The following is a 72089-nucleotide window of genomic DNA, read 5'->3' on the forward strand; positions in this document are numbered from 1 at the left end:
ATTAGATCTGCAAATGATCGGTAGTTCTCCCCTGGAAATGATGTAAATGATGACTCTAATACTGAGGTATATTGGTTCCAATTAGCTTTTTTGAAGTTTCTGTTATTCCTTGGTGGCATGTGGATGGTAATGTTTTGGACACCAATTTTGCACATTGTGGGTAGGTGATCACTAAATCCTAGGTCAGGAATTATTTGCCATGATGATCTGGTAGCAATATTCTTAGATGTTATTGTTAGATCCACAGCTGATGATCTTTTTGGAGGTGGTGCTATTCTGGTATATGAACCATCATTTAAAAAAACTAGTTCCAGCTCATCTAACGTTTGGAAGATGTTTCTCCCATTGGAATTATTACAAGGGCTACCCCAAGCCTCATGCTTGGCGTTCAGGTCTCCCATTATTATTACTGGTTTGTTGATTTCCTGGATCAGTTTTATCCATTTTTGTTTAGATATGGTATTTGCATTAAGGACATAGGCATTAAGTAGGTTAATTTGAAATTTAGATAGGAAGATTGCTTGCAGTTGAGAGTTGTTATTAAATTTATTACATACAGATATTTCATAAAATTCTACTTCATTCCTTATAAGGATGGCTATACCACCATATGAATCATCTCTATCATCTCTAATTACTTGATAGCCCTTGCATCTGATTATATGGTTATTATTTAACCATGTTTCATTTAGCAATAATATGTCAGGATTGTATTCTTTGATAATTATTTTTAAGTTATCCACATTAGCATTATATGATCTCATATTCCATTGTATTATAGTCAAAGGAGTGAAAGCTTTATTTGTTATTTTTATTTTGGGCTTAGTATTCTGAAGCATCGGATACTGTCCCATCTTCCATTAACTCATAGGTTATGTTATTTGTTGAGCTGCTTTTAATGGACCGTGGAAGTGATGACGTAGATTTTATTGACATCTGTCAGTTTCACTTTCCAAACAAACCTTGTTTAGTGTGGATAATTTGTATTTTTCGTTATTTTTTCATTTTTTTTACAGAATCTTTCCGCTTTTTGCAATATCTAAGTATTCTAATAGTTACTACAACAAGTTTACAATGTTGTGTAAATAATAAAGCATGTTGTTTTATAAAAATAGCAATAAAATGCATGTATCAATAAAGTAAGGTTAGAATGTCTTTAATTTAAACTTTTAAACTATATTTCATAGAAATAGAACACTGAATTATAATGGTATTATCGTAAAAAACACTATACTTAAAAGAAAAAGCAGCAGAGGAAGCAAAATGTTAACTTTATAGAAATTAAAAAGTCTTGAGATTGGACATTCCAACTTTTGTTTGGAAAGGTATTGACAGTTGTGACGTCACACTTCCACTGTCCATTGTTTTATATTGTGATACATTAGATGAGTTAGGGTATAAGTTTCTTAGCAAGTTGTTTACAAAAGATCGTACCATCTCTTTATGTTGTGGTGGTAGTAATGACATTGCATGGGAGATTCCATGTTCAGTTTCCTTATTTGCACTGTAACCTTTTGATGTTGATGGCATTGATTGAGAATTTGTTGCCCAGTTTAATCTTCCCTCCGGATTAATTAATTGAGCACTATGTTGTTTTTTGTCATATTCTGTCATGTTTGGTTTCCTTCTTTTGGTGGGTTGAGATTTGACGATTTGGTTATATTTTGGTATACTTGTGTCATTCTTTATGGCTTCTATTCTTCTTTCTGTGATATCTATTATATTATTAGGCTTGGATTCTGTATGCAAGACAGGAAAATTCTCTTCGTTCAAAGAGTATTCCCTGTTTTCATTTTTTGGTATTTGCATGTTTACTTCATAATATGAGATGTTAGAGAAAGACATTAGGGCTTTTATTTCTTTTTGCCGTTGGAATTCTTTACATTTTTTATCTTTAGAGATATGATCATGATTTTTACAGTGTATGCAGTATGTTTCACAATTCGAGGCTTCCCCGTGTTGGTTTTTCCCACAGTTCTGGCACTTTGGGTTCCCTCTGCATTGATTATTACTGTGACCATATAACAGGCAGTTTCCACACATTAGGACTGGGCTGACATATGGAATAACCTTCATGGGTAATCCATACACCAGCACCTCCCTGGGCAGTGCTTTTCCTGTAAATGTTACGCATATGGTGGTTGTTGGTAGATAGTTTTGTTCTTTTCCCTCTTCGATAATTCTCCTATTTAGTCTTTTTATGTCAATTACTTTACAGGATACTAATTTTGTTTCGATTGCATTTTTAATTTCTACTTCAGATATTTCTTTACATATGTTCCTTATTATACCCTTACATGTGACATTGTGATTTGGGATAAAGACATCATATTGTAAACTTTCCCATCTCTTAATTATCATTCACAAATAGATTTGCCGATTTAAAATCTTTAAAAACAACACCTAACCGGTTTTTCCCTTTACGGTTAAATTTAATAATTTGCTGTAGGTTTAGGTTAAATATTGTTTTAGCAATACTTAAGATGTGAAAATTCCCTATATTTTTGTCTTTTCCCTGTACATATACTTCGAAAGGACCGGGAATCATATATATTATATTGGTTATTAATTTTTTTTCCACTTAAATCAGGCGGGGGGTCAGGAGATTTATCAGGATCGAGGTTAGTGTTAGTGGTCTCCATTTTCGGCTGGAGGAACCGTGCCGTGTATTTTATTACTATTAAGTATGTATGCGGTAGGATCGGGTTACAAACAAAGGATTATTAGTAATAGCATTATTATCTATAAATACCTTGAGTTTTTCTGCAATAGATGTTATCACAACAACGTTTGAGCACAGAAAACCGGTTATTAACCCTCAATTTTAGTACAGAAATGTCATGAATGACATTTCTCTCAACATGTTGGATGGAGGTAGCGATACATTTTTACGCTACCAAATTTGACAGGCCGCTCCGGAAGTAGCGTATCGGTAGCGGTTTGATTTTGCAGACTTTTACTCAACAGTTGTGGAGCAGCTCCGTCTGCTGAACGCGCCCTATGATAACCGCGTCATAGCCCGTGATACTATGCCGTGAGGTTACCAACACGAAATATTTAGGCGGTAGGTGTGTTCCTTTTTAGAATCACTTTGCCGAGTACACTGATATTACAGCCACTAGATATATTTTATTATATACGCGTAGAAATAATATTTAAAGATTTCTACTAATGTTAACTTAAAGAAATACACAATAATATGTTTCATTTAATTTGTATAAATGCATTATAAAGCGTTTTTATGAAGAACATTATTTATTCGGAACACACTGTAACTGTAATCGAAGGAAGGTGATAGTTTGGCATTAATTGGTAACACTTATTTGACAGTTGCGGTGTTGACTAATGTTAATAAGTAATAAAAAAAGTGTTGTTTTTCTTTAAGTATTCCATTTTACATCTTTATACGACGCATACAAGCGGCTTAAATTGTTTTCAACAAGATTATTTTTTAACTCTTGTTTTGTATCTATTTATTTATATTAAATATTAATTTGTTTTGTTGTATAATCCAATTTTGCAATAATAGGGAACTTGACAATTGTTTTTTTTATTTATTTATTATATTTGTCTACATATAGAAACAACGCATACCAAATATCAACCCCCTTAAATCGCAATATTTAATTTACAATGAACATTTAAAGTTATGATCGCCAGCTTTTCATTTTAAACAACACGACGAGCTTTATGACGTCACGCTGCTCGTTCCAGGACAAGAGAACAACGAACTGGCAACACTGTTGCCACAAACTGTCATTCATAATAACACATATTTTTATATGGCTTATTTAGTCATCATCATCATCATTGGTGCTACAGCCCTATAAAAGAGCCTCGACCTTCCCAAGTCTATTACGCCAGTCAGTTCTATCCATTGCCAACTGTTGCCAGTTTGCTGCGCCTATTTGTCTACCATCCTCATCTACACCATCCCTCCATCTGAGTTTTGGTCTACCCCTTTTTCTACTTCCCACAGGTTGTGACATAAGGATTCTTCTAGGAGGGTTGTTCTGCTGTGATCTTGCCAGATGTCCTGCCCATCTTAGTCTTCCTATTTTTATAAAGGATACTACGTCTTTACCACCAAATATATGTTTATATCTGTGATATATCTCGTAGTTGTACCTCCTTCTCCAAACACCATTTTCACAGATGCCACCAAATATTCTTCTCAGGATCCTTCGTTCAAATATAAGCAGGAGATTTTCATCTGCCTTGGAAATGGTCCATGCCTCAGACCCATATGTCAACACTGGCTGTATAAGGGTTTTGTATATGGTTATTTTTGTTTTTTGGCTTAAGTTTCTGCTTCTCATATGTCTACTCAGTCCAAAATAGCATTTGTTTGCTAGGATTATTCTTCGCTTGATTTCTTCAGTCATGACGTTCTCCTTGGTGATCAGGGAGCCCAAGTATGTGAATTTGTCCACCACTTCAAAGGTAGAATTATCAACCGTGAGTTGGTGGCCGATGTTTCTGGCTCTATTGTTGGGTGTTGATGCCATTATCTTAGTTTTATTTTCATTTACTTGCAGGCCCATATTTTTTGAGGCGTGTGACAAGGTGGTATACATTTCTTCTAGCTTGCGTGTTGTGCGGGCAACTAGATCAACATCATCTGCATATGCCAAAATTTGGGATGATTTATTAAAAATGTTTCCTCTGCTGTCTATTTGGGCATCCCTGACCGCCTTTTCCAAAGCTATGTTGAAAAGGAGACACGCCAGCGCATCTCCCTGTCGCAACCCAACATGCGTTTCAAATGCCTGTGATTGTTCGCCCTGTATTTGGACTTTGCAAACAACTTTACGCATTGTAGCCTTAACCAATCTTATCAGTTTATCGGGGATGTGGAATTCATCCATGGCTTCATACAATTTATTTCTTAGGACACTATCATAGGCCGATTTAAAATCTCTTATTTGACAGTTGCGGTGTTGACTAATGTTAATAAGTAATAAAAAAAGTGTTGTTTTTCTTTAAGTATTCCATTTTACATCTTTATACGACGCATACAAGCGGCTTAAATTGTTTTCAACAAGATTATTTTTTAACTCTTGTTTTGTATCTATTTATTTATATTAAATATTAATTTGTTTTGTTGTATAATCCAATTTTGCAATAATAGGGAACTTGACAATTGTTTTTTTTATTTATTTATTATATTTGTCTACATATAGAAACAACGCATACCAAATATCAACCCCCTTAAATCGCAATATTTAATTTACAATGAACATTTAAAGTTATGATCGCCAGCTTTTCATTTTAAACAACACGACGAGCTTTATGACGTCACGCTGCTCGTTCCAGGACAAGAGAACAACGAACTGGCAACACTGTTGCCACAAACTGTCATTCATAATAACACATATTTTTATATGGCTTATTTAGTTATTTATTTATTTATTCTAGCTTGAAGAAGACATGGATAACTATGTTAAATACAAGTTAATGGGTGGTCAGAAAAAAATGAAAACTAATGTAGTGCCTCATATATTTGATTGCCAGCAAAATAGAAAAAGATCGTTTGAAAATCATCCCACTGCTGCAGGTACTAAGAGAACTGCAAAAATAATTGTTGATGAAGCTATTTCTTTGGTGCCACAAGATCCAGTTTGTATTCAGGAGAATTTGGAGATAGTTGCATGTGGTAGTAAGACCATTCACCCTATGGAAATTCAGCTGGAAACAAATGACATTGAAGTTTCGAAAAGGGATGTCTCTTCACAAACCTGTCCTAGTGTTAGGACTAAAGATGTTCAATGTAACCTACAGTGTGGATTTACAGTAGGGTTATCACCAATCAAAATTATTCCAGTCAACGTAGAGATGAAGCCATCAACAAGTTATGTGGCCAATATTTCTGAAACTACTCTAAGCATACAAAGTAGTGATCATGAAAATTTTAGTGAAAGTAGTGAGTATACTTTAACGCCCAGTGAAGTGAAAAAACTTAATGATGAAAAGAGAACTGAATTTAAAAATATGACAATGAATTGTACAATCACAAAGTTACAAAACAGATCTAGATTGTAGACCTTTCTTTTATAGCTCTAGCAGATGATTTTGGCATAACTGAAAGTTATGCTTCAAAAATATTTTCGAAATCTGTTCCAATTATAAGTAAATATTTAAGAAAATGTATAATACAACCTCAGGTTTCATTCGTGAAATCAAATTTACCAATATCTTTTCGAGCTTGATATTGTAATGTTTATTGTATAATTGATTGTTTAGAAATAGAGATAGAGAAACCAACAGATGCAGTGAAACAATCTTTAACATGGTCGGAATATAAAAAATGTAATACACTTAAATATTTAATATGTTGCACTCCTGATGGTATCATAAATTATATATCTACAGCATTTGGGGGTCATACATCTGATGCTGTCATTGCAGAACATAGTGGTTTTTTAAATATTTTACCAACAAAAGTTGCTGTTATGGCAGATAGGGGATTTAAACATATTGACCATTTACTTATGTCTAAAGGTTGTGTCCTAATTAGGCCACCGAGTGTCTCTGTATGTACAAAACCTAGTAAAGATGAGGTATTTGAGACCAAACGAATAGCTAGCTTGAGAATTCATGTGGAAAGAGTTATTCGTAGATTGAGAGAATTTTCAATTTTAGCACCACATGCATGTATTGATAATAAATTGTTGTGTTATTCAGATAATATTATCAAAATAGTGTGTGGATCAATAATCAACTTGCAATCAGGAATAATTTCAGGACGTTAACTTTTTGTAGGTTTTACTTTTATACTTTATAGGTAGTTATTTAGTTTTAGAAAAAAATTTTAGAATGTTTTTAAGAAAATGGTTGGTAAAAACCTGATATTTCATCTTATTACTATTTGCAATATATATTATGTTCAATAAAATATAAGCAATAAATGTATGCAAGTAACATTTATTTTGTTTTATTTCACAATTACACCAGATTCCCAAGTGCATCTATCTAGGGATTGGTCAAGGTCAAACACAGTAAAAGTGATTTAATAAAAACAAATCAAACTAATATCCTCCTGCAAGTGGTTTTATTATTCATACCTTAATTATAGGTACATACCTACATTATACTTTATATATTTATATTTCATATAGATAGATAGATAGATCTTTATTTAAATAGAAAACCTATTATATATACAATATAAAGAAAGTACACTATAAATGTTTGATACATATATATTGTGTAAGTAACATTTTGAAATTATTGAGACTAGTACATTTTTTTACAGATGTTGGTAACTGATTAAATTTAAGGAAGATTTTAAAAAAGAGCAAATTCTTCATACTTTTATACATAGTTTTAGTTACATATATGTCATCTAAACCTCGGGTATTATAAGAATGAATACTTTTGTTGAAAGAAATGAATTCTTCAAAATATTCAGGTGATAAGCCATTTACTATTTTGAAGACCAAAATCATGGTGAAAAAAACAGTCTATTTTCAACAGAGAACCAATTTAGAGTATTTAACATCCTCCCAATTGGGGTATGTTAAATAAGATTGATGAGCAATAGTCAAAATGAGGTTGAATAATTGTGTAAGTTTTTTTGATATTTTTTTATGAATGTACTCGAAGTGACTCTCAAAATTCAGAATATTGTCAAGCTGGCATCCCAAATATTTAACTGTTGTGACAATTTCAATTTTTTCATTATTAATATTTAAATTTATGATTTCAGATATATATATATATATATATATATATATATATATATATATATATATATATATATATATATATATGGATTTGCTTGATATGCACTTCGCTTGTGCCGCTGGTTAATAATCAAACTCCGTGCGAAAACAAAACTGACTTTATTTTGAATTACACAATACATATAATATGAACGCTAATAAGTATTATGTTCGCTCGCGCTGAATGCTGTGTCACCGATCTCGTCTCGTATTTGAGTGCTGTCTGTCGTCTTTGGGGTGCCTTAAGGGACTCGTCTTATCTTCACATATGGCATAATATATCTTCCTACGCTACTATGTTGCCGGGTTGTAAAAATGCATAAAATAAACTTGAATTGGATAGAGGCGTGAACATGGCCCCCGCCTTGGCAAACACTGCCAACAAAATCGTCTGCTAATGCTAAATGTTCAAATGTTTAAACTACACTTAGTCCGAAACGGGTAGCGGACACACCTTGGAAAAAGAACGAGTTATGATACCATTGTCTGTCTTTATTCTAAAAACTCTGGCTACACCATCACTGCCGCGTAAAAGTTCGATCACGCGACCTAACTTCCACCTTAATGGAGGTAAATTGTCCTCTTTTATGAGCACTAACGTGTTTTCCGCAACTTCACCGTTAGTAGTAGTCCATTTCGTGCGTTTTTGTAGTTCGGAGATGTATTCTTTGTTCCATCGTTCCCATATATGCTGAGAAAGCTGCTGAATATGCTGGAATTTTAAGAGCCGATTAACTGGAACATGACGCAAATCTGGATCTGGATTGGTAATAAGTGGTCTTCCGATGAGAAAAATGTGCAGGAGTTGATGGGGAGAGATCATTTGGATCACAGGATAAAGGATGAATCGGTCGGGAATTTATTATAGCTTCAATCTGCACAAGCAACGAATAAAATTCCTCGAACGTTAAGTGCGCGTTTCCCAAAACTCTATGCAAATGATGCTTAACTGTTCTTACTCCGCTTTTCCACAGTCCGCCAAAATGTGGAGAATAGGGAGGTATGAAGGACCACGAAATATTATTCTTTAGCAAGGATTCCCTTATCGCGGGAGTGTGCTGCTCTAAAAATTTTATTAACGATTTTAACTCCGAACTAGCTGCTATAAAATTGGTTCCATTGTCGGAAACCATCTTTTGAGGCTTGCCTCTTCGCGCAATAAATCTTTTAAAGGCCAACAGAAATGATTCCTTAGACAGTTCTGTAACTAATTCTAAATGTATGGCCTTCGTACAAAAACAAATAAAAAGACACATGTAACTCTTTATTAGTTTACAACCTCGATCCTTTCTATCGCGAATTAAGAAAGGGCCCGCATAATCTACACCTGTTACAATAAACGGTGGGCCACCTGCGAGACGCTGGGCAGGTAGGTCACCCATTATTGGCTGAATGGATTTAGATTTTAATCTAAAACATTTTACACATTTGTGTACGGTACGTCGCGCTAAATTCCTTCCTGATAACGGCCAGAAAGTTTCTCTTATAGTTGCAAGTAAAAGCTGAGGACCAGCATGCATAAGATCCTTGTGAAAATGATTAAATATTAACGATGTAACTATATGATCTGCCGCTAAAATGATGGGATGTTTTTTGTCATATATATATATATATATATATATATATATATATATATATATATATATATATATATATATATATATATATATATATATATATATATAATATATATATATATATATATATATATATATATATATATATATATAATATATATATATATATATATATATATATATAATATATATATATAATATATATATATATAAATATATATATATATATATATATATATATATATATATATATATATATATATATATATATATATATATATATATATATATATATATATATATATATATATTTTTGGTAGTTAAAACCATTGCCTTTGTTTTTTTCACATTCAACTTCAGTTTATTCATTTTTTAATATTTATTAACCATATCTAAAATAGTGTTCATTTTTTGAATACCTACATCAAAATTTTCATCACTACAACAGATTAGAGTATCATCGGCAAAAAGATCAATAAATTCACAAATTACAAAAATATCGATATCGTTAATGTACAGAATAAATAAACGAGTGCCTAATACGCTACCTTGAAGAATCCCTGTATTACTATCCATTTCACATAACAATTGCTCTTTAAATCGAACTGTCTGTTCGCGATCTTGTAAATAATTTTCTAACCACGCAATTAGTGTACCACCTATACCATACTGTTTAAGTTTAGAAATCATTATTGTCCTGTCAATGGTTTCAAAAGCTCTTTTTAAATCAAGAAATACACCAACTTATATAAGATAAGATTTGTTTTGATTTTATCTAAGTTTTGATTACATAAATTTCTAAACTTTGATATATTACCATCAGATATATTATAACTATTATTATTGGAGATATTTACTGAAATAACGAAATAATCAGTAATTTTTGGACAATCGTAAACCCAAACACACAGTTGACGTTCGGTTTTTCCTAACTTTCTGAATTTTATTTTGGTACCATGAAGGCATTTTACTTGGCGAGACGTTACCAAAATAAAATTTAAAAAATTTGGAAAAACTGAATGTCAACACCAGTTCGCATCCAAATGTTAAATACAAAGTGAAACTGATCATGCTGTATATAAATATATTATCATTTTTTGAATGAGTTACATAAATGTGTAAATATATTATATTGCCAGAAGTTTTCTGCAGCATCCATTAACATCTTTATGTATTCTTCATCATATGGTACCCATATATCAAAAAATTTTAAATTTTCCTCAAAATCAGGATTTTGAGGAAATTTTGATCAGAATCAACACAAAATAATGCTTTTTGTTTCTTACATAGAAACATCCGTAGCTGCACTTGAGCTTTGTATTTTGCTGTAATTTCCATATTTTTTGTTAAATAGTTACAAATAGTTTTCTCAGATTGAGGACATTTTATTTCAACTACAAATTCTTCAGATATAGCATCTGGAGAAGTCCCAAATATTGGATGCCTGTGATTTAATTATAACCCAATATGACTGAGTTTTATCTTTAATTATTTTTCTAAAGCTTTAATTACAGCATCCTCAAGCCTTTTTCCTCGAGACATGGCTTCGGTAGCAGGAAGTTTGGTTACACCAAGTATTTGGTTAACCAGGGAACCATCTGATTTTTTGCAGTGTGCTGTATCATAAAATTTTGATGCAGTTATTCTTGCATATCGCAGGTCAAACCATAAACCGGAATTAGACTGTTCAATGGTTATTGCTGCAGCTTCAGAACATAGTTGGGGATCCATTTCCTGATAACAGAATTCTAGAAATTCTGAAAAATTCAGTGCCATTTTGGAAAAATCATTTCTGCTAACAAAATTTAACATCGATTGATGTAGTCCAAGATTTTGCAAAATTCTGTTAGGCTTGAAGTGTTTCAATAGCTGACTCTCAACATTATGTTCTAGTCCTTGGTTCACAACTTCCTGTAAAAAAAGTAAGCTTTCTTCATCTGAGCTCAGTTCTTCTTGTGCTCCAAAATCCTTCAAAGTTAGGTATTTAACTGAAGTTCCAACTTTGGAAAGTTTACTCTGCCCAGTAACAAGCAACTTCAGTTGGAGAAGGTTCTTCACTCCTTCTGTGAAGCCACATCAAGAGTGCTATGGAATGCTTATACCCACCTAAAACAAAGTAAATGCTATACTTATAAATTATACCCAAAGTTAATATCATTTCATAGTATGTATTTGCTATCCTTTACGTTCCATATTACAATTAGATTGGAAGCATTTAAAATGTGGACATATTGAAGAATTTCCTGGATAGACAGAATAACCTATGAAGAAGCACTAAGAAAATAGAGATCAAGCAGGGAGATACTGGATTCCACCAAAATAAGAAAACTGCAATACTTGGGTCATACTTATAACAGCAGGTGGTGATAGATACGAACTCCTAAAATTAATAATGTGGGGAAAAATTCAAGGAAGACGCAGCATAGGTAGAAAAAAATTGTCCTGGCTGAGAAATCTCAAAGAATGGATTGGATGCAGCTCAAATGAACTCTTTTGGGCTGTATAGTGCCAAAAGTTAGAATAGGCAATGATGATGGCCAACCTTAATCGCGGAGATGGCATGTAAAGAAGACATTCCATAAACATAAACAGTTTTTAAATAGCATCAAAGACATATAAAACATTTTTTTAGTCTTACAATCCTAGAATCTCAATATACCTATGCATGACTAAAACTAATCTGATATTTACCTAGTACATTTTTTATCATTTTAAAAATATTTACCTGAAGAGGCAGCACAGTCATGGCACTGAATATTCCTCATCAATATTGCAAGTTACAGCATATTGTGTTTTCCTCACATTGTGTTCAGGTGTCACTTTAGCTTTAACTGTGCATACATTTTTATCTCTTCGAACTTGCACCCATCCAACAGCAGAGTCCCCATAAGAAGGCCTAGCGGATCTGTAAATAAGTAGAAATATTTAACAACTAGGTACCTATGTAAGTAGATGTAAATATTTTTGTGCCTAATATTTTCATTTCAAGTAACTAAAAATATATTGTCATTTACACTTCATATTATTCACATTATCCATATATTATTCACATAACGTATTATAATGATTATACTTTAAGGGCGTAGGCACAAAATTTCGCACAAATGTGTTTTACATGCATTCATTTTTTTCTAATCCTGAGAAAATTAATAAGTATTTTTGAAAAATTTAAACGCAGAATGAAAGATTACGTTATTACCGAGTGCCGAGAGTCCCTGAAAACTTCTATAATGTTTATTTTAATAAGTTAATAATAATAAATAATATTTTAATAAAGAAAAAATTTAGTGTGATTTTTAATTTCAAATATCTCATTAAAAAGAAACTTTTGATTCATTCTAAGGGACTTTCGGCCCTCGATAATAAAGTATTCTTTCATTCTGCGTTTAAATTTTTCAAAAATACTTATTAGTTTTCTCAGGTATCGAAAAAATGATTACATATACAGTACATCGAAAATTTTGACAGGCGTCAAAATTTTGCATTCTCTTTCTTTCCTCGTAACTTTAATAAGTTTTAACTTGTATGAAAAATACTTTTATCGATTTATATTATACGTAAAACTATTAAGTATGGTTTATATCCTACCTGTTAGTTTTAACACCTCGAACTTCAGCAAGAGAAAAACTTTCGCTGTTTTTAATGTAAGTCCCCACCATAAATATATCCACTAAGGGTAAATTGTCAGACTGTCCCTTTAAAAACCCAGCGTCAGTCATTTTAAAAAAATTATTTTACACACACTTAAAACCTTTAACAGTATTAAAACAGGCTATAATACAATCAAAGAATATAGACGCTTATAAGCGTCTATATTGTTTGATACAATGGTACGTTATCAAATCCATTGTCATGTGTCATGTGCATAAAATGCGATTTTATTGACATCTGTCAGTTTCACTTTCCAAACAAACCTTGTTTAGTGTGGATAATTTGTATTTTTCGTTATTTTTTCATTTTTTTACAGAATCTTTCCGCTTTTTGCAATATCTAAGTATTCTAATAGTTACTACAACAATTTTACAAGGTTGTGTAAATAATAAAGCATGCTGTTTTATAAAAATAGCAATAAAATGCATGTATCAATAAAGTAAGGTTAGAATGTCTTTAATTTAAACTTTTAAACTATATTTCATAAAAATGGAACACTGAATTATGATGGTATTATCGTAAAAACACTATACTTAAAAGAAAAAGCAGCAGAGGAAGCAAAATATTAACTTTATAGAAATTAAAAAGTCTTGAGATTGGACATTTCAACTTTTGTTTGGAAAGTAATTGACAGTTGTGACGTCACACTTCCACTGTCCATACCCATCCCATCCATCTTCTTCTTCTTTCAGTGCCTATTCGTTCCGAATATTGGCAATCATTCTGGCTATAATTATTTTATTGACTGATGCTTTAAATAGATTCGTTGTTGTTGTGGAGAACCATTTCCTCAGGTTCTTCAACCATGATATTCTCCTTCTCCCAATTCCTCGCTTTCCGAATACTTTACCCTGTAGGATTACCTTCAGTAATCTGTATTTAGTGCTGTTTCTCATTATATGTCCGAGATATTCCAACTTTCTCCTTTTAATGGTATACATCACCTCTCTTTCTTTGCCCACTCTTCGTAATACGGTCTCGTTGGTTATCTTGTCTGTCCATGATATCCTTAGAATTCGCCTGTATAGCCACATCTCGAAGGCTTCAAGTTTTCCATCCATTGGTAAGAAGAAGATTAGGCAATACCCAATACCGTTGCAGTTGCAATACTTATCGTTTTTACCCGTTTATAGGGATGACCAACGAGCGGTATGACGTCACAACAGATTCCGCCCGTTGAAAGAATCATTTAAATTCTCCAGTTTTTAATTGCTTATATTTATTTCATAATAATAAAATATGAGTTTTTTTGTAAACTGGGGTTCTCTTAACAGTAATAAATAACGTTTATCAGTAATATTTCTGGAATTTAATTTTTATGCAAGTTCCCCATTGTGACCTGCAACCTGACCAATGATAATGACTTGCAACAGTAAGTAAATTAGATGGACTGTAGACGCGTATTCTTTGATAAACTCGGTTCGCTAATCCCAGTCCGAACTGTCTAGTGAATTTAGTAATTATTTTTTTGCGAAGTTAGTTACTTTTTGACAGACTAAAAGTGGCTGGAAATTACTATACAACCAAGCACCCGTACTCATAGCCAATATTAATAGTAAACAAACTAAATAGTAAATAAAATAGAACTTTGCAAATTTCCGACAATCAATATTTATTTATCTGCACCATATAATAAATAGTTATGTTAAATTATAACAACTAAATATATATTTTTTAAATATATACTACCCAAAATTTGATGGGTTTAGTATACACTTCGACTATTTAGAATAATTCTTCTTTTTTTAAAGAAAGAAGTCTGTAATAGCAGGATACTTGAGCTATTAATACTGAGAAGTAGGAATTGTTGTGTTGTAGGTTTCCGACAATGAATCTGTCAAAATTTGTCCGAGCTAAGCGAATGGAGTTTAATACCAAAACAAAAATAGTGACATAGATCAAGGTTAGTAGATATTTAAGTAGGTTGTCTCGTAACTATAGACCAATCAAATGCTCGCTTTTTAAAGGCGGGAATACGTCACCCATACGACACTTTTAAAATTGCCATAAGCTTCAATGCTAATATAAGGTTCAAAAACTTAGGTTTTGCAATATATTTTGGGATTTTCTTGGGTATAGGGATGTTAAGTGGTTCTTATATTAGTAATTATATCAATTTTTTTTTCTAAAATCAATAGTCTGATGACAAAAAATAGAATTGATTATAGTGATAATATTGTGTGTTTTAAATGGAGATAACAGTTTATTTCGCACAAAAATCCAAAAAAACAGTAGAAAAAGTTCAAAAGCAAAAATACTAAATATGTAGGAACTTACTTATTATTTTTTTCCTGGAATTTACAGCATTTTTATCATATCTAGTGGTAGGCAAAAAAAAACCAATAGGTAATATAAATAATTTATTATTAGATTAAAATACAAAAAATGATTAGTCCTTCAAGCACAAATCTTCAAACTATATATACTTATCTCATCTAAAAAATATATCATTATTATAACGTACAAAACTACATATAATTGTTATGACAAACCTTTATATCACGGCTACGAAAACACACTTCACAAGTGTTTATGTACACAAATAACTAAATAATAAGTCTCTATAAATAATATTGTCCTTATACCTATACTTAAAAATAAAAACTAAACAATAACTAAACAAATAAACGAACTAATGATACTATAGAATAGAGACAACAACAAACGTGAACTTAAACTCAGACGTGCAGACAACTGTCAAATTTGACTTTGTCGTATGAGTGACGTAAGCATTCTGCCTTCCCCTCGCTTCGCCCACATAGTTACGAGACAACCTACTTAACATCTACTAACCTTGGACATAGATAACCTACACCTACTTCTGTACAAAAAAATGTTGTGATAATCAGCGCCACGTTGGAGTGTTCTGGTACTAATCAATATTTTTATCGTGTTGGTGAGCTTGCTAATTGACAAACGCCTTGTGTAGTTGGTAGTATTGTAAACGCGCGAAAATTGAATTGCTATAAAGCGCGGGAAATTTTGAATTTCGTCCTAACGTTCATTTCATATATAGGGTATTCAACCAACTTACGCCTCTAAACGATTATTCATAGTATACCTGATTTATTGTCTTTATATTTACTAATACTAAAGCTAATAATGCTCAAGAATAGATCAACAGAGAGAACTCTAATCCTGTTTATATATTAGAATAAATGTGACAAATTAGTTCTGAAAGTTTTCAGAGACATTAGATTAGACCAATAATTTTCATTTAATCAAACTCAAAACATTTAGTAATTAATACACAATATTAAATTAATATGCTATGAGAGTAGGAATCATAGAAACCGGTTTTAAAATTTGTAAGCAAAAGCAAAAACTAGATAGTCTTTAGATAAAGGCATATTGGTAGTTTGATTTATATTTTGTCCATCTGCCATTTCGTTACAGCCGTTTCGGAATCTATCGCTCTTCAGACGAACTATGCAGACAGACAAAATACGGAAACCAAATCACCAACATTTAAATGATTCTCGCGAATCAAACGTGCCTGTAGGCCGACAACGCCATGTAAAAGAAGATAGTCGAACAGTCGAAGTGCAAAATACACGACGACAAGAGATCGATTTAGATTTGCTTTACAGACTCTGAAACTAATCAGTTTACTAGAGTGGCTCATACAGAAATTAAAATTTCACAAAGAGCATATAAAACAAAAATCGTCTCTTAGGTCCGCTTGCCATTATGCTAAATTCAGTACTGAATTTAGCACTAAAAATATTGTATCTACAAAATAGGTGCGCGCGCCGATTCAGTACTAAAAATTAGAACATGTTCTAATTACTTGTACCACAGTATAGTTGTTATCTATACTGTGCTTGTACTAAAAATGATCCAATATTAACTTAAACTGAGGTTATGTTATACGTATGTTTCTATGTTTATGCTTTGTTTTTAAATATGTGGAGTCAGAAGCAAATAGAAAATTTAATCGAACTATATAAAGCAAATCCTTGTTTATATGTGCCAAAGCATTCATTGTATAAAAATAGGAATGCGAGAGTAGAAGCTTTGGAAGAAATAAAGGCGGAATTGTATAAACTCTGTGTAGATGTAAGTGTGGCAGAGATAAAAGCCAAGTTTAACAATTTAAGAACTAACTTTTTACAACAGCATAGAAGATATTTATCATCTATAAAAAGCGGAGCTGGTAGCGATGATGTAAGTAATATTTCTATTACATTATGGCTTTTTATGTCTATTTGTTGGGCTAATTTGATTAGAATTTTGTTAACACTGAAACCGTTACGATAAGTCGCGTACACAAACAAATAGACATAAAAAAAGTAGCATAAGTAATGTTTTTTATAAAGCCTAATAGTTGCTCTATAATTATTTTATTTTATTAGATTGACAAACCTACGCTATGGTATTACGAAAAAATATTATTCGTAGCGGAGCATTGCATACCTAGGTGCTCACAGGACAGCCTTTCGGCTTTAACAATCCTACCAGCCAATGAAAATGCTACCATGGATTATGTTCAAGAAAATGAAATACATTTGATAAGTAGTCAGAATCAGGAAGAGGAGATTGAAAATTTTCAAAATTATGATTATTGTATTGTGAGTATATTTATCAATTTTCTTGAAATTTTTTAATTGGAAAATAATTATGAGGAATTTTAGTTTGAGGAGATAATAGTGTCAAAAAATTTATTGGGAATTAAAATCACATAAGCTGAAAAGTCTTTTTTTACTAATGTTTTAACTTCTAAATCAGAAGCTTGTCAAAATATCAATACAAATATAAATAACTTATTTATTTATTATCATATTAATCATTTATTGATATGGTTGATTTTACAGAGTCCTTCTACATCACAGAATCTGCCTACCCCTTCGTTAAGAGACAGCACCCCCTCTGGAGGAGATATTATTAGAAAGAGTCTAAAAAAAAGAAATAAACCTGACGATGAGGGGATTGAAAATGAAAATTTTCATGATTATTGTATTGTGAGTATAAACTTTTATCAATTTTTTTTTTGAAATTTTTTAATTGGAAAATAATTATGAAGAATTTTAGTTTGAGGAGATAATAGTGTCAAAAAATTTATTGGGAATTAAAATCACATAAGCTGAAAAGTCTTTTTTTACTAACGTTTTAACTTCTAAATCGGAAGCTTGTCAAAATATGAATACAAATATAAATAACTTCTTATTTATTTATTAACATATTAATCATTTATTGATATGGTTGATTTTACAGAGTCCTTCTGCATCACAGAATGTGCCTACCCCTTCATTAAGAGACAATGCCACCTCTGGAGGAGATATTATTAGAAAGAGGCTAAAAAAAAGAAATAAACCTGACGATGAGGGGATTTTTTTGAATAAAGCGGCTGATGTTTTGTCATCTTTAACAAATGCTCTGGCCAATGAAGAGCAACCAAAACCTGTGGAGACTCTTCCTGCAAAATCAAATTTAAAAATATTTGCAGAATTTGTAGAGAGTCAATTAGAGTTTTTGGTGTCTGATGAAGAGACACTAGTAGAGACTCGAGAAAAAATAACAAACATTATTTGGGATGCCAGAAAAAAAATTTTAAAAAATAAAAATTCATAATTATGTATGTTTCGTTTTATTTAAATTTCAAGTTACTCATTTATTAATAATAATATACATTTTTTACATGTTACATCTCTGTATGGCAGCATTTTGCCAGTCAACTGAACCACTGTCACTGTTGAAATACTCTTTAAATTCATTTCTTATATTATGAGCTCTAGCTGTCGAACGATTACCTGCTTGATTACTTAATCTATTTGAAAACACAACCTGTGATTCATCTTGTTCTATATATGTTTTAAAATTTTCTGAAACTAATAAATTATGCAACGCTAAGCAAGCCAATATTATTTTTTCTACTTTATCTGCATTTAAATTTATTGGATTAAGCAATACTCTAAATCTGTTAGCTAAGATTCCAAATGAGCTTTCAATCATTCGACGGGCTCTAGAGAGTCGATAATTAAATATTTTTTCAGATTCTGACAATCCCCTATTAGGATAAGGTTTCATAATTCGACTGGTTAACGGAAATGCATCATCTGCAATTAATACAAATGGAATTTTTGATGTACGACTGGGCAAAGCCTGATTTGGGGGTAAATTTAAAGAGTTATTTTCTAGTGCTCCACACAGATTACTTTCTCGGAAAACACCACCATCACTTATGCGGCCATTTATTCCTACATTATAGTAAGTGAATTTATAAGCTGAATCACACATGGCTAATAGAACTATTGAGTGATTCCCTTTATAATTGTAATAATATGAACCAGCAGATATCGGAGGTTTAAACATTACATGTTTTCCATCCAAAGCACCAATACAGTTGGGAAACTGCCACATTTCTTGAAACCCTTTAGCAACATTTAACCACTCTCTAGAAGATGTTGGGGTCTAAAAATAATGTTAGTTAGTTTTCATAATTTTATCTCATACATATTTACCTTCAAATATATTTCCTTTAGACTGGTATATATAGCTTCACAAACTTCAGGTACAAACCTAGAAATGCTACTTTCATGTATACGAGTTGAATACATTAATGATCTAAAGGTTTGCCCAGTTGCTAAAAATCTTAATGTAGTTTCCAACCTAAACAAAAAACGAGGCATCAAATTTATACATCTATCTAAATACAATACTATACAAACCTGCATCTTGCTGAAATACTTTCTCTAAATTGCGTATCCTGTTTTTTTATCTTATTCTCAACTAGTCCTAATAATTTTATAAACACAGTATTATTCATTCGTAAAAAGTTTTTATATGTCAAAGGGTCTTCTACTAATAATTCTTCATTCAACATATTTAATATTCCTTTGCCCAACCCTCTTCTCTCGATCCATTTTTTTCTCCATATGCGCTTTTTTTAAGAAGTGTATGATTTTTTTTCTTAATTGCTAGCATCATTATTACAATTAAATACAGCTGCTGCACATAATTTTAGCTTCTTTTTTACCATCATTATTTACCTGTTTGTTTTTTTACTCTAATTATACAACCAAAACAAACTTCAGGTAGGTTAGACTGTCAATACAAAATTGGTAGAGCGCATGCTTACAGGCTAATTAAAATTAAGATAGTTGCAAACACAAACATACATTTTTCATACTAAATCGACTCGAGCAACTAACTAATATTTTTAGTGCTAAATTCAGTACTGAAATTAGCATAATGGCAAGCGGACCTTATACTGCAAAACCCACTCTAAAACTGTTTAGTTTCAGAATCTGTAAAGCAAATCTAAATTGATCTCTTGTCGTCGTGTATTTTGCACTTCGCTTATCTTCTCAAAGAATATCTCTAAGAGGTATTCTTCGGTGAAAAAAAAGAGCACCTAACCAAATTTTAATGTAGGTATTAAAATATTGAAAGGCATGTACAATTGTCCATGCCGTTAATCTATCTGTAGTTGGTTTTGATCTGTGAAACAACAGACTAAAGGCAAATTGTTTGAAATGCGCTTTGATATAAATATTCAAAAATAAAAACGATTTTGTTCCACTTATACATAAGGACTCAGGTATGAAATAAAACACGCAATGTTTTTTTATTAAGTAATATTTTTTCTTTTTACCCTATCACTGTAATATTTCATTGCATTACGATATATTGGGTCTACATTGGATTCGCCCTTTCCACTCAAAACTTTATTTATCCCTTCAGCCCAATTAAAGGCAAGAAATGAAATAAATTTATCAATGAGTGCATTTAGTAATGTTTGCAAGTGTTCACAACTCTCAAACTTAAATTGCACTTGTTTTTTAATGAAAACTTGTATCATGGAAATTAAATTTTTTTTATAACAAAATGTAGGTAAAATTTCCTTTATAATTGTCTGAATTTGACTAAGGCCCGTTATAAACTTTTCAGAGCAGTACATTAATTTATCAGAAGACCCTTCATACTCTTTTATACTTGTTATATCATGCCATATAGGCAGTTTTTCCTTTGCAATAAAATTATAACGGCAAATGGTACAATCTGACAAAGTATTCTTAAACTTTTTTATCAAAAAACCACACACATGTCCTAATGCAGCCTTATCCAAGTAAATTACTATTTAACTGGGAATAAGCCACAATTAAAGGTTAAAATACGTTTATTGACGTTTCAATTTCCACTTCGGAAATCGTTCTCAAAATACAAACATTAGTAAATTAAACAAATTTTGTTTTTGTTACTTAGTGAAAAATTCTTCTAATAATTTAATTTTATCTGACTCATCTATATTGACAATTCAGACATACATTATACATTTTAAAGTAGACGACTTTAAAATGATATTGCCAATATTGTTGAGTTGCGTTCCTGGGACGACTTTACTTATAAGATAGTTCATTCGATTACATGAAATCAACTTTAACTTGAGAATATCCGTCAGAAAAGATCATAACATGTAATTCGTCTTTAAAAATACAAATACATGCCATGATGACAGTAAAATTCTCCTGTTAGTGATTCCATAGTAAATTATGAGGGAAAAACCAGGAAAAAAACCTCATAATACTATCCCGACATGGTAAGTATTTGATCTTGCATTTATTTTACCTTCAATAAATACCAAATTCCGATTTTATATGTTTGTTATTTAAAAAATATAAATGATGTATTCTCCATATGTTACTGACTTACCAATACTGGTATTTTCTTTTTAATAACTTCCTCTTTCAATATTTGTAGTACCATGAATTCTCCTTGTAGTGAACTATCAAAAATTTTTATTAAATATTTTAAAACCAATTGCAAATAAAAATGACACATTTATAAAAAATACACAACATTTTTTAAATAAATTATCAAATATTGAATTTAATTCAAATAATACTTTAGTAAGTTTTGACATAAATAGTTTATTTACGAATGTGCCATTAGATAAGACTTTAAATATAGTCAAGACAAAATTAGAGAGTGATGATACATTGGCAACTAGAACAAGACTAAATATATCAGCTATAATGGAGTTAATAACAGTATGTACTGATAATACATATTTTCAACTAAATAATGAATTCTATAAACAAAGTTTTGGACTAGCAATGGGCTCTAGTTTATCTCCATTATTAGCCGATATATTTATGGAAGATTTTGAAACAAATATTATTTCTAAACAAAATTTAAAACCCTCAGTATGGTGGAGATATGTAGATGATGTATTCTCAATATGGCCTCATGGATCAGAGTTGTTGGACACATTCCTAAATGATATAAACGATAAAGAAGAACCCATATTGAAAGAGGAAGTTATTAAAAAGAAAATACCAGTATTGGTAAGTCAGTAACATATGGAGAATACATCATTTATATTTTTTAAATAACAAACATATAAAATCGGAATTTGGTATTTATTGAAGGTAAAATAAATGCAAGATCAAATACTTACCATGTCGGGATAGTATTATGAGGTTTTTTTCCTGGTTTTTCCCTCATAATTTACTATGGAATCACTAACAGGAGAATTTTACAGTCATCATGGCATGTATTTGTCTTTTTAAAGACGAATTACATGTTATGATCTTTTCTGACGGATATTCTCAAGTTAAAGTTGATTTCATGTAATCGAATGAACTATCTTATAAGTAAAGTCGTCCCAGGAACGCAACTCAACAATATTGGCAATATCATTTTAAAGTCGTCTACTTTAAAATGTATAATGTATGTCTGAATTGTCAATATAGATGAGTCAGATAAAATTAAATTATTAGAAGAATTTTTCACTAAGTAACAAAAACAAAATTTGTTTAATTTACTAATGTTTGTATTTTGAGAACGATTTCCGAAGTGGAAATTGAAACGTCAATAAACGTATTTTAACCTTTAATTGTGGCTTATTCCCAGTTAAATAGTAATTAATTTAAAATGCCACAAGAAAATAGCTTCAGAACTTATCCAAGTAATTAGATTCATGGTAGGTGAAAACCAAAAACTCAAATTCGGTAATATTGAGGTTTTCTTCATTACATTCCTCTTCCACACCCTGTGTTACTAAATGTCTCACACCATTGATCAAAGACTCCGCTGTTGATCCATCCCTTTCACAATTGGAAGACAATGAATGCCGGTTAACCATATTGTTGACCAACAATGTTTTAAAATGGTTTTTAAAATTTTGCACGGTAGGGTTAACATTCCTCCCTCCGTGCTGTCGAACTTGCCCAAAGAAATTTTCCAGGGGGTCCTGATTAACATCTCTTGGTCTATAAAAGGAAATTTCGTGCTTTACTCTCAGATAGTGGCTTAGATGTTCCAGTCCATTAATTGTCACCTCCCAGTTATGTAGGGAAGGTACCCTAACAAGTTGGTTTTTTTTATTTAAAAAATGCATCTTACTGAGATGCTGCTTGGCCGTATTCCAAAAATTGATATGCCCACTTCCTTCTTTGACAGCACATTTCAGTTTTTTCCCTGCACTTGGATACAATGTGTGTCCATTAACACTATCAAAAAGGGAATCAAAAAACTGTAGTACAGAAACAGTTCCGAGAGAATTTCTCTGTAGCACTAATTTGCCATCATTTGAAGATACACCTAAAAAATGATGTTTGTTTTATTTCCCATGTCACAATAAAAAGTAATGGTTTTCAATATGCAACAAAATTTATTTTGTAAAATAATTACATTAGCCAGGGTCTGCAAAATAGGAAGTTATGTTGGAAAATAACATTACCTTATAAATATCTACCACATTTTATAAGGTAATGTTATTTTTCCATAAAACTTCCTCGTGCGGACCTTTCTATTAGTTATAGAGTATATTTTCAATGCGCCATTTCCATCCCATTAAACAAATCCTATGGAACTATGTCTGCTTGAAAATGTCAGTTTAATGGTCTGCGTCTAATAAAAAATTTAATTGTGACTGTTTAAAGTTACATTTTCAAGTTAAAGTAGTTCAATTGGATGTGTTGAATCAGATGGAAAAAACCCATTGGCAACTAAACTTTATATTGATCCAAATAAATAAATTGTGTTAAAATTTTACTATTTAAGTGAAAGTATGTAACAATATGTGAAGTACTGAAAATTAAGTATTTTTAAATACTTTTAAAAGCAGCACAATCAGTAATAAATGTGAAGTTAGTACTTAGTTGTTCTTGTATACTGTGTAAAACTTACCTTTTCGTAAAAAGAGATTCATAATTGATGCCATCGTATGGCTGAAAACTTGAGCGGCATGAGAAACTTTCATCTTTTTCATGTATTTGGCATAAACGTGCCCCTTATGAATTTTGTTCAGTGCTCTAAATCTTCCGATATCATTATCTATTTCATAGGTCATTACAATGTCAGCCCAATCGCCTATTACAAGATTGTTATTTTTTTTCCAAAACAATTTTTTGGTCATAAGATTGTTCCTAATGCCTTTTAGTAAATGTGGAGGATCATATATGTGCACTATTGGGTGACCATTTATTTCATACAATTTTATTTTTTTTAATGTATTCTCTTGGGAGGCATTATATTTTACTAAATAATTTATGGCTCCTACATTTGTAGATCCTTGATCAGACACAGTGGCAACTACTGTAAGACCAGCTTTTTCACACTCTACTATAATTCCCTTGATTTGCCTAACTAAATCAATTGTAGTAGTGGTTCCTTGTGAGAATGTGTAGGCAACTGGCTGTTTCCATTTTTTTGTAATACCTATAACAAATGATGCAACTATAATAATAATAATAATAATAAAAGATTTATTCATCCTTTAAGATCTGACATATAAGACACCCATAATCCCTATTAACCCATAAAAAATGTATTTGTAGTATTTAATAGATATAACTTAAAATATATTGAATTTGTATGCAAAGTTACAATTCTTGATATCATAACATATGAATATGTCTGACTGTATATAACAATCAAAATTTGAACAGTTTATAATAATAATAAACTCTCTTTATTTTACAAACATATACCCACCTTTTATCATAAAAACTTGGGCATGATCAGCAAATTTGTTATTTCTTTCATCACCACAATCTACAAATCCATCAAATTCTCTATTTTTGGCATTTAGGTCCAAGTGTGGTTGTAAAGCCATTTCATCGAACATTAAAATACATACTTTATCTCGTTTACTCAATTTGGCTACATTCTGTTTTAAGTTTCTAAAAATAGTTTCATTAATTCCTGCATCAATTGGAATACGATTGAGCATATGATTCAAAGTGTTTTTGGATGGAGTTGCAAATAATTTCCCAAATAACTTGTAGCTCTTGGGACTTTGTCTCTGCAAAATCAATCCAAGAACTTTCTCTTCCAAATTGTACCGTCGCCCTTTTGGTTTAAATTTTGAGGCTTTTATTTGCAACTTTAAAAAATTTGCTACATGGGGATCCAGGTCTTTGGTCATGTTATTAATAGTCTCTTCCATAGTGAAACGTTTTTTACTTTGATTTCTTCTTTTATACATAGAAAAACTGTTACTAATTTTTTTCGCTCTATTGTATAAGGCTGCTTCCCTAACTGTGAGATTTTTTGTTTTGTTTACTCCCAACTCTTTGAGCAAAGTAAATGAAACTGAAACAAAATGTTTTTATTACTAATATAAATAAGTACAACATAGGTTTCTTGTTTCGATAATTTTTTAGATAATTTAGAAAAAACTGACCACTACGGATTTGAACCTGGTAATCCTTAGGTTCAAATCCCACCTGTGGTCGGTTTTTTCTGAATTATATTTGTCCAAAAAGCCACGCAAATATTCTCTAAAATATGAATAAGTCTTTACAGATTATTGTAAATTTTGTACTTTGTTTCACACTTACAGCATCACCAGAAATCATTTTAAAATTTTAAAGACAAAATGCCTAACCCAAATAGACTTATTACAAATATACTTCAATGTCAACTACCAAAAAATAAAAATTGTACCTCTTCTTCAATATGCTCACCATACACACTTGTGCAGCAAATTTTTGTTTTTTTCTTCAATGTTTAATATAAACCAAAAGATAAAATTAAAAAACTTTTAGTAGGTACTTAATTTTATTCTGTGTTATACTTTTAGTAGGTACTTAATATTATTCTGTGTTATGACATACTTTTGCAGGATATATATCATTATTCCATTCCATAATAGTTTATTAATAAAACACATTTAAGTATATTGATGAAAATGTGTTGTAATTTAACTAAATAAAGACCATAGATTTCAATAAACAATATTTAGAAAATAAAACCTCTCACAATCACACATTTCTAGTTACCAGTGTTACCAAGATGGTCACTACCAATTAGTTTCTGTAACTATTAACATCTAAATATTACTTACATTTTTTTTTCCTTGTGATCCCTTGTAAGCAAGTGCTTGGTGTTTCGTAAGTCACTGCAGATGATGTTGACGGTAAATGAATCTCTGCACTTTGGCAAACTGTAGTTGGAATCGAATATGTATGGTCTTTGGCTGATGTTGAAGGAAAGTTAACATCTTTACTTTGACCAGAAGTAGTAAGTATTTCAACAGGTGATGATGATATTATAGGACAACGTTTTGTGGGTATTGCAAACACTGTAAGTGTTCTATTAGGCCCTCTGTGATGGTCTGCAAAATGTACATCACAGATTCTTTCCTATCTATAAATCAATTGTTTGTCTTTCATCATCAAAGTCGAGTTACCAGTGGTCTCTAACCACATTTTAAAACGATCAGGAAATTTGTTAGGCAACGGAAACCTGTGCCGTGGTGAATTCCTATCTTCGCATCCCATTATGGCACATTTTTTGTTCCATGGCCCCATGTTTTCCTAAAACATTTAAAGCTATAACTTAATGTGGGATACAATTACTCAAGTAAATATTTTTAAACGAGTTTTTATATTTCGGAACTGGAACTATCAAGTTTTACCTATGATTGTTGCAAAGTTTTGGACTAGGACACAAAACTGTATTAGAACAAAACAACCCAGATGGCTCAGCAGTTTTAAGTCAGGGTAGGACACTTAAATATATCCAAGAACCCAAACCGAACTAGGGTAATTTAATATTTGATTATATATTATTAGAATCATATTACATACCTGGATATTAAACAGCTGTAGTAAATGAAATTTCCTAATGTAACAATAACTTCTAACTTAACTTAAAAAAAAAAACAAATATCCTTATACCACGCCTTAACTAAACAATTAATATTCTAATCCCAAATATGATATTTCAATATTCTAATTATAAATACGATATTCCTTGATCTAACACCACTTTTAACTAAAACAAATAATATCTTTCTACCCACGTCTATACCAAAGAATATAGACGCTTATAGAAGAATTGTTCAGTTATTTTTGAAAGGTAGCAAAAAGTGGGACATAGGTAAAGAAAAGTGGGACGAGTGGAACGCACGTGTTGCACGTGGTACCACTAAGGAGCGGTCATGTCAGCTGTGGCTCTACCATTGGGCGCGTTCAGCAGACGGAGCTGCTCCACAGTCCACAACTGTTGAGTAAAAGTCTGCAAAATCAAACCGCTACCGATACGCTACTTCCGGAGCGGCCTGTCAAATTTGGTAGCGTAACGTAAAAATTGTATCGCTACCTCCATCCAACATGTTGAGAGAAATGTCATTCATGACATTTCTGTACTAAAATTGAGGGTTAGGTCAAAGAATATAGACGCTTATAGAAGAATTTTTCACTGTTATTTTTGAGCATAGCAAAAGATGTGACATAGATAAAGAAAAGTGGGACGAGTGGAACGCACGTGTTGCACGTGGTACCACTAAGGAGCGGTTTGCTTCTAAAATATGAAAGAGTGGGGCAATAAATGCAAGTTTAGATATTTTTATATGTAGATGCCGCGTGGTCGTAGAATAGGATTAAATTTTTGCGTTTTATAAAATTGTTTAAAGAAAATAATATTATTTTAACTTTTAATAAATTAATCTTTTTAGAAAAATTATTATAATTCAAATTTTTAATTGAAATATGTACAAATCTTAAGTATAAATCAGTTTAAGACTATATTGTAATAATTTCACCAATATTCATTCATTGTGAAAATTATGTTTTAGATACTATTAGTTGTTATTTTAAAACAAGATTAAATAGTACCCATACAGCGTAAAAACTTTCACATATAGGTACTATTCATTAAAATGTACTGTTAAAGTTTATTTTGTTATTTCAAAAATAAATCAGGAATGCTTTTTGTTGTTATTGAAAAATTATGGATGAAATGGAAGTTTTGGCGAAATGGAAAATTTCATAATTTAGTAAAAAGTTTCATTGAATACTTTTTTTTTAAATTGAAATTTTTTAAAATTGTTTCGTTAATTTCTGGGCAGAAAAACAGTATAATAAAAAGTTATGTGACGGTTTTTCGTTGTGTTGGAACAAACCAATTTTTAATTCAAAGTTATACAATTAAAAAAATAAATACTTTGAATATTGTAAATATCATACATTTTTAAGTTTTAAAATTAAAAATTTAACAATTTAATATATTGAAAATAAAGATTTTATTGTGAAAAAACAAAAAAAAGACAGTTTGCAAATCAATGGCATCGAAATTTGTTTAGGCGTAGATGCAAAGTTACCCGTTCGTACTCCTTTCCCACTTCCCCCTAACTACATACTTCATTATGAAATTTTCATGATAGTTTTAAGCCGACGGCCACGGCACCACGCTGTGAGTTTATGCAGCCACCCTCTTTTAAAGTATAAACCGTAACCAAATCGCCCATTTGAACTGCTCTTCTATAAGCGTCTATATTCTTTGCCTATACTAAACAATCATTAGTCATCAACATCAATTAATATTCGACATTCGAGTCGACAGACGACAGTTATTTTAGCACAAAACAATAATGTTTTGTGATCTACAGAATCTATCGAAAATAGCGCTTGGTGGTGTGTTCTGTAAGTAATTCAATGATTACATTTTACGGATTGAAGTTGAACCCCCCTGAATAGTGATCAGGTTGATGGTTGACAGTATCTTGTCTTTTGTCAATAATTAACTTTTGTGATTGGTTAAAATTTTCATCGAAAACCCGGCAACACTGTTCATAGTTTCTCTCATTCCTTTTCCTTTCTACTCCCCGTATTCAAGAATACAGCTTTTTAAAATCGAGAGAAATTATGATGGAGCAGAAAAGCGAGTTAGCTTAGTGGGGAGTAAAATTTTCTCTCGATTCAAGAATAAGGCCCCTTGTGTACTCTGGTGACGTAACTCAAGCATCCCCACCCTAGTCGGAAGAGGCAACCGTAGTAAGTCTAGGAACCGTGGTCACACCCACCTTAAGTCCTTAAGTTACAAGCCATGAAGTAGAAATTTGGCAACATCTAAAGGTAGTCCCGGGCCCTGATTCTATTTCATTTCGATGTCGAAATTTAAAAGCGACTACGCCATGACAGTCGCAATCGCTAGCCATTCTCATTCATTTCGATTGTAGTTAAAACTGGGGATATTTACTTTATCATTTTGACACTGCTGAAAATTTGGGTTGGCCCTGTTGTTTATTGGCTGCACTACGCTTGTTTTGTTGAATGTTTGCTTTGTTTACGTTACGTGAACGTCTTTTTTTTCTTGTTTGAGTTGTTAAATCATAAATATTGGCCATTCTCAATTATATTTTGAATTGAAAGAAAAGATGGCAAGAAAAAAAAAGGCGATGTGGGAGATCCTTAAGTTATAACCACTAAGATTTGACTTAGTGGTTATATTCTAATATATTTTTAAATTTACTGCAGCTTAGTAATACTAACCCTAAACATTTTGGGTATCCTAGAGGCATAAACACCTTCTTCCAAATATGGTTCTAATACCCTTATTAAATAATTCGCAGCTTGTTTATTAATCCGGAATTACTGCCTAAATTGAGCATCACTTAGTGAAAAAGAATTTTGAGTATCCCGTAACATTCTTCTTATCCTCCGTTATGAACGTCGGATATCTAACCTCTCTAATTCCTCCAAAACTAGCAAATGTCCGTAAAACACAGCCATATTGATACTTTTTGCCTCAGTTTTCCTTGCAAGGATCAAAACACCGCCTACTTAAACTGAACCTAAGTTCACTTCTCCCAGTCCAGTCAGTCATGTCAGATTAATTTCGACTCGAAATGAAATTTCAACCACTTTCTTGAAGTTGAAATTAATTTCGATAAGTCAAAAACTAGTGACGTCGTTTGGTTAGTTCAGCTGAAATCCACAAGGTTCGCAAAGTCTCATTTCGACGTCGCCATATCGCACATGCTAAAGAAAAGTGACACTATCCAAAATAATCAATTTTACAGAATCAGCGTTTAAAGTTTTTGACATACTTTGTTGCGAAATATGATCCTTTAGAAATAAAGTTAGTGACTGAAATATATTTTTTTAAAAAACCTTATTTATTACCTTATACACTTAATTATGTAGTTTTTCTGTTTCCAAGTCTGATACTAGTAAAAAAATTAATAAAATCATTTAATATAGTATAAGCAGTGAAATATTTTTATAGTTACATAATTTTTTATTGAAAATAACAAGTTACAACATTCTTAAAAATATAAAAAAACTTAATTTATACCGTTGGCTACACAGTTGAAAAATTATCGGAATGAAATTAACATAAAAAGTCAGAAACAAATTAGAAAAAATTATAAAATATTATTATAATACGATACACTATAATACTCAGGTATTATATTTTGGTCTATCATGCTTTGTATGTGTTTTTTCTTTAATTCGCTCAAAGAAAGTCGTGTGGGATAAAATTGCTTTAATGGGAACTGCTGATTCATTGGTCGATTTTTCCGTGTTTTACACCTGTTAGAACCATCTATATCAATTTCTTTATAGTCTTCGTAGTACGAATTTTTGTAAGTTACTTTAATATTATCTTCATCTCTTTCAATTCTTATTACTTTAATATCAGTCAGTTTTACAGTTTCACCTTCTTTGTTTCATTGTAAGTTAACTAGATTTGCAAGTTCCTTGATATCGTAAAAATCTTTATAACATAATTCATTTACAGTATAAGGATTGCCTTTTTTCTTTGCTTTTCGTATTGCGGTAATGTATTGCGAAGGCACATAAATAGGACCGGACCTTAACGTTTTCTTTACTTCTCTTTCGATTGTAGAGTGGGCAGCGTCACCTTCATTTTGTGTATGCCCTTTTATTAGAAACTTATGTGTAATTGAAGTCAAGTTTTTTAAAGTTAGCAAGCAATAAACGTACAAAGAAATCATAAATTGGTTCTTTTGTTGACCACTGCAGTTATCTGAGTAGAAAATTATATTGAGGTTAGTAGATACAGTCATTTCTGACATCTTTCTAATATATTTAAGAACACAACTTGCTATTTCATTTGCTCCACGTTGGCCCTCTACCTCATTCCAGAAAAAACACTCAGTCTGGTCTCTTCCTATTGCTGATATAGTGAAATTAAAACAATTCATTTTACTTTTGTAGTAAAAGACTGAGACATCACCTCTTGGACAGGGCAAAACAGCTTGTAGGTCGTAACATGCTACTATTACATTGTCGCATACCAATAGTTTATCGTTATTCTTTTCTTCTCGACTTTTCTCTTTTTCAGAAATATGAATATTATATTTTTCTTGAAGAGCTTCCTTATTACCTGCTTGAGCGATGTTGTATGCTGCACAAAGATCACATTGATCTTTTTTTGGGACAAAGAAGCTAATGTTAAAGTCAGTTTTAAAAATTTTTCTATAAATTTGAATATCCACAAATGAAAGACTTTTTCTAATACAATCTTCTTTATAATCTCTATAGAGGTCTGAAACTGTTTTACCTCCATCAATGAATTCCCTGGTGGTTTGCTGCCTTAAATAGTGACTTTCTATTCGTGGAATTCCATTTATGTGATTTCGTACAGCAGATAATAAGCTATCATTTAATTTTGCATGTTTTCCATGTTTTCCTCTCTGTTCTGTATCAATTATTCCTTTGTTGTCTATCTTTGATATTACAGTACGTATTGGACGATCAGATATTCCAAGAGTATTCTTAAAAAAATTTTTACATACTCGCACTGTCTTAGATGTATCTACTTTCAAATGAAAAGATTGTTTAAGTTTCCTGTTACTGTTAACCATTTTGTACTGATATTTTGGGATAACAGGTACCATACTCCTTGCAATAAATTCTCTCTGACGTGTCAGCGATCCCATAGCCCAATAGCTATCAAATATCTGTTTTCGAATTTCTTCTGAAATGTGGTCAGCACATTTTAAACGGCATTGAGTTGTACATGAAGATCCCATTTTTCTTGCAGGTATAACCCTACGGTTACGAGAAGCTGACAGGTATTCCTTTCCTGAATTTCTCAATGTTTTAGCAACTGCCTTCCTACTTTGTCCAGGTCTTCTAACTATTTTTGGCACAACGCAATCGTCTGCTTGTTTGGAGGACAGATTTTCAATGCCTGTAGCAAAATTTGACGGGGTAACTGCTGGTAGCGCTAATTGATTGTCGGGTTGTACCAAACCTAAAATATCATTATAATTTTCAAGAGCATTTTGTCGCATGTTAATGCTTTCGACAGAAATGTTGTTTTCCGTAGCAACATAAACGGGATGTTCTTCTGATTCGCTTTTATGAGTGCCTGATATTGAACTAGTTGACAAACCTGAGTTGGAAGATGAGCTTGTGCAAGACGAAGTGGTGCTAGAAGAAGTATCAGAGCTTGAAGAGGAGTCGGAGCTAGAAGACGCCCTGCGTAGTTTTTTTGTATTGGATGGTGCCAGCAAATTTTTGTAACGGTGTTTCTTTGTGTTGGACGAATAATATGGCAAATATTCTTTATCGTCGTCTGACACTGGAGAAAAATCGGAAACATTGTCCACAGTATTATTATTGTGTTCACTTAGATCTGTATTATTCAATAATATGGGAGTATTTGAATTGGGGTCTTCCACATTAGATGCTGTTGACAGTAAAACCTCCTCGTTAATAATTTGCTTTTCCGTTGGCATTGGATCATGTGCAATATCACAATTCTTGTATATTTGTGTTGAGTTAGGTGGATCGACAGATTTATTAGCTAGCTCTACCAATATTCGTCCACGAAACGGCATTCTGAAGTCTAAAAGAAAATATTGAGCATCAGAAACATAAAGGTGAACTTATAGTCAAAATAACTATTTTTACAGTTTTTCTCAGATTTTATTTACAAAGAACCGATTTTAAAAATGATTATATTAGTATCTATATGATTAGTATGTTATTATCTTTGTTACCAAATGAAAATTCATATTAATAGATTGAATAAACCAAATAAAAAAAACGACGACACAACTATGGTGTTTAAAAATTTTAATAATTAACAGTCTCAAGTTTGCAGTAAATTACGACATAAAAGCCAAATGTAATCATATATTTAAATAATCGTATAAACAACAATGTCACTAAACAAAACATGACGCTATGGTAGCACTTGCTGCAGCTATTAATATTATAAATTAACAGCTACAATGTCACTAAAGACAAAGTGGCGTTATTGCTAACCACAAAGTCAATTATATTTACAAGATGTATACGGAACAGTGGCACTAAACAATAAATGTCGCTTTTGGAAGCGGCTAATTTAGCTATTAATACTACAAACCAAAAGCCATAGTGACATTAAAAATAAAGTGACGTTATTCCTAATTGCAAAGTCAATACTAACCTTAAAACTGATACAGGTAAAGTGTCCTTAAACTGAAGAAGACGTTATTTCACAATTTGAATGTTAAGTTGTAGTAATCACGTTCGTCACCACTGACATAATGACGGTTTTCAATATTGTAGAAGATCATCTTTCAGAAAATGACAAAACGGATTTCTGCCATCTAGTCGGCAATAGTTGTACTAGAAAAATGATATTTTTATTGTATTGTGTATTTCTAAATTTTGTAGTAGATGCCGCCATCTGTACAAAATACGTAAATTTCGTATAGTGTCACTTTTCTTTAGCATGTGCGATATTAATTTCGACATGTTTTGAGTCGAAATCTCAATTAGAATCAGGAATCAGGACCCTGTTTGAATGTAAACAGTTGTTTACAAATGAATCCATAACTATTTGTATATTCTATTTTTTAAATTAATATTAAGTGCTTTTATGTGTCTAGTCAGTTACTTAAGTTAGTCGTTTATTCGACTAATTATTGATATTGTACTACAGGTTGAAATAAACTCAAATGTAAGTATACACGTTGTTAGGTTAGGTGTGGAATTTCATTATTCTCAGTATTTATTAGGTAATTTTTAATTCTTTTGTTATATTAACTCTTTGGGCAATGAAATCACAGTTTTTGCGACAACTGTGGGTTTATTCTCCAGTTAATATCGTAATAGTTGAAATGCCACAAAAGCTTAAATATATTGTTCTTTTTCAGTTACAGATGTCAAGACATTGTTGTGTACCTCGATGCAAAACTAATTACACAAGCTTCTGAAGTTGGAAGGGCCTGTAAGCTCATGTTCTTTCCGAATAGATAAACAATTATGTAATTAGTGATTAAAAGCTATCAAAGAAGACAATTATACCCCAACAAAATCTTCTGTTCTGTGTGCTAAGCATTTTCATTCTGAAGATATAGTACTTCATCATACATGGAAAGACAAAGAGTGTTGTGTCTGAAAAACTAAAATTGGAATTAAATGCTATTCATAGGATTTTCCCCAATCTTCCAGCATATATGTCTATTCCTAAACCTATAGACAGAAGTGATCCATGTGAAAGACAACATCACTTTGATAAAGAGAACCACAAATTGGAACAACTGGAAAAAGACTTTCTCAAACAAGATTTAATAGACTCGTTTGATAACTTTATTAACAAATGCAGCATGAAGATTACTTTAAATGAGTGGAATTAAAAAGTGACGAATGACAGTGTATATTTTTATTTTTTAAACATTCAAGAATGTAGTGACTCATATGACATTGGTCTAAAGATATTAAGTAGTGTTAAAATTTCTAAAAATTTAAAAGTTACTGTACATATAGTGTACTGTATGTATAGGTGAAAATTTGTTCAAATGGTCAAGTATTAACTTTATCCCTTTAGCGCCTCTGGTGGGTCATTTCGGTACTAATTAAAATTTAATGGGAAATTCAAAATATTTTATTATTTTCCAATGGAATAATCTCACATATTGTGAGTGATGTGACAATACCTATCTGCTTTTTCACAAGTTTTGTAGGGAGACGAAAAACTTTATTTAGAGTCACCTCCTGTTTTCATATGATATTTTTTTGACTTGTTTTGTAGTAAAGTCATAGAATTTACTACAAAACAAGTCAAAACTTACATATAAAAACAGGAGGTGACCCTAAAAAAGGTTTTGTGTCTCCTACAAAACTCATGAAAAAGCAAATAGAGATATTGCCAAATCACTGACTATATAATATTATTAAAATAAAATATCATAACTTACTAAGCTTGTAAGTAATACTCATAAATTATTTGCAACAAGACAAACTGGAAATGTGAGTATATTAATAATATTCTCAAGTTGCAAAATATATAAGTTTTTATTATTTCTTCTGTCAAATGTGGTTATAAGGAAAAGGACATATAAAAAAATTATACAATTTTTTTTTTCTAAATATATGTGTATTAATTTGCTGTTTCTGATAAAATAGATATAAAATATATTTATTACATTGGTATAATATACTTTGATCATTTAATAATAAAATTCTATAACTGAATAACATATCATGAATTTACATAGCTCATGATTTTTATTTATTTAACATCCCATTTATTTACAACTTTTAAAGCAAATTAGTGAGATGAGGTTGCAAGAAGCAGAAATACAGCTAGAAGAAATGGAAGATGAAAGAGAGAAAGATAATATCCTAACAGAGGAAAAAGTCATCAAAGCAATACAAAAACTGAAAGAAAACAAAGCTCCTGGATTAGATGGCATACCATCTTAACTTTTAAAACATGGCACAAAAAATCTGACCTATAGTATACATAGACTAGTAAAACTGATATGGAGGCAGGTGAAACTACCTGAATACTGGAACATAGGTATAATTGTACCTATACACAAGAAAGGGAACTAAACAGTTTGTGATAACTAGAGATGCATTACCCTGCTAAATGTGACCTACATTCTTTACAATCGACTGTCGCGATATTGTGAAAGCATAATAGGAAAATATTAGTGTGGGTTTCAGGAAAATATCCATCAAATATTCCTTTTAAGACAAGCTTTAGAAAAAACATATGATTATGGAATTGATACTTATCATTTGTATGTATATTTTAGATGTGCCGAGGAAAATGTAGACAGAAACGCACTATACAAAGCCATGGTAGAATTTAATATCCCAATACACTTAGTGAGGTTGGTGAAAGCAACCCTCTCAACAGTTGAGTGTAAGGTTAGAGTGCAGAACGGAATATCAAGAACTTTCCAGACATAAATAGGTCTTTGACAGAGAGATAGCCTATCATGCCATGTATTCAAGATTGTTCTTAGTGAAAGCTATTAGAGAATCTGGAATAACAACAAGAGTGACGATTATTAATGGGAGTGTACAAATACTAGCATATGCAGACGACCTTGATATCATAACAAGAAGAAGGGTGGACCTGGTTCAATCGTTCACAGCATTAAAAGCAGCAGCAGAAAGAAAGAGACTACATGTTAACACTAATAGATATATGATATACATGAAGAGTATATGAAGGTCACAAATAATAATCAAGTAGAAAAACCTGAAGATCTAATGGTTGGAAAATATACTTTCGAAGGAGTAAGGGAGTTCATATATCTAGGCTCACAAATAAACCACTGTTATTTTATCATAGAAAAATTAATCTTGTGAGACTTGAAATACTAATTAATATTTTGTTGGGAAATAAGCCACAATAAAGTTAAAAATAAGTTTATTGACGTTTCAATTTCCACTTCGGAAATCGTTCTCAAAATACAAATTTTGTTTTTGTTACTTAGTGAAAAAAATTCTTCTAATAATTTAATTTTATCTGACTCAATCATATTGACAATTCAGACCCATATTATACATTTTAGAGTAGAAGACTTTTAAAATGATATTGCCAATATTGGTAAGTTGCGTTCCTGGGACGACTTTAATATAAGATAGTTCATTCGATTACATGAAATCAACTTTAAATATTTTTTTTGCGCCAATTGATTTATACTGCCTGCATATGTTCTTTTTGCTGTCTTTCCTTTTAATATTTTGTTAATATTTGCACATCAAGTAAAAATATGAAAAGAACATAAAAATTCAGCAAACAATTGCAACATATTGGGATTCGTACAATTAAAGACATAACAAAATTCCAATTGAGTTGTTAATTGATATACTAAATTAAATTTAATATCTTTAATTGTACAAATCTGAGGTATTATTACCATTAAAATCTGTATTGATTTAATGACTAACTGATTATATGAAGAGTTTGGATATAACAATGCATTGCAGCAATATGCTCTTGCATCAATAAATCTAGATTCTGCTATATGTACTCAGATCTTTTTTTCCAACTAGGTCTGCCCTGCATATTTTACATCTTTTGATTTTTTTTAATAATTTTTTTGCTACATATCCAGATATATATGTTAATTTACCTTTTTCAATGTCATTTAAATTTGGAAAATTGTTTATTTGATTTAGAATTATTATATTTTTAGCATCACTAACTGGTTCATGAGTTTTTGTTAAAAAAGCTTTTAAATTTGACAATGAAGTTGAATGCTGAAGTTGAATGTGATCACAGACCACTAATAACTAGTAACTAGACGTTTCACGTAGGTAGCTCAAGGTCAAACTAAACTAAATGTCATTTATAGTACCGATACAAATCTTCAGATGTCGCTTTACTCTGTCTTTACCTTTACTCTGCAGTTTAGGTTTAGAACACAACTAAAAATTATAATTGTCAATCGCTAATAATTGATTAGCATCTATATAGTCAGATTTTGATTTGAATTTGATGGTTATTATTGCAAAGAAATTAAACTAAACTTGGTTTAATATCTCTGGGTTATTGTTAGCATTAACCTCAAATTAGTTTGTAAATTACAAACCACCTACCTCAGTGATCTGTGTTTTAAATGTTCGTGGCGGTGTTCAAACAGTATTTTGCAGATTAATAATAATTAGTTAAATATGGTTTTTCACAATAAATGTATCCTACAATGTACCAATTCGTCATCAATTAGACATGCCTTTCCAAATCCTGATAAAGACATAAGATTTAGGAAGTGGCTTAGTGTTATAAAAAATCCTAATTTAGATATGATGAATTCCTGGACAGTTTTTAAAACAAAACGAATCTGCCACAGACACTTTGAAGATAAGTTTGTTTCTTCATGGAGCCATAAATTGTATAAAAATGCAATTCCTAGCTTACATTTGTATGGTGAGTCCAATAAATATTTGATATTAGAGAACAAATAACTGATTGATGATTGATTTTAGATTCTTCTTCCAATTTACATATCAGAAGTATTTCAATGTTGAGTGTGGAAGCAAATGTAAACGAAAGTAAGTAACCCTAATATGTAATTAATAAAAATTATTTTACTTGAATGAATCATGGTATAAATTATTATATTAACTTTTTGTTTTAGTTGAGAGTCCTTCAACAAGTAGAGATGCACAATCTACACACATGTTTCAATCATTTGAGATACCCCATTGTAGTAAGTATTACGAAGATAACAATAATTTTCAAATTGGTTACTATTTTATGAAACTTTTTAGTTGCCGAACACAATGATGCACAGTTACCAAACGAAGAAATTTTAATACAAACTGATGAGAGTAAGGATTTAAAAGGTAATTGTAGTTAAAATTTTATATTTTGTATTGTCATCAGCAGATTTGTAAATATTCTCTAATATGATTAACTATAAAATTAACAGTTTGCTTAACCTTCTGGTAGTGATACTAGAGTTTTTAAGTTTAGTTGCCTCAGTGTCATAGACCAGCTGGGGCTAAAAACTAGAAATAGGAGCTTGCCTGTGTTTATAATCTCCCATTGCTAAAATCTAACAAAGATATATGAAGGTACTGAAACATTCTAGTACTTACAATAAATTGTTTAATACTCACATCAAAAAACAGTCTACCAAGTCTCTCACTCAGTAATGCCACTACACGAAGGTTAATATAATGAATCAATTTTGCCTTGTAAGAATTGAATAAAGAAATTAACATCACATTTATTTTTAGGTGTTGCCCTTAAGAATATCACACCACTGAAAATATTGCAGCAGTGTAATATATCAAGAGGTACAATTACCACTAAAAAGAAAAAATTATATGGAGCATTAAAACAATTACACCACAAATACTCTTTGGAAAGAAATATCTGTTCCATAGTATCCTATTTATCTCCATAATTGGTCATCTTAATACATCTTGGTCATTAATTTGTATTCATGCTTGTATAGTGTGTATTATGTGCTCTTTTAGTTTGAGTTATATTTATATTTAATGATTTGTAAAAAATCACAAAGTCAGATCGGGTTTTTATGTAATAAATGTACCAGTGATGCTATGTATGTACCAAATGAGGTATATCAAGCACTACACAATAATCTTTATACCGCCACTGTTTTCTGTGACTAGTCCAAAGCTTTTGATTGTGTAAATCACGACATTTTGATAAAAAAAAACAAAATTTCTATGGAATTCGAGGTGTTTCTTTGAATTGGTTCCAATCTTACTTAGGGAATAGGAAATAACTAGTTATAGCAAATGATACAGCTTCTAGTCACAAAAGCATTGTATGTGGAGTACCACAAGGTTCAGTATTGGGTCCTCTACTTTTCCTTATCTTTATAAATCACATCACCAACTTAAAACCGATGGAAACATTTTTTTTTGCTGATGATACCAGGATTACCTGGAGAAACTCTAATATTGCAATTCTTCATGCAACTATAACTTCTGATCTATTTAAAATAAAAACCTAGTCAGACTCTAATTTACTCTCTTTTAACGTGGATAAGATAGTAGCATTATCCTACAAAGCTCTTCAATCCTTGCTTCTTAATAATAGCCAGATCAGTATCATTGATTCTGTAAAATTTCTTGGTATTTTTATAGTCAGCAATCTTAAATGGTCCCTTCATATCGATTTGTTAAGTAAGAAACTAGCCTCAGCCTGCTATGCAATAAGATCTGTTTTGAAGAAAATTAATTTAGCATCTTCCAAAATAACATATTTTTCTTTGTTCGAGTCTCATCTACGATATGGTCTTCTTTTTTGGGGTTCTAGAACAGCTGCCCAATCTGACAGTTGTTTTTAAATTACAAACAAAAAAAAGAGCAATACGGTATCTTTTTGTTCTCGGTAGAATAACATATTGCAGAAGATACTTAAAAAATCACGGAATTTTAAGTCTTCCTTCTTTATATATTTTGGAAACTGTTTGCTTAATTCGTAAACGCCTACATGTTTTTTCAGCAAGACCTAATCATGACTACTCCACCAGAAATTCAAACTTTAATGCGTATTTACTGATCCCGTCCACTGCGTTAGTAAAGAAATCTATATTATATTCAGTAAAAAGATTATACAATCATCTCCCTTTGCAACTTAAATCTGCAACTTCTTTCCTTAAGTTCCGTAAAAGAACAAAAACCTATCTATCTGAAAGACCATATTATTCAGTAAAAGAGTTTCTTAACGAATAGCTTTATGTACAAGTAACTAAAGTATTTGTATAAATATATATTTGAGTATCACATGCAGAAACTTAAACGTATTAGTTCGTAAGGATTTATTATGCAATTTGCAATTTATTTAAATTTTGCAATACATTGTGTATTTTATTATCTTTTATTTTGTGATATTGACGATTTATGTAATTTTAGTAAATTTTAAATTGTTATTTTTCTGACTTTTTGGTTCAGTGGTAATAAAGCATATTTCTATTCTATTCTAAATTCATATACAAAGTTGTTTTACATGTATTAAATAAATAAATAAATTATATTTTGTTTTATTTTTTTGTAAACGGTATTGTGTATATTTGAATTTAAAAATAATTTGCACATTTTAAAATTTCAAATACATTTTTTTTTCAAATATACCAAATTATATTTAAATATTTTAAGCTTTATTTAAATTTTCCCACCAAAATTAAATTTTGAATTTCCCGCGTAATTTATCGCTTGAATTAGTTCCGATACAAATCTCTTGGAGCGCTGAATTTCATATCCAACTAAAGTATTGTCGTGAAGCATCTAGAGGTTAGGTGATCTGTGAATGTGATGCTTCATAATTATTTATTATCAATGATTTAAAAGAATTTACAAAAGAAAAGCAAGATGGATTGATATTCCTAATACCATGAGACCTAATGGATCCAAAGAAGTTCTCTAGAGGATCTTGACTTAAATTTCTTATTGCTAAAAATTTAAATCTATCTTTATTCAATTTGTTCCACAAATATTTTAGAGCTTTGATAGTGTGAATCCAGTTCTTTACAGAAGGAGGTTGACGATTACTATTTATAAATTTAAATGTTTCAAATACTTTTATTGCTTCTGTCCAAAAATGTTCATGTTCCGATCTATTAGTAACGGCTACTCTTAGTCCTTTTCCCCCTTCCGGTAACACTTTTGCTCCATTCACACTGTCAAAAACTTTGTCCATAAATAAAATAAACTCTGCAGTGTGAAGAGCTTCCTTTTGCATATCAGAACCTAAAATAGACAAGTACAAAATTAACACGTTTTTACAGAGTATAACAAGAATGAATGTTTTATTAATGTTTATAAAAAGAATGTTGCAAACACCATTTATTAACCAGTGGTCTTATAATAAAAAAATAATTCTAATGCACTAACCTATAGTGTTCTAAAAATATTTTCTTTTTAATACAATATTGAAAATGCATAAAATGTACAAAACAAAAAAAAAAGAAAATTGATATTTTCAAAAACAATTGTTAAATACGATTATTGTTTGCTTCCTGAAAAATTTTAAAATTGACGCTTACACAGGGAGCTATTCAAATAATCTTTTAAAAATAATTCAGACCATATGTTACTGGAAATGTAACATTTAAGGATATATTTTATTGTAAATTATCTTTTAATACCTAATTTTTTCGTTAAGTGACTTGCTTTTACTAGTAGTATATACTTACTGTGTGTTGCTAACATCTTCATTGCTGCAGCAACTCTTCCACTGAATATTTGTGCTGCGAATGAAACTTTCATTTTTTTTTTTAATTTTTTACATGCGCTTCAGTGAGTTTATTGCACATTTTGTAATCATTATCATGATTCTCCATTGTATATAATTTTGTGATATGATCCCAACTGGCTATTTGGTGACCATATATCTATGAGAAAGAAACTCATGGATATGAGTTCACTAATATTCTGAAGGGATACCTATACCAGTAATGTTTACTTGTTTTGGGGTCCAGTCGTGAAATCCAATAAAATATACTGCTACAACTCCCAAAGGAACCTAAAATTTCAAAAACTGTTATTTCGAGGTAGTGACTCAACTTATTGACTACTCCGGACTTGTAAAATATGTGAAATAGTTAACTTTAAGTTATTTAAATTTTTAATTTATTTATTATTAATCTAAAATAGTTATTTAACCAATCAAAACCAAAGCAATTTATTCAGTCTACACAGAATATAGCAAAACAAGTTGATTTAAGGTATAGACATAAAAAAAAATTTTGAAGTACAAAAACTAAATGTTAAAATGAAAATCTAAAAGCACAACTAGTGAAAACCATAACAACTCAAGATCAAAACCAAAAGTTAAAGGAGATATATTTTTTTTTAAGCCAGAAGTGGAACAGACGCCACACGTTGGGTCTAGCCAATTGAAACCTCTATACTTCGGGAGTATTGGATTTTAGGAAGCGTATAGCTTACAAATTTCAGAAGCACTGGAAGAGAGGTGATGCAAAATACTAAAGATATGGCTAAGCTTAGAGGAACAAATTTAAATAGCCAAAGAGACACTAAATCTCAAGTGAGGATTCGGGCTAGCTTCAATGCACTGAATCGTGGCTGAAATTTAGTAAAATAATCAACAACTACTAAAGCATATTGGGAACCTTTATAAGACCTAGGGTACGGACCAATGAGATCTAAAGGTAGAAGTTGAAATGGAAAATCAATCTGTAGATAACTACCCATTAAACCTGGTTGAGGAAGATTTGTTGGTTTGCATGTAGCACAGATTTTGCATTTAGCAATATAGCTACGTACAGTTTGACGCATCTTAGGCCAGTAATAAAGTTCAGAATATTCGACGCAAAGTTTTGTAAAAACCAAAATGAGCTGCCGCAGGATGGTCATGAAAGGTGGCCAAAACCTCTGCTCTATTAGGAGTTGGAACGACTATCTTCCAATCCGACATTCCAGTAAGGGCATCCATGGAACTTAAGACATGTTTATACAAAACACCATGTTCAACTTTAAAATCAGGAAATTTACCTGGTACATTCTGTACATCATACAACATTTTCCGATACCAGTCATCTGGTTGTAAGGAAGATAAGTCTAACAAATTAATATCATAAGTTCTAGAGAGTGCATCAGCGACTACTACACCTGAAGCTTTACGATGAACAATTTTATAATCGTATTGTGCCAATTTTAAAATCCACCTAGCCAAACGAGGAGATGGGTTCTTCATACTTTGTAACCACACCAAACTACTGTGGTCAGTTATGACCGTAAACGAACGACCTTCAAGAAAACATCTAAAATGTTCAATACCTGTAATTATAGCTAACAACTCCTTTTCAGTTGTAGTATAATTTTTCTGGACTTTATTTAATTTCCTGCTGGTGTAGGCTATAGGGTGTTCTTCTCCATCAACAATTTGATAGAGTACCCCACCAGATGCTGTGTTTGAACAATCAGTCATCAAATAGAAAGGGTTAGAGAAATCCGGTGCTACCATAACTGGGGAATTTGTGAGAGCCTCCTTGATTTTAATGAAAGCTTCATTAGCTTCAGGAGTCCACACAATATTTTGTCCCGTTTTGTTATCCCCTGACAACAAGGTAGAATAAGACTCTTGACAAATTTTTTGTAATAAACCACCATTCCTAACAATCGACGGACTTGAGTGGTATTTTTAGGCACTGGAAAATCACGAATAGCCGATACCTTATCAGGATCAGTATGGAGACCATGTGAATCTACAACATATCCCAAAAACTTAATAGACTCACGACAAAAGCTACTTTTATCTAAGTTAATAGTCAAATTTGCATCTTTTAAACGCTGAAACAACTGCTGCAATACAGAGATATGAGTTTCAAAATCAGGAGTAATAACAGGAATATCATCAAGATAATACTGACAAAAAGGATCTCAAGCAGGACCAATTACCAAATCCATTAACCGACACATAGTCTGCGGAGCAGACACAAGACCAAAAGGCATTGTAGTGAACTGATACAATCCTTTTCCATTGACTGCAAAATCAGTGAGCTTCTTACTCCCTTCGCTCAGTGGAATCTGTAAAAATGCTTTCTTCAACTCAATAGATGAAATGAATTTAGCGTTTTGTAACTTACTCAGGATGATATCTATACGAGGTATAGGATACGCATCTCTGTTCATGGTTATACTGTTAAGTTTACGTCCGTCAAAACAGACACGAAAAGTCCAGTCTTTCTTTTTTGTCAACCACAAAAGGCTACAAAAAGAAGAAGTACTGGGCTCAATAATACCTAACTTTAGCATTTCATCTACCTCCTTTACTAGGCTTTCATGCCAGGCTTGAGGCAAGGGATATTGATATTGCCTGAAGGGCTTGGACGAACCCACATCAATGTGATGTTCGATGAGATGAGTTTTACCCAACTTATTTTTCGAAGAGATAGAAGAGAATGATTTGATAACATTATTTAACTGCTCTACTTCACGAGCATTCAGTCTACTCATATCTTTAACTGCATTGACACAAGAGATATTAAACGAAGAGACAGATATCATTGTACGAGACGCACAATAAAGCCTCGATGGTTAGCGGACTGTATACTTAATTAATTGAAATAAGACTCACGAAACTTACTGTAGTTACACCTTTATTTAATTTAGACTATTCACCATTCACTTATGATAATTAGATGGCTATAAGCCAGAGCTAATACAATATTTACTAGTTCAATAATAATAATAATTAGATGGCAACAAGCCAGAGCTAATGTATGTTTTTACTTTTTATAAAACTACAACTAAAAAAAATGGCGTTATGCGTAATGAATGCACTGGCGCAGAATGTCACTTGTCACTTTTTGGTGGTGGCAGGGAGAAACACTGTCACTTCCGACCGAACACACCCGAACCTACAAAGCGTCCCAATAATTTTGCATAGGTGTTGGATATTGTTTCCAACATGCTGGGGGCCAGAGCATTTCATGTGAAATCTTACAAATATAGCTACTATCTAAAATACTAGTTATACTACTTCTTACACTAAATTAATTTTATTTACATTATTTACAATTATTCATAGGATGGCAATACTGCCACCTTTGTGACTGATCTTACATAGGTCCCATTTTTGGTTTTAACTTCAACAACACTAACCATTTTATCCTTTCCAGGGATAACCTTGGTGATACGTGCAAGTGCCCATTTAAATGATGGAATATTGTCTTCTTTTAGTAAGACTAACATATCTTCCTTTAAATTAGGTAGTTTATTTTTCCATTTTGGCCTATTTTGCAACTGTGTTAAATAGTCTTGATGCCACTTTTTCCAAAAGTGCTGTTGCATTTGAGTAGAGATTCCAAAATTTTATACGATTTTTTGGAACTTCGGTAATATCAGGTTCTGGAAAGCTGGTTATGGGGGCTCCTATAAGAAAATGTCCTGGTGTTAAATATTCCAGATTTGTTGGATCTTGTGACATAGCCATAAGTGGTCTTGAATTCAAGATACCTTCCACTTGTACAATTAATGTATTAAATTGCTCATATGTGAGCTCATTTGTGCCCATGACTCTTTTTATGTGGTATTTGGCACTTTTTACTCCAGCCTCCCACAAACCACCAAAAACTGGGGAGTAACTGGGAATAAAACTAAATTTAATTTTTTCATTTAAACCGACATTTTCTATTTTTACTGATTGATTATAAAAGTTATTAATTTGATTGTTAGCACCCTTGAACGTGGATCCATTATCACAATATACGTTCAAAGGCTTCCCACGGCGAGAAATGAAGCGCTTAAATGCTGCTAAAAAAGTTTCAGTAGTAAGGTCTGATAATAGTTCCATGTGGATAGCTTTTACAGAAAAGCACACAAAAAGAGCTATATAGGCTTTTGTGCTTATTGATTTTCTTATTCTCGATTGCTTGACGAGAAAAGGGCCACAAAAGTCTATTCCCACATTTTGAAATACTCTAGCAGCACAAACTCTTGTTTCTGGTAGAGATCCCATTAATTGTTCAGAACATTTTGCTTTAAATTTGAAGCATATTACACACTTTTTAGTAATTTTTTTTACTTCTCGGTTTCCATTTATTAACCAATAATTTAAATTTAATGAACTTAGCACTTGCCTGGGACCAGCATGAAGTAATTTCAAATGTTCATGCCTTATTATGAGATCTGTAACATGACTAGCCTTTGGCAAAATTATTGGATGCTTTTGAGTATATAAGATGTTAGAATTATGTAATCTACCACCTACTCTTAAAAGCCCATCACCATCAACAAAAGGAGACAGCGTACTTAATGGTGATTTTAAAACTATATTTGATATAAGATCTTTAATTTCCTGAGAAAAATGATAATATTGTTGACACTTTATAATTACCTTTAAAGAATTATCTAACTCTAGCAAATTTAAATTACCAGAAAATTTTTCTGTGCCTTTCAATTTACTTAGAGAATTATTTTTAAATCATAGAATGTATGCTGTAATTCTTTGCAGTTTAGTTATATTGGAGTATTTTTTAAAGAATGTATTTTCCTTTGTTTGTATAACATGTACACTAACTTTTTGTTCAGGCATTGGATAAGGAAATTGAACAGGTAGCTCATTATGAGCAAAATTTTTGTCCAACAGCATTTTTGGACCAGTAAACCATAAGGGATGCAACTCAATATCATTAGGCTCCAAGCCTCTAGAAAGGCAGTCTGCTGGGTTTTCTTTGCTATTAATATAAAGCCATTTAAAGTTTGTGGACATGTTTTGAATTTTTAAAACACGATTAGCTACATAAGGAGTTAATTTGACAGGTTCGGTTTTTAACCAAGCCAATACTATATTTGAGTCACAATAAAGAAAAATCTTTTTAATATTTGCTTTTAACAAATTATGAATTTTAAAAGTTAAATTAGTTAACAACAAGGCACCATCTAGCTCTAGTTTAGGTATAGTTAACTTTTTATTTATTGGAACGATTCTAGACTTTGAGCAAATTAAATTAACATTAACTGTGTCATTACAAATAGTTCGAGCATAAAGTGCTGCTCCATATGCTTGCATTGATGAATCACAGTACCCTACAAGTTCAATACTTTCAGCATCAGTAAAGGCTAAATTTCTTGGAATTTTTAAAACTGGCATATTTATTAGACCAGTAATAAAATTTTTCCAAATTTCCTGCAAATCATTAGGCAGTACCTCATCCCATTTAATTTTACGAAGCCAAATTGTCTGCATTATAACTTTTGCTTTGACTAACACTGGACCTGCTAATCCTAAAGGATCATAAAATTTTGATATAAAGCTTAATACCTGTCTTTTTGTTAGACAGTCATTGATATTAATTTTTGGCGATGACAGTTTAAAATTATCAGTAATGGTATCATATGATAAACCTAATGTTTTTACAACAAAGTTGATTTTATTTATGTCAATTTCATCAAAATGTTGATTTTCTTTGGGGATATTACTTATTATTCTTGGATCGTTTGAACACCACTTGTGCAAGGAAAATGACCTTAGTTGCAAAAGATAAATTAGTTCATTTTTGAGTTTCTTTGCTTCTTCTATAGTATCACTTCCTGCTAGGATGTCATCTACATAGGTATTATTTATTAATGCTTTAGCTGCCAAAGGAAAATTTTGTCCTTCTGTATTGGCTAGTTCGACTAAACATCTAGTAGCTAGAACCGATGAGCTTCGTAACCCATATGTTATTGTTTGCAACTGGATACACTTTAGCTCACTATGTGGTTCTCTCCATAATATATTTAAATATCTTCTGTCTTCAGGGTGAATAAGTATCATTCTAAACATTTGTTTAATATCAGTAGATATAATATATTTATAAATTCTAAATAGGATTAATATATCAAATAGTTCATTTTGTACAACAGCACCATTATATAGAAAATCATTTAAGCACTTTTTGCTCTTAGATTTAATACTACCGTCAAAAACTATTCTTAATTTTGTAGTCTTCTTATCCTCTCTTATTACTGGATGGTGAGCCATAAAATAAACCTCGCCATTATTTAAAATTTTTGGATCATAATGAACAATTTTAGCATGACCAAGTTGAATATATTCATCTATGAATTTTTTATAATCAAAGTATAGAGTTGGGTTTAGAACAAACCTTTTCTCTAAGTTTTCAAATCTCTTAAGAGCTACAGCAAAAGAGTTACCTAAATTAATATTTTCTTGTTTTAGAGGCAGATTAACTTGATATTTGTTTTCGATTATTTTTATTGAATTTTGAAAACTAGCCTCACAAGCTTCCTGATCACTTGTAAATTCTAAGAATACTTCAGGAACCTTTTCCATTTCCCAAAATTGAGAGATGGCAGTGTCTAAATCACTATAAGTTGTATGCATGCATACAATATTTAAATTTGAGAACTGGTTGGTTGATACAGATCCACTAACAATAAAACCTAAAAGAGTATTTTGAAGTATTAGTTCTTGGCAGTTTATTTTTTCTGCGAGAAAATATTTTAAACACAACATCAGCTCCTAGTAGTAGACTGATTTCACCGCTTTGATTAAAAGTGTCATCAGACAATTGAACAAATTCTGGTATTTTAGATGTATTAAAACTAAACCTGGGTAGATTCCCTGTTATTATATCCACTACAGAACATTTTATATTTGTACTGAAGTCATATATACATGATTCTATATTCAAATCAACTGCCTTTTGGATTCTTGTGCTATTTTGTGAAATCCCTACAATATCTAAATAATTATTGTATGTCTTTAGGTTTAACCTTTTTACTAAACTATTTGTTACCAAAGAAACCTGTGAGCCTGTATCGACCGAACCTCTGACAATCAAGTTGTGACCTGATGCTGTTCTAACCTTTACCTTTACAGTAGGTAAGATTGTATTTGCTCGATTTTTATAAATCGAATTAAAATTTACTACAGCATCGTATTGCGATGAAGTGCTTGCATCTTGATTAGATTGAGCAATATTAGAACTTACTGCCACTTTTTCTAAGTGCAGTAATGAATTGTGTCCTTTGTGACAGGTTTGGCATTTTAAATTTAACCTACATTTATCAGTATGGCTGTTTAAACATAGTTTGTTTCTATCAACAAAGGAAATTCTTTCATTGACTGAAAGGACTTTAAATTTTTTGCAACTATAAAGTTTATGTCCATTGATGGAACAGTATTGACATTTAACATTACTTTGTGATTTGGTTACTAAGTGTGTAAGTTGTTTATTTTCCTTCAACTTTGTTTCAGATGTACTATTAGTGGCTTCAAGAGCCATTGCCCTATTTTCGAGATATTTTAGAAATCCATTTAATGATGGTAAACTTGAACTATCTCTATTAATTTGATATGACCTATTCGTAAACTGATCTATTTTTCTAGACAGTATACAGACTAAAAGCATATTCCAGCTATCTACTGGTTGATTAAGATTTTTTAAGGCACCAATTTGTTGTTTGACCTTACTTATAAATTCTCGTAATGAACTAGCAGTTCCTTTTTGCATGGCAGGTATATCAAGAACTTGGTAAATATGTGAATTAATAATCATAGTTTCATTATTGTATCTGTTATTTAAAATTTGTAAAGCTTCATTGTATGAATCATTCACTAATGGCAGATTATTTATTAAGCTGAGGGCTTCATGTGTTAAATAATTTTTTAGATAAAATAATTTTTCTACGCTTTTTAAATTTATATTTTTGTCTATAACTGCTGTAAATATATCTATAAATGATTTATATTTAGTTAAATCTTTCCCATCAAATGTGGGAATTTCAATTGAAGGTAATTTAGTGGTACTGGTTGCATGATGCTGTGGCATATTATGAACTAAAGGCACTGTGATTTTATTGTTTTTCATGGATGTAACTCCTTGGATGGTTGCCAATAGATCTACATATTCAGCTTCTATGTCATCAATATCATCATCAAAATTTTCATCTAAATGAGCAATTTCTGTATTTAAATCAGTTATAGTTTTAAATGATTCACATAACATGTCTTTTCTAATAGAAAATAGATCATCCTTTTTTGAACTTTCTGGATCATCTTTATGTTCACTAATAAATCTTTTTACCCGACTTATAGTGCTTACCGCTTGCCTTTTCCTTGTTATCAGTTTTTCCAAATCCTTTTTAGACATATTTAAAGGCTTTGTTAAGTTAAGTGACAAAGTATTTTTAATATAAAAATGTATCTAAGTATGAGATTCTGAAACACTGATAAAAAAAAGAAAAACGGTCGTTAAAGTAAACAATTACCTTTAAAATATTAATTAAACATAACACACAAGACAATACATACAAAAATAGGACCAAATACCTATACTTATATTTTTAAAAACAGAAATCAAAGTAAATATTTGTTACTTAATAGGGTTATGTCCAATAAATTGTTAATTTTTGACGTAATGAAACGGTGAATGTCAACGCGAACACAGAGCACAGAAATCCAAGTTGGTGTCTCGGCGTTCCTTGGCTCGATGATTGTCATAAAGGGAAGAGAGCAGTCTTACTTAAGGTTTCGTTCCGTGTTCTATTTATTGACATTAGAGCTGGCTGCCAGAACAGGGAGCACGCAAAATAGAATTCTATTCTAGTGACGTCACGTTGCCTAGCAACCAGTACGCCTCGTTTTGAAACGATAATTTGGTAGCATGCCGTATCGAAATTACCTTTACCGCTCCCCGTAACAACCTTGTAAAATCGTGTCGATTCTTTATGTCAATACCAATAGTTTAAGGTTAAGTAAGACGTTTATTGGATATTTTGTGCTTTGTGCTCCCAATCCCAAACAAACCAAAATATTCATTTTCAATAGACATGAGGGTAAATGCAGACCATTGGGCAATTTTGTTGGATTTTGCTGAAAAAAATCCATCAATTATTACAAATAGATTTCCAGGATGTAACGGCAAAGAAAAGGTGACAGAACTGTGGAAGCAACTTTCAAATAAACTAAATGCACTTGGATATGGTGAAAAAACTACAGCTGAATGGAAAAAGGTAATAATTGCTTTTGAAGAAAACAAAACATTACCAAAAAATATATTTTATTTCAGACGCTAATTGATTGGAAGTCCAAAGTAAAAGGAAAAGCTGCTGGTATAAAAACGTATGAAAGCAAGACTGGAGGTGGACCGTCATGTAGTCAACAGTTGTCCTCATATGAACTTAGATTGCTAAGCATAATGGGAAATCCTTCATATGAGGGGAATCCTAAAAATGAGGAAGTGGGTTTGAAAAAAAGAAAATTGTATGTAAGTAGGAATGTTAAAAATACAGTATACTCCCTCTATAACGAACACGGTTATTACGAGGTTTCGCTTATAACGAGGTACATTAGATGTCCCGTAAAATTTCTATTGACCTATAACCCTCTATAGCGAGAGAGCTAAATTTGGTTATAACGAGAGAAAATAAAATTGAAAAACGTGTTTTTTTACGTTTTTGGCCCGGACGTAGCTATAAATAAATACCTTTTTAAACGGCCCCGCAATACATATAACTGCCGCCCGCAATAAACTTCTTTACAATAAATACAACTGTTTCACATATTTAGAAAATATGATAGAATAATACTGAACAATTTAAAGCAGGCAAAAATGACAGAATTCTTCCAATTGCAGAAGCAATAGTTTATGTTATCCGTGAAAATGGGCTTTATACATTATGTAGTTGGGAAAAATGCAAGTACAGATTTTTTGTTTTAACCTATATCTTTATTTATTTTTATTTATTTATTTATTATATTATTTATTATATTTATATTATTTATTATATTTATATCATTGACAATAAAAAAAACTCTTTTTTGTTTTAATGCCATTTCAGTTCTCGTTATAGAGGGAGTCTACTGTAGTTTAGTAAAAGTATTTAAGTAAATACAAAATGCAAATACATTGTTACTTTATTATTTAAAATAGAACTACAAAATAATTTTTAACAAAAGTATTTACATATACTTAAGATCCAAAATACATATTTTCAAAATAGGTTTTCCAAATAAAATACCTTATTACTTATTTAACTGATTTTAATACTAGTATTTGTTTTATGTAAGTAAGCTTTATTTCTGTAATAAGTGTAGATATTTTGTTTTAGGAAGATGTAAGCCTTGGACACAATACAAATACTAAACCTAAGTTGATCCTTCTTGATCCTAATAAAACCAAGCCGTATATTCCTTCAACTCATCTCCCTGCTACCATTGTCCCCCCTTCAACTCATCTCCCTGCTACCATTGTCTCCCCTTCAACTCATTTCCCTGATACCATTGTTCGCCCTCCAACTCATCTCCCTGCTACCCTTGTTCACCCTATTAATTCTGAATCTTTTGATACTGTACCCCAATTACCCAAGGATTTACATTCAATAGCCAGTGTGAGCCGTCCTTCTCTGGGCAATCAAATACTGAAAAGTATTAATTTTCCAGTTACTGAACTTCCCAGTATAATATCCTCTAACTCTACACCAGATACCTTTCTCCCATCTAAATTAAAAACCCAGCAATGTTTTCCAAACCCGACTAATTCCAATGTTCCAAAAGAAAATCAAATAGCTGAACAATCTACTTCACGGCCATCCACAACCAAACAGAAAAGGATATAAAATAACACAATGATTAATATGCATAAAGAACTTTTAGAAGTGCTTAAGGATATAAACACCAACATAAGTTCCTTAGCTTCAAGTGGTAGTCAAATAGTTGAGGTGTTGAAAAAGTAATGTTTAATTATTGTAAATAAATGTATCTATCTATCTAAACAGCCCTAAACATCCATCCTTCAATATAGGCCTCCTCCTCCTCCTTCCATGCCTCTCTCTCTTGGGCAATTTGTATCCATTTTGACCCGGCGTGTTTCTTTAGATCATCTGATCATCGCATTTGTTTTCGTTTTTGATTCGTCTTGTGATTCCACAGTCTCTAATGTATAATTGTCTTAGTCCATCTTTCTGCCTTAGGGTGTGTCCAACAAACTTTCATTTAAGCTTTGCTACTTGGGTTTCTTTTTCTGTCTGATAGTTTAATGTTCAGCATTTGTCTTTCCATGGATCTTTCTGTCTTTTCTTTATTTAATTTAATGATTTGTCCTACATATATATACTCTTTTACTTTCTATTCTTGTTTGTGCCACTGTAATTATTAGTTCTTCTTGTTGATTGGTCATGGTTTTTGTTTTACTGTAATTCATCTTCAGTCCAATTTTTTCCCACCATTTTTTAGCATTTATACAGTTATCTCGTTCTTACTGATTTCTGGTTGTAAGTCGAAATTAACATTTTTTATTTTTATTTGTAGTTACTTAAGGATTTATTGTGTTGGTTTCTGTTTTGTACTGTAAATAAATGTATACATATTATTTTTTGTAATTATTTGTCCTGTTTAATAATTATGAAATAAAGTGATTGGACATTGTATGTATTTCTAAAAATACTTTTCTCATATGAAATTTCATAATTATCTCTTTTTGCCATGTTCAAAACTTTAACACAAATTTAATTTTTAATGGATGATGAATAGTGTAATTTATTCATACAAAAATATAAGCAACCCACATGTATTTTATTATGTCATTTAAAAATCAAAAGAGGTCAAAACTTATCTCACGAGGTGCAAAAATTTAAATATACAAAACCATAATAAGACCAGAGATTGTATATGGAAGGGAAACATGGACGCTGACAAAAAAAGAAGTAAATACATTGCAGATGTGGGAACGTAGAATCCTTCGAATAATATATGGTCTCTGCAGAGATAATGTGACAAACACATGGAGGCACAGACACAACGAGTTAGATTCTCTTCGGAAAGGAAAATTTAGTGAGATATATAAAGGCCAGTAGATTAAGATGGACGTGTTACGAAACAACGACAATGGCCTTATAAACAGCGTGTTTTGGGAAAACTAGATGGGAGATCAATGGGTCGGTCTAGAAAAAGGTGGAAAGATGCAGTCAGAAATGAACTGGAGAAAATGGGAAATAGTAGCACAGGACAGATATAACGCCATCGATGATGATTTAAACTTTGGTGATTAAATATAAAAAACTCAAGCAGATCTATTTATGAACAAACTGTATTGATTTTGATCTTGACTAATTTTGTATTCATTTCAATCAATAATAATAAAAATAAAAAAAACAAAACTTTAACTAATCACTATGATACTTCTAACAGTTCTAATTGAAATATCTTTCTATTAAAAGTTGTCTGGTTCTTGTGCCCGAGTCTTCTTCATTTACCCTAATTTCAATTTCCTCAGGTCCCTGGTTATCGGGAAAATCTTCATGGAGATCATTTTCATCCAATCTTCCTTTGACGCAAATATTGTGTAAAACACAACAAGCTACAACAATGGTTCCTACTTTTTCTGGATCATATCTTAACTTCCGTTCACCCAATAAACAACGGAATCTATTTTTCAGAACCCCATTACATCGTTCAATAACATTCCTTGCAGATGCATGGCGGAAGTTGTATCTTCTTTCTGGAGTTCCATCTGCAGCATTTTGAACAGGTGTCATGAGCCAAGGCTCTAAGGGATAACCAGAATCACCCAATAACCAGGAATTAGTGTCACCAGCCTCATAACAGTTTTGTAGCTCTTGTCGGATTGCAGACCTCCTCCAAATATATGCATCATGAGTGGCTCCAGCATATCTCGGGTTTACATTCAAAATAACCAACTTACTGTTGCATATCTAAAAAATATTTTAAATCAAATTCTATGTCATTAATTTATTTTAAAGTCTTACCAGCTGGACATTCTTTGAATGATATCCTTTACGGTTAAGATAATTATGTTCCTCTATTCGAGGAGCTACTATTGCTACATGTGTGCAATCGATTGCCCCAATTACACCAGTAAATTGTCTTGTCTCCATGAAACCTGTTTTGATTGCAAGCTTTGCTTCTGGTGTGACGGGAAATTCAATCCAGGTATTTGACAGATTATGTACAATTAAGTCAGAAACTTCCTTGATACATTTGCTTACGGTAGTCTGTCCCATACATACTGCATGACTATGACCAATAACCCGTTGATATGACCCATTGGCAAAAAAAAATAAGGCCGCAAATATTCTTATGCTGGGGTCAACTGCAATGGGGTGTAATGAATTATTCATATGGGGCAACAGCTGTTCTATTAAATAGTGAACCATATCTTTAGTTAAGCGATACAAGGATATGAAATGATTATCGCTAAAAGAAAATGGGTCACTTTCGTTACGCATTATCCTTCTTTCTATATTCTGTTCTAGAATTTCATGCTGTCTATTTTCCTCCTCGATTTCCGCAAACATAAGTTGGTATAATGGAAGCATCTGGTAAATAAAACCTATATAATATAATAACTATACTTAATTATTTATATACCTTTGCTTTGAATCCCGCAGTTTTACAGTTTAGAAAATAAAAATATTTTCAGTTTTCCTGTCACTGTCAATTTATTTTAATAATCTTGGATAGAACATCAACATTTCCTACAATATTTTCAAGATGAATAGTATATTCACGATGTTTACCGAATGACGGTTTCTACTATCGTATTCTATTTGGCGTGCTTCAAAAATGATTTCCACAACAAAACTTTTACGTGACGTCACTAAAATAGAATTCTATTTTGCATGCTCCCACTACTGGCATGGCAGCAAACTTCAGCTTGGACGCTAAATTTGGCGGGCTCCTTTTTTAATGTTTCAGGAAATATGAGAATTTACCTTCAGTTTCGGGCTCCCAAAATTCTGGATTCCACATCTGTGTCGATGGACCATAATTTATGTACGAGACGCACAATAAAGCCTCGATGGTTAGCGGACTGTATACTTAATTAATTGAAATAAGACTCACGAAACTTACTGTAGTTACACCTTTATTTAATTTAGACTATTCACCATTCACTTATGATAATTAGATGGCTATAAGCCAGAGCTAATACAATATTTACTAGTTCAATAATAATAATAATTAGATGGCAACAAGCCAGAGCTAATGTATGTTTTTACTTTTTATAAAACTACAACTAAAAAAAATGGCGTTATGCATAATGAATGCACTGGCGCAGAATGTCACTTGTCACTTTTTGGTGGTGGCAGCACCGAACAACCCGAAGGTGCACTCGACTCGGCGGGAATTGTTCGCGCATCTGGTTTGCGCATTGTCAGCGGCCATGTTTTAGTTTTCAGTCACGTCGTTGACACGATTATTTTGTGTTTGTTGTTGTCAGATCTAGAGGTGATTGATCCAAGTATTTTTGTGGATCAGGTCAAACTGATACGCGTAAACAAAAATACCTGCTAAAAAATACTGGTTTGGAAATCAGTTTGTTATCATTCGTTTATTATACATCTAAGCATAACGATAACATTATTTGTATTTTGTTAGATTTCTTTATAGTTATTAAAATGACTGTTTTACTTCAAATACTTAAATTACTGTTATTCAGAGATTGCATAAAAAGTTCATAAAAAATGGCGATAGTCTTGCCTACTTCACACCAATTGCCGTCTGTTGATATTTCTCTAAAGCTTTGTAAACATTAAGAAATGCACGAGAATAATTAAGGACGTACCTGTTACTGAGTCTGTGTCTTTATCTGTCGGCATGTTATTAATTTTTGCTCGGGCGCCAGTTTGAGATGGGTAGCTCTTTCGGGGCGACAGACTCAGTAAAACACAGGTTTGAAGTAAAAATAAATCTATTAATTTAGTATATCTACAATAAATAAAAATAAAAGGAATTCTACGTTGTATACTTATACAATGAATGAAACTAAAACGAATTCTACTGGATCCTGTGATGAACGAAGTCCTCGGCGAACGTTTATAAAAGAAAAGAAATTAATTAGTACTACTAATAAGAAACGAAATGGGGGAAATCGATCGCGCGCAGATTTATACTCGCTTTCGCTTCAATTCAGCGAAAGCTCCGAATATGCTCGCAAAACAAAATATTTAGCTGTGCAGACCCATGGCAATGTTCAATACACAATGCCGACGGGTTCCGCTTGGCTAAGGACAGAATATTATCCTCAATACGGAAATCTCTCTGTCCCGGTTGGTTCTGTGCAGATTCGCGGTAATGCTCAATACGCAACACCGATGGTGTGGGGTATTAACAAACAAATGTACTATTGCAAATTAATAGTACTTAATTAACAGAACTATTCCTTCGGTAACTCTGGCGAGAAAATGGACTTTTCCTCATTGGTGCAAATAATTATTAAAATTTAAATGGTTGCAATAAACAATCAAAAACAATTTATAGGTTTAGGTAAAACTAGGTAAAACTTACCGCTGGGTCTAATTACCAGGGTGTGCACTACAAAACAACGAACGAAATCAATTTAATATGCGTGTATGGGTTCACGTGCCGGGTTGCGTCTTTTCCTTTCAACGACTGGTGCTCTTCTCTCTCAAAGGGACGCATTCCACGAGCCCGATGGCGGTACTTATAGGGATCGTAGGAATACAGGGAGGACAAATGTATTGATTAATTTATACAACCATATCTAAATTTAAACATTCTCCCCCCTTTAAAGGCCATAAGGTCTTTAAAAAACAAAACGAATTCCAAATACTATAATTACTTAAACAACTAAAACGATAATTAATACAAACAATTCCTATACAAATCTTACACAAATATTCAAAACTTAAACTACAAGAAAAAAATTAAAATTAAAATGGTGGTTTCGTCGCGGTTATATTGACAAAAGTCGAACAAAACAAAATCAGTAAAAAGGCTGACCAACTAATCTTCATCTATCGGCAAGGGACAGATTCGAACAAGAGGCCGTTTTAAGGTTCCGGTGATCGTACGCACGGTAGCCACTCGAGCTACACCGTCTTTACCCTCATGCAATTCAACAAGACGCGCGAGAGGCCATTTACACGGAGCCAAATTATCCTCCTTTAAAACAACTAAGGCACCGATTTTAGGTACAAAGCCAGAATCTAACCATTTGGACTTTTGTTGCAAGGTGTGCAAATATTCCTTTCGCCATCGAGCCCAAAAATCCCTATGGATGCGTTGTAACAACTGCCATCTGGACAAACGATTGAAGGATACCTCCGAAAAATCAGGCACAGACAATGATGTCAAGGGTTCAAGAGTCAGGAAATGTCCTGGGGTCAACGCATTGAGATCTTCAACATCATTGGTTAATGGGGTGAGAGGGCGTGAGTTTAAGACCGATTCAATTAAAGTTAAAACGGTATAAAATTCTTCGTAGGTCAAAATTTGAGCCCCGACTATACGAACAATATGTTCCTTTACAGAACGAATTCCCCGTTCATAAATACCACCAAAATGTGGAGCAGCGGGAGGAGCAAATGAAAACTTAATATTTTCTTTATCGAGAGCGCTCTCCATGAAGCTACTAAGCTGTCGATAAGCACTATGAAAATTAGTGCCATTATCACAAAACACTTGCGATACTCGACCTCTCCGAGCGATAAAACGTTGTAAAGCGGCCAAAAAGGCTTCCGCGGTCAAATCACTAGCTAATTCAAGATGTAAAGCCTTTGTAGCGCAACATACAAATAGACACAAATAGGCCTTTTGAGTTCTAACTCCCCTGTAACGAGACATGGTTATCGAGAACGGTCCACCATAATCTAACCCACAAATCGAAAAGGGTTTAATGGCACCGAGCCGAAATTTAGGCAAATTACCCATAGGGGGTTGTAAATTTTTCGGAGATTGTTTCCAACATCTAATACATTTGGACAATACCGAATTAACGGCTTGTTTAGAAGACATTATCCAAAACCTTTGACTAACCAAAAACTGAGTACTCTTAAATCCAGCATGTAAATACTTCTCATGATAATGACGAACTAGAAGAGTAGTAAGGCGAGATTTTTTTGGTAACAAAAACGGGTGTTTTGCTTCATACGATAACGAAGACTGAGATAGACGACCACCTACTCTTAAACACTGAGTACTATCATCTAAAAATACTCCCAACTTACGAAATGGTTTTGGAAAAGAATTTGATTGCAGATGTTCTTCAAAATACTTTTCTTGTGTAAATCTGACAAGAATAATCAATGAGTCTTCTAATTCTACGGAAGTCAAGGGTCCTGACCGTTTCGACCTTTTATAACGAGAGTTGTGCGCGAATCGCAACATAAAAGCCAAAATTCTTTGGATCGAGGTAAAAGACGATTTATTTTTTAACAAACAAGACAAAAAATGTTCCTCACGAGTGGAAACAAACACTAAAGCTTTCTTTATCTCTTCCAAAGAGGATTTTTCCTGCAATGAGGGAGGAACCTCTGGAAAAATTAATGGAATATTATACAAAAACGAAGGACCTGTTAACCAGTCTAATTTTGATAGAAAAGCGGCCGGTAGCATGCCTCGCGAAGGCGCATCGGCTGCATTATTTCGAGATTCGATATAATGCCAAGAATAATTTTGACTATGGGACTGGATATACGAAATGCGATTTGCGACGAAAGTTTTGAATCTCGAGTGGGAGCTTTTAATCCAGTGCAACACGATTTGAGAATCTAACCAACCATACACATTTTGAAATATTATATGCTTCCACGACTCTAACACAAACGACATAAGTTTTACCAAATGAACAGCAGCTAACAATTCTAATCGAGGTATAGTAATCTGTTTTATAGGAGCTACTTTCGATTTGGCACACAGTAAATTAACTTGAACTAGGTTACGAGTATCAATACTACGAATATAAACGACACAAGCATATCCCTTTTCACTAGCATCGGCAAATCCATGAAGCTCTAAGATCGGACATGAGGAAATATTCAAAAAACGAGGAATTTTGAACTGTGAAATAAGAGATAGTTCGCTCTTATATTGTTCCCATACCCGAATTATTTCCGAAGGAGGACGATCATCCCATTTAAGACCGGTTGCCCAAAGTTGTTGGATTAAATGTTTAATGAAAAAGGTAATAGGTGTTAAGTAACCACAAGGATCATAAATTCGAGCTAATTCGGACAAAAACGATCTTTTAGTACAAGGGACGTCTTGCAATTTGACTGAAAATTGAAAGACGTCGGACTGTGCAATCCACTTCAAACCAAGGATTTTTAATGAAGGACCATTTGCTTCTGGATCAAAATTAATGGAGTGAGGATTAATATGGGATTCAGGAAACTGCGACAACAATTTGGGTTCATTCGAACACCATTTCCGTAACTCAAAGCCTCCTAACTTTAACAAAGCGACTAATTCGTCAACTAAAGTTTGTGCTTCTTCGAGAGTCGCAGCACCAAAAACAAAATCATCAATATACGAAGCATGACGAATAAGCGAGACGGCTTTAGGAAAACGAGAGCCTTCGTCTAATGCTAATTGTTGGAGAGTTCTTAAAGCGAGATACGGCGAAGATACTATTCCAAAAGTAACAGTTAATAAACGATATTCCTGAATTTCCTCAGCGCTAGAAAATCTCCATAACACGCGTTGATAATCCGTGTGTTCAGGAGCGACTAAAATATTACGATACATCTGACGAATGTCCGCACACAGCGCAAAACGATTAAGTCTAAAATTCAACAACAGCGAGACTATGTTCTGTTGCAGCTTAGGACCGACCAGTAAATAGTCGTTTAAAGATTTACCGCGACTGGGACTTTTCTGAGACGCATTATATACAACTCGAATTTTACTTGAAACACTATCTGGTTTCACAACGCAATGATGTGGAATATAATACTTTCCCCTTTTCTTTTCGGCATTAGAGACTAACTGCATATGACCTAAATCAAGATACTCCTGCATATGAAAAGAATATTCTTTTTTCAAACTTGGTTGACGAGATAAGCGTCGTTCTAATGATAGCAATCTATTTAACGCAATATCATAGCTATCTTGCAAACAAGGCGGCGATTCACGAAAAGGCAAAGATACAACATATTTACCCGAGACGTCCCGATTATGCGTTTCCAGATAAATGTTCTCACACAGAACGTCTTCTGGTTCTGAAACTGGCTTTTCCGGTACGTTTTCCAGTTCCCAAAATTTCGTTAACGAAGAATTTAGTGGGTCTTCAATATTTGAAAGACAAACAAGCGAAGTCGAGGAAAGGTTAGGTGTGCTAGTAGGTCCTAACAAAATATAACCAAAAACGGTATTTATGGCATCTGGTTGTCCCGCTTTACCTTCAATTTTACCTTCTAACAACACCTTCGAAAATATGCTACAACCAATTAACAAATCTATAGATTGACTACAGTTAAATTCGGGATCGGCTAGCTTCAAATTTTTAATATAATTCCACGTCGATATGTCAATTTTGGTGCTCGGCAAATCCGAGCAAACCCGATCTGTAATAATAGCCTCCAAGTGATACACCGGTGACTCCTGATGACGAGGTTGGATAGAAAAACTTATTTGACCTTGATTCAGTTTCGTTTGCATCGAATTGAGTCCGTTAACTTCAAATGAACAAGGAGTTTTAGGCCAACCTAATCTACTGGCAGCTTTACGACTAATGAACGAACTCATTGAACCTGAATCTAGAAGACATCTCAAGGGCTGTTTACATCCCTTACTATCAATCGCGTGAACTAAAACGGTACCGAGCAAAATTTCCTTTTTTGTCTCGTTTTTCTTCCCTATAAAACTAGCAGCACAATGTGATATTTCAGGCGAATTTTGTTCGACTCCCGATGCCCCTGGATTATTAGTATTTTCTATGGACGACTGACTATTGGAACGATTTCTATCAAAATGCAACAAACTATTATGAAGGTGACTATTACATTTACTACATTTAAAGGCCTTTGGACACGACTTGACAGAATGATTAGCCTGATTAAGACACCTAAAACACGAGGAAGATTCTTTACAAAATTGGTATCTTTCTTTTGGAGATTTTTTCAAAAACAACGAGCAATGGTTAAGAAAATGACTTTGTTTACATAAAGCACAACATATTGACGACGAATTTGTAACAAAGGATGAACTACTATTATGCCTTGACTCATTGGAATGTTTATAATTACACTTTGGCTCCGTATAAGTTGGAGCCCTCGACGATTTCTTAGATTCACTTAAGCTACTATTCAAATTATCGTAAGCAATGTACTGAGTTTCAATAAACTCTACCAATTTTTGAAATGACGGGATTTTATTCGATTTATTTTCTAACTCAAATAACTTTACTGAATCCGCGTCTAATTTCGACAAAAGTAAATTAAACATAATAAAATCCCAATGTTCTGTCGGAAGACCTAATGTTTTCAATGCGGCTAAATTTTCTAAAAACGTGTCTACTAATTTAGCCAGATTTTTCGAATTAACTACCGATATTTTCTGTACGCCCAAGATCGCATCCCAATGCGCGGACGCACAACGACGAACATTTGTGTAGCGTTTAACAATTAGGTCGTAAGCAATTTGATAATTATCGCTATTTATTGACAAATTACGAATCAAACTAAGTGGAGTACCTTCTAAACATCCTTTCAAATACTTAAACTTTTCTACGTCTGCTAGGCCTGCGTTATTATGTACAACCGAATTATATAAGTCTAAAAACGAACTAAACTCCTTAAAATCACCCTTAAATTTAGGCAGCTCTATTTTAGGCAAGCGAATATTTGATTGTGGAACTACTACCGATCTAAATGGTTCTGGAGTTTCAAATTGTGGCTCAAATAATTCCTCACTAAATAGTTTTATTTTATAAAATTGTTCCAAAAATAATTCCCGAACATTTTCTTCAACCCTCGTATCCGCGTCTGGTACAGAAAGAATATTACTAATAATATTAGTGTGATGTTTTAAGAACTCTTCGCGAATCGAATCTAATTCTTCCAGTCTAATTTTAAATAAAGGGCGAATAGAAACGTCTGAACGGGCCTTAAAACCTAAATCGAAAATTAACTGAATATCATTTAAAGCAGTTTTTCTTAAAAATTTGAGCTTCCTATTCTTTTCTTCAAGTTTTTCCATTTTAAATTTTTAACAAGTTCCAATAATATTTATACAAACGAAAATGTACAAAAATGTGGTCTAAAACCCGAAATTATCGATTTGTAATTTGATACTTTATTAAAACGACGATAATCCCCTTTTAAAATCCCATATGGTCGACTTTACAAAAAGGTCATAAATTATTCTCGAGCCACGACAAGAGACGCAAACTTAAGATAAGAACCCTCAAAACGATAAAAAATACGACGAGACGAAACCAACCATTCAAATTTAAATATAACAAAAAATATTTTTTCAATAAATGAGTTCAAATCCGGCTCGAAGGACCAATGTGGGGTATTAACAAACAAATGTACTATTGCAAATTAATAGTACTTAATTAACAGAACTATTCCTTCGGTAACTCTGGCGAGAAAATGGACTTTTCCTCATTGGTGCAAATAATTATTAAAATTTAAATGGTTGCAATAAACAATCAAAAACAATTTATAGGTTTAGGTAAAACTAGGTAAAACTTACCGCTGGGTCTAATTACCAGGGTGTGCACTACAAAACAACGAACGAAATCAATTTAATATGCGTGTATGGGTTCACGTGCCGGGTTGCGTCTTTTCCTTTCAACGACTGGTGCTCTTCTCTCTCAAAGGGACGCATTCCACGAGCCCGATGGCGGTACTTATAGGGATCGTAGGAATACAGGGAGGACAAATGTATTGATTAATTTATACAACCATATCTAAATTTAAACAGATGGGTTCCGCTTGGTTAGGGACAGAGTACGATCCTCAATAAGGAACTCTCTCTGTCCAGAATGGCTCGCAGGTTCACTACACCGGCGAGTCAGGGAGCCTAGAGCGCTAGCTACAACACTGTCTAATTCCGCTATTCACACGCCTTAAATAGCCGTTTAAATCCCACTACGCCGTCACGTTGTAGAAGTGGATGCGCAAATATTGACACTCCCACGGTTCGAACTGTTAAACGATCAGAGCATCGTTACACAATAAGTCGCCACTTACGACAGGCAGGGCCTACTTGCCTCGGCCGTATTCTTATCTCTGCAAGCCGAACGGACACACACACACTCACACACACACGCACGCACACACGCACACACACGCACACACACACACACACACACACAAATACACTCTTCACCTCTCGACTCCTACCCATTAGTCGCCACTTACGACAGGCAGGGCCTTCTTGCCTCGGCCGTATTCTTATCTCTGCAAGCCGAACTAACACACACACACTCACACACACACGCACGCACACACGCACACACACGCACACACGCACACACACACATACACTCTTCACCTCTCGACTCCTACCTATTAGTCGCCTCTTACGATAGGCAGGGCCTTCTTGCCTCGGTGGTGCTCTTATCTCTGCAAGCCGAACTAACACACACACATACTCACACACGCACACACACGCACACACGCATACACACATACACCCTTCACCTCTCGACTCCTACTTATTAGTCGCCCCTCACAAGAGGCAGGGCCTTCGTGCCTCGGCCGTATTCTTATCTCTGCAAGCCAAACAGACACACACACATACACTCTTCACCTCTCGACTCCTACCCATTAGTCGCCTCTTAACGACAGGCAGTGCCTTCTTGCCACGGCCGTGTTCTCATCTCTGCGAGCCGACTGGACACACACACTCACACACACAAATACACACACACTCACACACGCACACACACGCACACACGCACACTCACACACACACATACACTCTTCACCTCTCGACTCCTACCCATTAGTCGCCTCTTACGACAGGCAGGGCCTTCTTGCCACGGCCGTGTTCTTATCTCTGCGAGCCAACTGGACACACACACACTCACACACACAAATACACACACACACTCACACACGCACACACACGCACACTCACACACACATACACTCACACACACACAAACACGCACACACGCACACACACACACATACATTCTTCACCTCTCTAATCCTACCTATTAGTCGCCTCTCACGACAGGCAGGGCCTTCTTGCCTCGGCCGTGTTCTTATCTCTGCAAGCCAAACAGACACACACACATACACACACACTTACACACGCACACACACGCACACGCACACGCACACACTCTCCACCTCTCGACTCCTATCCATTAGTCGCCTCTTAAGACAGGCAGGGCCTTCTTGCCACGGACGTATACCTATCTCTGCGAGCCGTACGGACACACACACACACTTGCACACACACACACACACACACACATACACTCTTCACCTCTCGACTCCTACCCATTAGTCGCTCCTCACAGCAAGCATGGCCTTCTTGCCACGGACGTATTCTTATCTCTGCGAGCCGAAGGGATACACACACACATACACACACACATACACACACACATACTCACACACACACGCACACACACACTTCACCTCTTGACTCCTACCTATTAGTCGCCTCTTACGATAGGCAGGGCCTTCTTGCCTCGGTCGTGCTCTTATCTCTGCAAGCCAAACGGACACACACACATACACACACACTCTCACACGCACACACACGCACATACGCACACACATATATACTCTTCACCACTCGACTCCTACCCATTAGTCGCCTCTTACGACAGGCAGGGCCTTCTTGCCACGGCCGTGTTCTTATCTCTGCGAGCCGACTGGACACACACACTCACACACACAAATACACACACACTCACACACGCACACACACGCACACACGCATACTCACACACACATACACTCTTCACCTCTCGACTCCTACCCATTAGTCGCCTCTTACGACAGGCAGGGCCTTCTTGCCACGGCCGTGTTCTTATCTCTGCGAGCCAACTGAACACACACACACTCACACACACAAATACACACACACACTCACACACGCACACACACGCACACTCACATACACATACACTCTTCACCTCTCGACTCCTACCCATTAGTCGCCTCTTACGACAAGCAGGGCCTTCTTGCCACGGCCGTGTTCTTATCTCTGCGAGCCGACCGGACACACACACACACTCACACACGCACACACACGCACACACGCACTTACACACATACACTCTTCACCTCTCGACTCCTACGCATTAGTCGCCGCTTACGACAGGCAGGGCCTTCTTGTCACCACCGTGTCCTTATCACTGCGAGCTGACCGGACACACACACTCACACACGCACACACACACGCACACACGCACACACACACATACACTCTTCACCTCTCGACTCCTACCAATTAGTCGCCACTTACGACAGGCAGGGCCTTCTTGCCTCGGCCGTATTCTTATCTCTGCAAGCCGAACGGACACATACACTTTCTAATACACAAGCACGCACACACGCAGACACACGCACACACACAAAAACACTTTTCACCTCTCGACTCCTACCCATTAATTGCCTCTTACGACAGGCATGGCCTTCTTGCCTCGGCCGTATTCTAATCTCTGCGAGCCGAATGGACACACACATACATACACACACACACCCACACACGCACACACACACACACATACACTATTCACCTTTCGACTACTACTACCTATTAGTCGCCCCTTACAAGAGAGAGGGCCTTCTTGCCTCGGCCGTATTCTTATCTCTGCAAGCCAAACAGACACACACACATACACACACACTTACACACACACTTACACATGCACACACACGCACACACGCACACACACACATACACTCTTCACCTCTCGACTCCTACCAATTAGTCGCCACTTACGACAGGCAGGGCCTTCTTGCCTCGGCCGTATTCTTATCTCTGCAAGCCGAACGGACACACACACACTCACACACACACGCACGCACACACGCACACACACGCACACACACACACACAAATACACCCTTCACCTCTCGACTCCTACCCATTTGTCGCCACTTACGACACGCAGGGCCATCTTGCCTCGGCCGTATTCTTATCTCTGCAAGCCGAACGGACACACACACTCTCACACTCACACGCACGCACACACGCACACGCACGCATACACGCACACACACATACACTCTTCACCTCTCGACTCCTACCCATTATTCTCCTTTTACGACAGGCAGGGACTTCTTGCCACGGCCGTGTTCTTATCTCTGCAAGCCAAACGGACACACACACACGCACACACACACACGCACATGCACACGCGCACGCACACACTTTTCACCTCTCGACTCCTACCTATTAGTCGCCTCTTACGACAGGCAGGGCCTTCTTGCCTTGGACGTGTTCTTATCTCTGCAAGCCGAACGGACACACACACATACCCACACACGCACACACACACGCACACACGCACACACACACATATACTCTTCACCTCTCGACTCCTACTTATTAGTCGCCCATTACAAGAGGCAGGGCCTTCTTGCCTCGGCCGTATTCTTATCTCTGCAAGCCAAACAGACACACACCCATACACACACACTTACACACGCACACACACGCACACGCACACACTCTCCACCTCTCGACTCCTATCCATTAGTCGCCTCTTAAGACAGGCAGGGCCTTCTTGCCACGGACGTATACCTATCTCTGCGAGCCAAACGGACACACACACACACACACTTGCACACATACACACACACACACATACACGCTTCACCTCTCGACTCCTACCTATTAGTCGCTCCTTACAGCAAGCATGGCCTTCTTGCCACGGACGTATTCTTATCTCTGCGAGCCGAAGGGATACACACACACATACACACACATACACACACACATACTCACACACACACACGCACACATGCACACACACACATACACTCTTCACCTCTTGACTCCTACCTATTAGTCGCCTCTTACGATAGGCAGGGCCTTCTTGCCTCGGTCGTGCTCTTATCTCTGCAAGCCGAACGGACACACACGCACATACACACACACTCTCACACGCACACACACGCACATGCACACACATATACACTCTTCAGCACTCGACTCCTACCCATTAGTCGCCTCTTACGACAGGCAGGGCCTTCTTGCGACGGCCGTGTTCTTATCTCTGCGAGCCGACTGGACACACACGCTCACACACACAAATACACACACACACTCATACACGCACACACACGCACATACGCACACTCACACACACATACACTCTTCACCTCTCGACTCCTATCCATTAGTCGCCTCTTACGAAAGGCAGGGCCTTCTTGCCAGGGCCGTGTTCTTATCCCTGCGAGCCGACTGGACACACACACACTCACACACACAAATACACACACACACTCACACACGCACACACACGCACACTCACACACACATACACTCTTAACCTCTCGACTCCTACCCATTAGTCGCATCTTACGACAGGCAGGGCCTTCTTGCCACGGCCGTGTTCTTATCTCTGCGAGCCGACCGGACACACACACACTTACACACGCACACACACGCACACATACACTCTTCACCTCTCGACTCCTACGCACTGGTCGCCGCTTACGACAGGCAGGGCCTTCTTGCCTCTGCCGTATTCTTATCTCTGCAAGCCGAACGGACACATACACACTCACACACACAAGCACGCACACACGCACACACACAAAAATACTTTTCACCTCTCGACTCCTACCCATTAGTTGCCTCTTACGACAGGCATGGCCTTCTTGCCTCGGCCGTATTCTAATCTCTGCGAGCCAAATGGACACACACATACATACACACACACACTTACACACGCACAAACACACACACACCCACACACGCACACACACACACATACACTATTCACCTTTCGACTCCTACCTATTAGTCGCCCCTTACGAGAGAGAGGGCCTTCTTGGCTCGGCCGTATTCTTATCTCTGCAAGCCAAACAGACACACACACATACACACACACACGCACGCACACACGCACATACACGCACACACACACACACACACAAATACACTCTTCACCTCTCGACTCCTACCCATTAGTCGCCTCTTACGACAGGCATGGCCTTCTTGCCTCGGCCGTATTCTAATCTCTGCGAGCCGAGTGAACACACACAAACATACACACACACACTTACACACGCACAAACACACACACACCCACACACGCACACACACAAAAATACTTTTCACCTCTCGACTCCTACCCATTAGTTGCCTCTTACGACAGGCATGGCCTTCTTGCCTCGGCCGTATTCTAATCTCTGCGAGCCAAATGGACACACACATACATACACACACACTTACACACGCACAAACACACACACACCCACACACGCACACACACACACATACACTATTCACCTTTCGACTCCTACCTATTAGTCGCCCCTTACGAGAGAGAGGGCCTTCTTGGCTCGGCCGTATTCTTATCTCTGCAAGCCAAACAGACACACACACATACACACACACACGCACGCACACACGCACATACACGCACACACACACACACACACAAATACACTCTTCACCTCTCGACTCCTACCCATTAGTCGCCTCTTTCGACAGGCAGGGACTTCTTGCCACGGCCGTGTTCTTATCTCTGCAAGCCGAACGGACACACATACACGCACACACAAACACACGCATACACGCACACGCACACATTCTCCACCTCTCGATTCCTATCCATTAGTCGCCTCTTAAGACATGCAGGGCCTTCTTGCCACGGACGTATTCTTATCTCTGCGAGCCGAAAGGTCACACACACACACGCACACACAAACACACGCACACACGCACACACGCACACGTACACGCACACGCACACACTCTCCACCTCTCGACTAATATCCATTAGTCGCCTATTAAGACAGGCAGGGCCTTCTTGCGTCGGCCGTATTCATATCTCTGCAAGCCAAACGGACACACACACACACATACTCACACACGCACAAACACATGCACACACACAAAGACACATACACTCTTCACCTTTTGACTCCTATTCATTAGTCGCCTCTTACGACAGGCAGGGACTTCTTGCCACGGTCGTGTTTTTATCTCTGCGAGCCGAACGGACACACACACACTCACACACACGCACACACGCACATACACACGCACACACGCACACACACACATACACTCTTCACCTCTCTACTCCTACCCATTAGTCGCCTCTTACGACAGGCAGGGCCTTCCTGCCACGGCCATGTTCTTATCTCTGCGAGCCGACCGGACACACACACACTCACACACACACATACAAGAACACACACACACGCACGCACACACGCGCACACACACATATACAATCTTCACCTCTCGACTCCTACCCATTATTCTTCTCTTTCGAAAGGCAGGGACTTCTTGCCACGGTCGTGTTCTTATCTCTGCAAGCCGAACGGACACACACACATACTCACACACGCACACACACACGCACACACGCAACCACACACATACACTCTTCACCTCTCGACTCCTACTTATTAGTCGCCCACTCTTCGCCTCTCGACTCCTATCCATTAGTCGCCCCGTACGATTTGCATCGCTTTCTTGCCACGGCTGTTTTCTTATCTCTGCGAGCCGAAAGGACACACACACATACATACACACACACTCACAAACACACACACACACACACGCACGCACACACGCACACACACATACACTCACACACACACAAACACGCACACACACATACATTCTTCACCCCTCGACTCCTACCTATTAGTCGCCTCTTACGATAGGCAGGGCCTTCTTGCCTTGGCCGTGTTCTTATCACTGCAAGCCGAACGGACACACACACATACTCACACACGCACACACACACGCACACACGCACACAAACATACACTCTTCACCTCTCGACTCCTACCTATTAGTCGCCTCTTACGATAGGCAGGGCCTTCTTGCCTCAGTCGTGTTCTTATTTCTGCAAGCCGAACTAACACACACACATACTCACACACGCAAACACACACGCACACACGCACACACACACATACACTCTTCACCTCTCGACTCCTACTTATTACTCGCCTCTTACGACAGGCAGGGCCTTCTTGCCACGGCTGTGTTCTTATCTCTGCGAGCCGACCGCACACACACACACACTCACACACACTCACACACTCACATACACACACACTTAAACACGCACGCACACGTACACGCACACACTCTCCACCTCTCGACTCCTATCCATTAGTCGCCTCTTACGACAGGCAGGGCCTTCTTGCTACGGACGTGTTCTTATCTCTGCGAGCCAAACGGACACACACACACACACACACACACTCGCACACACACATACACACACATACACGCTTCACCTCTCGACTCCTACCCATTAGTCGCCTCTTACGACATTCAGGGACTTCTTGCCACGGCCGTGTTCTTATCTCTGCGAGCCGAACGAACACACACACTCACACACACACACGCACACACACGCACCCACGCACACGCACACGCACGCGCACACACTCTCCAACTCTCGACTCCTATCCATTAGCCGCCTCTTAAGACAGGCAGGGCCTTCTTGCCACGGCCGTAATCTTATCTCTGCGAGCCGAGCGGACAAACACACACACTCACACACACACACACACACACACACACATACACTTTTCACCTCTCGACCCCTACCTTTTAGTCGCCTCTTACGAGAGGCAGGGCCTTCTTGCCCCGGCCGTATTCATATCTCTGCAAGCCGAACGGACACACACACTCATACACACACACTCACACACGCACAAACACACATACACGCACACACGCACACACACATACACTCTTTACCTCTCGACTCCTACCAATTAGTCGCTCCTTACAGCAAGCATGGCCTTCTTGCCACGGCCGTATTCTTATCTCTGCAAGCCGAACGGACACACACACTCATACA

General features: G+C 34.4%; 5 protein-coding genes and 2 long non-coding RNA genes across 7 annotated transcripts; 3 read left to right on the forward strand and 4 right to left on the reverse strand.

The window, feature by feature from the left end:
- Positions 1–10371: 10371 nt before the first annotated feature.
- LOC140436923 (uncharacterized) lies at positions 10372–13657 on the reverse strand. The gene is made up of 3 exons (XR_011950329.1): positions 12890–13657; positions 12027–12206; positions 10372–11407 (listed from the first exon to the last, which is right to left on the reverse strand). It is a non-coding gene; the product is annotated as an uncharacterized lncRNA (long non-coding RNA).
- A 3124-nt stretch (positions 13658–16781) lies between these two features.
- Positions 16782–18523, forward strand: LOC140436929 (uncharacterized). Its single transcript, XM_072526092.1, has 4 exons — positions 16782–17119; positions 17308–17523; positions 17767–17913; positions 18167–18523. Exons 1-4 carry the CDS (start codon positions 16817–16819, stop codon positions 18521–18523), a joined length of 1023 nt encoding a protein of 340 aa, XP_072382193.1. The 5' UTR covers positions 16782–16816.
- A 4175-nt stretch (positions 18524–22698) lies between these two features.
- Positions 22699–32999, reverse strand: LOC140435909 (uncharacterized). Its single transcript, XM_072524621.1, has 6 exons — positions 31538–32999; positions 30927–31177; positions 26247–26544; positions 24893–25492; positions 24086–24616; positions 22699–23497 (listed from the first exon to the last, which is right to left on the reverse strand). Exons 1-6 carry the CDS (start codon positions 32997–32999, stop codon positions 22848–22850), a joined length of 3792 nt encoding a protein of 1263 aa, XP_072380722.1. The 3' UTR covers positions 22699–22847.
- A 4797-nt stretch (positions 33000–37796) lies between these two features.
- Positions 37797–40763, forward strand: LOC140436924 (uncharacterized). Its single transcript, XM_072526089.1, has 5 exons — positions 37797–38320; positions 38380–38445; positions 38532–38603; positions 38665–38739; positions 39136–40763. The coding sequence occupies exons 1-5, from the start codon at positions 38068–38070 to the stop codon at positions 39303–39305; spliced, it is 636 nt and encodes a 211-aa protein (XP_072382190.1). The 5' UTR covers positions 37797–38067; the 3' UTR covers positions 39306–40763.
- Positions 40764–41033: 270 nt separating this feature from the next.
- Positions 41034–50835, reverse strand: LOC140435654 (uncharacterized). The gene is made up of 3 exons (XR_011950219.1): positions 50614–50835; positions 42066–42394; positions 41034–41619 (listed from the first exon to the last, which is right to left on the reverse strand). It is a non-coding gene; the product is annotated as an uncharacterized lncRNA (long non-coding RNA).
- Positions 50836–51109: 274 nt separating this feature from the next.
- LOC140436925 (uncharacterized) lies at positions 51110–52962 on the forward strand. Its single transcript, XM_072526090.1, has 3 exons — positions 51110–51357; positions 51414–51611; positions 52456–52962. The coding sequence occupies exons 1-3, from the start codon at positions 51175–51177 to the stop codon at positions 52960–52962; spliced, it is 888 nt and encodes a 295-aa protein (XP_072382191.1). The 5' UTR covers positions 51110–51174.
- Positions 52963–58108: 5146 nt separating this feature from the next.
- Positions 58109–58729, reverse strand: LOC140435910 (uncharacterized). Its single transcript, XM_072524622.1, has one exon. The coding sequence runs from the start codon at positions 58727–58729 to the stop codon at positions 58109–58111; it is 621 nt and encodes a 206-aa protein (XP_072380723.1).
- Positions 58730–72089: the final 13360 nt, after the last annotated feature.

The sequence above is a fragment of the Diabrotica undecimpunctata genome, chromosome 3 (assembly GCF_040954645.1).
Source record: "Diabrotica undecimpunctata isolate CICGRU chromosome 3, icDiaUnde3, whole genome shotgun sequence".
NCBI lineage: Eukaryota > Metazoa > Arthropoda > Insecta > Coleoptera > Chrysomelidae > Diabrotica > Diabrotica undecimpunctata.

Bases quoted from the DNA above. Each gene is read 5' to 3' on its own strand.
- LOC140436929 (XM_072526092.1), top strand. From the start codon at position 16,817: ATGTTATACGTATGTTTCTATGTTTATGCTTTGTTTTTAAATATGTGG. The intron at 17,120-17,307 runs GTAAGTAATATT...TTATTTTATTAG, and splicing joins GCGGAGCTGGTAGCGATGAT to ATTGACAAACCTACGCTATG. The intron at 17,524-17,766 runs GTGAGTATATTT...TTGATTTTACAG, and splicing joins AAAATTATGATTATTGTATT to AGTCCTTCTACATCACAGAA.
- LOC140435909 (XM_072524621.1), bottom strand. From the start codon at position 32,999: ATGCCGTTTCGTGGACGAATATTGGTAGAGCTAGCTAATAAATCTGTC. The intron at 31,178-31,537 runs GTAATAAGGAAG...TTTTCTACTCAG, and splicing joins ATACAACATCGCTCAAGCAG to ATAACTGCAGTGGTCAACAA. The intron at 24,617-24,892 runs GTGGGTATATGT...CATTTGTTATAG, and splicing joins CCAAGTTTTTATGATAAAAG to GTATTACAAAAAAATGGAAA.
- LOC140436924 (XM_072526089.1), top strand. From the start codon at position 38,068: ATGGTTTTTCACAATAAATGTATCCTACAATGTACCAATTCGTCATCA. The intron at 38,446-38,531 runs GTAAGTAACCCT...TTTTTGTTTTAG, and splicing joins GGAAGCAAATGTAAACGAAA to TTGAGAGTCCTTCAACAAGT. The intron at 38,740-39,135 runs GTAATTGTAGTT...ATTTATTTTTAG, and splicing joins TGAGAGTAAGGATTTAAAAG to GTGTTGCCCTTAAGAATATC.
- LOC140436925 (XM_072526090.1), top strand. From the start codon at position 51,175: ATGAGGGTAAATGCAGACCATTGGGCAATTTTGTTGGATTTTGCTGAA. The intron at 51,358-51,413 runs GTAATAATTGCT...ATTTTATTTCAG, and splicing joins CTACAGCTGAATGGAAAAAG to ACGCTAATTGATTGGAAGTC. The intron at 51,612-52,455 runs GTAAGTAGGAAT...ATTTTGTTTTAG, and splicing joins TGAAAAAAAGAAAATTGTAT to GAAGATGTAAGCCTTGGACA.
- LOC140435910 (XM_072524622.1), bottom strand. From the start codon at position 58,729: ATGGAGAGCGCTCTCGATAAAGAAAATATTAAGTTTTCATTTGCTCCT.